We start from the raw sequence: 72,089 nt of genomic DNA on the forward strand, positions 1-72,089 counted from the left end.
ACGCTAGGCAGCCTTTTGGGGGGAATAGCACAGGGGATGATAGCAGCAATAGTTCAATATTAATAGATACTCGTCTGTGTTGAAGTTTCAAATTTGGTTGCTGAGATCCAATACATGACAAATTAGTAAATCTGCCTTCTTGTGTATCTATGATATCGTATTTGGCTGACATTGTGGGAGGGGTTCGGAATTTCTAACCCTTGGGCTAGCTATTTTTGTAGTCCTTAACTCATTTCAGTTTGATGAAGCAAGTGGAACAAAGCAGAGTATTACCATATTTTAAAGTTGTGCCAAAACACAAGTTGGTTGGACTCTGCGATTTAATGTTTGATCGACTGCAGACCTTGCAAAAATCCTAATTATGTATTTGGATGCTTACCAGGCTATTTGCAAACCCCACTGAGGTAAAACATGTTTCTTCACATTAGATTCATCCAGTGTCATATCTGTGATGGTTTTAGAGCAGCGTGGAAGGAATGTATAGTTATAAACATTTCTTGACAATTGTCCAAAAAATGTAATAAATCCATGCATTAACCCAGGGTTGATGTGGTGCAGAAGAAAGTAACTCCGCCCTCTTTTTCATGAAAAGGAAATTTCCACTTCTTGGGGAGCACGATGTTTTGTGTTTAGTGAGGAACATTCCAGGATAATAGATTGTTTGGTGAAGCGTATTGATTTTATGATTAAATTACATATAAAGTCGACCATGATTGTAGGACATATTCACTAGAACCATTACTTACCTGCAATTTTGCTTCTGTATTAGAGGTAGGTGCCCAGTCCCTAAATTCTTTGATTTTTTATCTTTCATCTGGTGATTGGTATTGTTTTTAGTAATTAACGTTAAAGTTATGATTGCCTTTGCAGTTTGTAGAAGAGTTATCACAGACCCTCGAGGGCCTTTATGGTGGATCTCTATGCGTCTCTTTAGGCCGGATGTCCACTACCTAGTGAATAACAAATAGGGTCGTAAGACCATCGGATCTGCAAAGAGAATCTGCCTTTTGGACATGTTTTCAAGTACCATAATGCGACATATTACCTTTGTGTTTTAAAATGGCTCTTACTTTCCAGCGAAACAACAGCGAAACAGAAAATACATTAAAATGTAAGGAGCCTGTGATACTGGAATGAATACAGATCGTATGCCTTGAATTGTGACTGCATGCAATAAACAGGCTGCTATTTGTAGTCTGTAGATATTAGTTCCCATTCCAGCCTCCATTCCAGCATGGTACAAGGGTAGAATTATTGTCCAAAACTGGTGTTTCCATTCCGGTAATACTTGCCGTTCAGACCACCTTGTACCCACACTACTCGTAAAAAAAATGCAGTCCCTAAAAATGTGTCAATGCGAGTAAGTAGGTTGTCTCAACGCGAGGAAAGACAGCATACTACATTATATTTTACTGCGTTGCGCAGAAACATTATGGGCCATATTTATACTTTTTGACGCAAAACTGCGCCCAAAAAATTAGCGCCGGCTAACGCCATTCTGAAGCGCCATGCGGGCGCCGTATTTATTGAATGGCGTTAGCCGGCGTTAGCCGACCGGCGCTGCCAGGTGTGCGTGAAAAAAAACGACGTACACCAGGCAGCGCCGGCGTAGGGAAAAATGGCGTTTGGGCGTCCCAAAATGGGGCAAGTCAGGCTGAGGCAAAAAAATCGTCTTAACCCGATTTGCGGCATTTTTTTTGGGGCGCCCAGCAAAGACAGGAGTCATGCCCCCTTGCCCAATGGCCATGCCCAGGTGACTTCTGTCCCCTGGGTATGGTCATTGGGCATAGTGGCATATAGGGGGGCACAAATCAGGCCCCTCTATGCCACAAAAAAAAAGTAAAAAAATACTTACCACAACTTACCTTTTCTTCCCTGGGATGGGTCCCTCCATCCTTGGGTGTCCTCCTTGGGTGGGCAAGGGTGGCAGGGGGTGTCCCTGGGGGCAGGGGAGGGCACCTCTGGGCTCATTCTGAGCCCACAGGTCCCTTAACGCCTGCCCTGACCCAGGCGTTAAAAAGAGGCGCATATGCGGGTTTTTTTGCCCCGCCCACTCCCGGGCGTGATTTTTGCCCGGGAGTATAAATACCACGCACATGCCTGGGAGTCATTTTTTAAGACGGGAACGCCTACCTTGCATCTCATTAACGCAAGGAAGGTGTTCACGCAAAAAAATGACGCTAACTCCATGGACTTTGGCGCTAGACGCGTCTAACGCCAAAGTATAAATATGGAGTTAGTTTTGCGTCGAAATTGCGTCAAAAAAACGACGCAATTTCGGCGCAAACGGAGTATAAATATGCCCCAGAATGGGTAAAACCCTTTGGTACATCTGCCCCCATGGGCCAGACGTATCAAGCAGACCTTTTGCGAGTAGGAAATAGCAATTTTTAAGAAATCGCTATTTCTGAATCGCAAAATGCAATGTATCACATTTGCAAATCGGTAATAGCGATTTCTTAAAAATCGCAAATGCTATTACCGAATCGCAAATTACGATACCGGCCCCATTCGCACCTATGGGCCCCCATATTTGCAATTTTTTTGCATTTCCAAAATTGCGATTTCTTAACTGGAAATTGCAATTTTGGAAATGCAAAACCCCAGGGAGCTGCGGGCCTAAGGCCCCCTCTGCTGCACCCCACAAAGTTTTTGGGGACATGTAAGGTGCACACATGCCAAAAGGGCATGTGTGCTTTACATGTACATTTTAAAAATGCTTTTTAAAAGCATTTTTTAATTTTGCACATGGTTACCACCAAGTTCAACTTGGTGGTAAATAGCGATTCCTAAATGCCTAATTCGCATTTAGGAATTGCTTCTTACATGTGCTTTAGAAATCGCAAATAAGGATTCCTTATATGCGATTTCTTATTTAGAAAGTCGCAATTTGCGACTCTCTAAACAGGGTTGCAATTTTAAGGAATCGCTATTTTAGAGATTCCTTAAAATTGCTTTCAGAATGTCTTTCATACAATCTGAAATTGCTTTTTGCATTCGCAAATTCGCAAAAGGGCATTCGCACCGTTTGCGAATGCAAAAGGCTTTCATACATCTGTCCCTATGGGAATACAATGAAATTACAATATCAGCCGGCAGTTGTTCATTTTTGCTAGGTTCAAGGTGCCAGGAAATGTAGCTCGGTACTGCCTAGCAAAGCAAATCTAAATTGACATTGGTAGTCGTCTTCCGTGCAGAGGGAGGCTTTAAGAGTATTCTTATTGGAAGGAGTATTATGAAATTTAACATTAGAATGTAATTACTCACAGCAGAGGAATTAGGAAGAAGTAAAATGCATAATCGTTGTACTTTGATTTGACAGTACTTGAGGGGAAAATTAGATGCCTGACCTTGATCAATGAACTGAACACGAATCAGTACTATCGTCTTTATTGGAATAATGCTTTTCTTAACATGAAGTAATTGTTCTTGAACTATTCAGCTGTTACATCGCTCGTCATAAAGTCATTTCCTAACCATTTAGGTTAAAAATGATAAAGGGAACATAGGGCCAGGCTCGGACCGAGGCACAAAATAGGCCCGGGAATCAAAATATCAGTGGCCACCTAATATTGAATTAGCTGAAAATGTGACCCAGGTTTCCAAAGTAAGTAAGTCTTAAATTTGTCAATACCGCTGTGAAAGTGTTTTGCAAAGTATAGAAAAATGCACGGATTTGCGCTTGTGGCAGACATTGTGGCCCATATTTATACTTTTTTAGCGCCGCATTTGCGCTGCTTTTGGATGCAAAAACGTCACAAACTTACAAACTACAATTGTATTTTGTAGGTTTGTGCCGTTTTTGAGTCAAAAGAATAGGGGTAGTTTTAGGGGAGGGAGTGGGAGACGGAGTGGTTTAGGTTTTAGAGGGGTGGGGGGCTCTCTGTAGTTTTAGGGGCGGTGGTAGTGGGGTTGACGTATTTTTTGTTTTTAGGGCCAGGGTTGGTGTGTCGGGGTAGTTTAGTTTTTAGGGGGGTCGCAGTAGTTTTAGGGGTGGGGTATTTTTAGTTTTTAGGGGGGTGGAGGGTCGCAGTAGTTTTAAGGACAGGGGGTGGTTTAAGATTTGGTGTGAGGGTCAGGGTAGTGGGGTAGAGGTTAGGATTGTTTTTAGGGGTGGGGTTGGGGTACATTGTTTTAGGGGTGGGGGTCGGGTGGGGGGTCGCATGCTGGACCCACACATGCCGTTCCACGCATGCCTTTACCAGGAATGCCTACAATTGTATTTTGTAAATTTGTGCTGTTTTTGCGTCAATAAGCGGCGCAAATGTGGCGCTAAACAAGTATAAATATGAGCCTGTTTGTTTTAATATCTGGGAAGCCAACAGTTAAAACCTGCCCATCATACCCTAAAAAATTGCCCACAGACAGCCAAAAATCGGCTATCACACTGACCTGTCAAGCCAACCCTTCGAGCACTGCCTGATTGTACTGTAGGGCAGTCCGACCCGGCCTAAAGCAATGTGAATTTTCAGTTAAAAGGATTTATACAACTATAGGCCATCATTACGAACATGGCGGTTTGGCCCACCATGCTGCCATTGGCAGCTGAAGCCACCAGCCGGCATGGCGGGCCAAACCGCCATAATCTGAACTTGGTGAGGGCCGCCATTGGCAGCCCTCACCCACCGCCAGGCTCCCACCGTCAGGCAGCCTGGCAGTGAGTTGAAACACTATCCCCCAGGGTAGCTGCGCTACCCTGCGGATAATGTTTCCATTTCTGCCAGACTTTTCCTGGTGGGATATTCCACTAGGGAAAGGCTGGCGGAGGGGGTGCCCCGGGGCACTTTGCATGGGCAGTGCAGGGGCCCCGGTGCAGAGCCCGATTTTCGGGCAATAATCTGGGCGACGGATGCAACTGCACCTGCCACACAGAGGCATTGACGGCAGGGCCTTTCTGTGAGCCTGCGGGCGGAAACAATGTTTCCGCCCGCTGGCCCACAGAAATTTTCATTATTTGGCCGGTGGGGTTCCAGGGTTGCTGGCGGTCAGTGTTTTGACCGCCAGCCTGAACTGGGCGGTTGTTACCGCTGTGTTCATAATGACCCCCATAGTGTCCAGGTTGTACTACCTGGCTGTTTTGTGATGATAATGCCTTGCACGAAACACACTATTATCATCAGTGAATTTGTTAAACATTCTGAATTTGACAACTTTTCCAGCATCACGATTCTTTAAAAAATTGATTTCACCTTTAGTCGACGTAGAAACAGAAGTTTTAATTTTTTTGCCTAAGTTGCTCTAATTTTCCTCCTGTGATTTTTTACTGTTTATCTCTCTTGGCATGCTTCAGGCCAAATAAAATTCTGCAGTATTTATTTGCTTCTTCTGTCTCTTGTGGCCAGCGGAGTTGTTGTGTGGTTGGGATGAGAGGGGAAGCATTCAGAACCATGACTCAGGAAGAACGAAGTCATGAACAACAAAAGCGGAACAGCGCTTTCGTAAACCACGACTTCATTCTTCTGTGCCTTAACCACGCATGTGCTGAAAATAAACAAGTGTGGTTAAGGTACAGAAGAAGGGAGTCGGCTTCTGAGGAAGACGCAATCATGTAAGTGGGGGTGGGGCCATTTTAGGGGGGTTGAGGAGTCAGGGTATTTTTAGTTTTTAGGGGTGGGGATAGGGCCGATGTGGTTTAGGTTTTAGGGGGGTGAGGGTCACAGTAGTTTTAGGGGCAGGGGTAGGTCGGTTGGGGTATTTTTAGGGTGGAGGAGGTTGCAGTAGTTTTAGGGGGGTGGGGAGTTAGGGTATTTTTAGTTTTCCTGGGTGGGTTGGGGGTCAGGGCAGTTTTAGGGATGGGGTGGGGGTTGGGGTAGTTTAGGTTTTAGGGGGATCGCTGTAGTTTTAAGGGTGGGAGTGGGGGGTTGGGGTATTTTAAGTTTTTAGGGGTGGAAGTCAGGGCAGTTTAGGTTTTATGGGGGTGTGGGTCATGGTAGTTTTAGGAGAGGGGTGTGGGTCAAGGTAGTTTAGGTTTTAGGGGGTGGAGGGTTGTTGTAGTTTTAGAGGTGGGGCTGGGGGGTTGGGGTATTTTTAGTTTTTAGGGGTGGGGGTTCAGGGTAGTTTAGGTTTTAGGGGTGGCGGTATGCAGTATTTTTAGGGGCAGGGTGGGGAGTCTGGGTATTTTTAGTTTTTAGGGGCGGGGTGGGGGTCGGGTAGTTTAGATTTTGTGGGGTGGGGGTCACAGTAGTTTTAGTGGGGAGTCTGGGTAGTTTAGGTTTTGGGGGTTGCTGTAGTTTTAGGGGTGGGAGTCGGGGTTTTATAGTTTTTAGGGGCAGGGGTGGGGGAATGTGGTAGTTTAGGTTTTAGGGGGTGGGTAATTGTGGTAGTTTTAGGGGTGGGTTGGGGGGTCAGGTATTTTTAGGTTTCAGGGGTAGTTTTGGGGTGGGGTGGGGTGAGGGTTCGGGGTAGTTTAGATTTTAGGGGGTCACTGTAGTTTTAGGGGTGGGTGGGGGAGTAGTGGTATTTTTAGTTTTTAGGGGCTGGGTGGGGGTCAGGGTAGTTTAGGTTTTAGGGGGTGGTAGGATGCAGTAGTTTTAGGGGCAGGGTGGTGGGATTGAGGTATTTTTCATTTTTAGGGGCGGGGTTAGGGAGTCGGGGTAGTTTAGGTTTTGGGGTGTTGCAGTAGTTTTAGGGGTGGGGTATTTTTAGTTTTTAGGGTGGTGGAGGGTCGCAGTAGTTTTAGGGGCAGGGGTAGTTACATTTTTGGGGTGGAGGTCGGGGTAGTGGGGTAGGGGTAGGATTGTTTTTAGGGGTGGGGGTTGGGGTACAGTTGTTTTAGGGGCGGGGGGCAGGTGGGGGGGGGTCGCATGCTGGAACCACACATGCCGTTACACGCACGCCTTTACCAGGAATGATGTTACAACAAAAAATAGTTGTTAAGGCATTCGTGGTAAAGGCATTTGTGGTAACAATGCGGTTGTTATTCTGATTGCTCGTTTTAGGCATGCATGGTTCCAGCATTTGTGGTTCTGACTTATATTCTACGAGAGTGCTGTACACCACTCCCCGGTGACCAGTGTATTGTTTCATGGAGCCTCCATGTATATTAGAGGTCTTCAAATCTTTTAATGCCATGCCCCCTTAGTACAAAATAATAATAATTGGGGCCCTACTACAAATTTTTCACAAATAATCTATTAAATCGGCAATGTTTAAATATGTCTACACTTATTTAAACACTGCAATTAAGTTCTGATACTGTTTTAAAAATGAAATCATGATACCAAACATACTATTCGGATCAGAAAGACCCTACTAACATGTAAACGTATCCCCAGTGTGATTATTAGAAGTGGGGGTGGGGGATTTCGAAGAGCATTTGGAGTCTCTTCCCTTTTGCCACAGACTCCCAGTTTGGAAGTAAATGACAAAACATGTTAGTGATGGCTCATTACAGAGTTGTTTATTGCTGCTCATTTTTTAAGCTGAAAACAAAGACTTGCTATCAGCCTAATGCTTGCATTGGCCAGAGCCTGGTGCCCCCCTGGGATTATTTGAGGCCCTCCTCAGTGGGCCCACCCCCCAGTTTGAAGATCCCTGGTGTATAGAGACGATCATGCTGCACTGCTGCAAGAGCACAGCATTGTGTGTCTCTGGACAGTGTAGAAACCTTGCTGTTTTTTGCCATAAGTTGGACTTTTTCAATTAAGCCATGATAAAAAAAAATCCACATGGAGCTGAGAGGTGGAACATAAAGCAGTTTTATGATCTCATTCTTTGAACTGGACAAACCCAGATGGAGTCACTACATTACCTTTCCTGTCTTCGGTGCATACTTTAATTCTAAAAATATCCACTTTAGTGTGCAAACAAAGTGGTGCATGGTATTTTCTTATTAGCACAACAAGCATTCATTCTTTGAACAGGCACCCTTTTCTCCCTGCAAAAAGCACTTTGCGAAGTTTGGTGTCCCTTTGCATCAAAGAAGCATTATTGTATTTTTTTGCACTTGGCTAATTCAGCACAAACACCCATAGGTTTTGACTCAAATCTCCTTCTACTAAGATAGCCAAATTGGACTTTTTCTCAACAAATAACATCTCCTTAAAGCAGCTGCTAACAAGAATAATTTTTTCCATTTCTCAAAAAAAAAAAAATTATTGGGTATGGGCTAAAGTCCACACCACACTTCCATGGTGTCAAATCCTTCATATTTGTAAGTAGTGTCAAAGACACAAGTTATAGGGTGCGATGGGATGCAGGATTTGATTGACTGCAGTCTTTGCAAAAAAAAAAAAATTCTATATTTGGATGATTACCAGGCTATTTGCAAACCCTACTTAGACAGGACATATTTCTGCAAACTAGATTCCTCCAGTTAGATCTGTGTGACTTTAGACCAGTGTAGAAGGAAAGTAGGAGCAGGAACATTTCTTGACAATTGTGCAAAAAAAGTAATGAATTCCTGTATTTACAAAGGGTTGTTCTGGGAGAGAAGAAATTAACTCTGCCCATTGTTTTAGAAAGGGAATGTTAACTTGTTGGGAAGCAAAATAGTTTGTGTTTAGTAAGGACAATACTATTATAGATTTTACAATGAATTGTATATGAAGTCTACCATAATTGTAGGACATACAGTTGAATCATTATTAACATGTACTTTTGCTTCTGTATTAAAGGTAGGTCCCCAGTCTCTAACTTCTTAGATTTGTATCTTGTATCGGTTGTGTTTTATTATTTTTAGAAAAATTACATCAAAGATTTGGATTTGACTATATTCACAGTTTGTGGGCCCTGATGGTGGAAATCTATTTGTCTCCACAGGCAGAATGTCCACTGTCCAGTGAAGTACAAAAAGGGTTACAAGACCATTGGAGGTGCATAGAGACTTTGCCTCTTTTGGAAACCTTTTCTAGTACCATCTTGCCCATATTAACTTTGATTTTGGAAACAACTTTTATTTGCCAGCAAAATAGCAGCAAAACATAAAACAGATTAAAATATGTAGAAAAGGCATGGACTACTTTCCCTTACAACCTGTGACTTTGGAATGAAAATGGATCATATACTCTAGTGGTCATGAGGCCTTTATGATTTCAAACTAAACATTGTGTTCATTTAATGAATTAATGAATGTGTGAAGATTAAAATAATATATTTTTTAACGTATTTCAAATAAAATTAACAGTTTTTCATAATACATTGCTGACCTAGGTCAATAATAACAATCAAGTAAAATATGTGCTCAATAATGCATTCCTCAACTGAAGCCTACAAAAATTGTTGTCTTGCTAAGAAAGCACAGAAATTTAAAATAAATTGATTTCTTTATCTTCTCATGCTTACGTGTTATTACTACATGTTTAATTCTGCACCCAATATTTTGTTAATTAAAACACTCTCCCACCCATCACTTCCATGTTGGTTTGTCTCTTCTCTTTTACGTTTTATAGGAGCGCGACATTTTAGCAAGAAAATATTGCAGGGTTTTCCCTTTTTCTGCATAATTTGATGAGTATTTGCAATTGTTTTTTAAGTCCTTTGAAATTTTTTAAACGGCAGTTTAACACTGATGAAGCCCTCCCACTCCAAAACTGCTTGGTTGTTGGTGCCTTCTGTCTTGGCATCACACTATCAATGCTTTGCAAGTTCACAAGGGCACCCACCCTTCAATTCTGACCACTAGAATTGATATGGAGCTGTATCAGTGGTTTCTTTTCAGTGCTCTTACAGACTTCCAGGAGCCTTACTGCCAGTAAGGAAGAAGGCAGGTGTGCCTAAATGAGGAATCTTTATGGTTGATTCTGGAGGGGAAAGATGAGGGGAGCAAGAGATAGATAGACAAGACTCTATCTGCCATCTTCTACAGCTGGGGAAAAATAATTTGTGGCATTGTTTTGACTATAAATCACCAGTGGGAAGCAGAAACTGGGTTATACTATTAAGAAAGGAAGTGGGAGAATATTTTAGGAATATGACCTGGTTCATTCAGGGAACTGTGCCAATTACAGCTGTATTCCTCTTTTAGCATCCTGCTTCCACCACTCACACATCAGAAAGCTGCTTAGGACAGAAAACAACTCAGAATGCTACTTGCTGCAAGAAATTAGTCTGCCTCGGAAACAAATATGGGAAACTGAGTCGAGGTTTCCTCTGAATCCCTGGACCCGATAAGATTCTCTGCGGACTGGGGAAGCTGCTCCCTTGCTGACCCACAAGCTTAAAAAGGTGTTTCTGCATGCAGAAAAGGGATGCTTACTGCAGAGTTTCTCATTAGAAGGTCTTGAATGTCAAACAAAAACAGAGGGCCAGATTTCCAAGATCCTATCAACACTGGAGTGTCACTTTTTGCGATGCTTCGATGGAGCTAAGCACTGCTTCATATTTACAAGGAGGTGTAGCAACACTCTTTGTGGTATTACACTGCCTTGTAAATATGGGCCCTCAACGTAGACACCAGCGAGGTTTATTTTGGCCCAACACTGTGCTGCACCAGTATCTTGAAAATCTGTCGCAGAATGCATTGGTCTAACTTGAAGAACACATGCCAAATCAACAGTGACTGGACTTTTGGAGGTGACCTGACTGCACATGGGAGAAAAGCCTTATTTCTTGCTCTGCTCTGTTGCTTATGTCCAAGAAGCCTTCCCTGCAAATTTTCTTTTTATTAAATGTTTCAAAAAGACATAAACAATAATTCTCTGCAAGTTCACGATCTTTTAGCATATCAGGGAGGCCGTTCTGGAGAATTTCGTCAGCTGAAAACCAAAAACTATATTTTTTTCTCCAGAACTAGTTTGAAGATATAAGCACTTATTCTTCTGCTACTTTTTAAAACATTTGTATTCGCTGTAAATGACTGAACTGATATTTAAAGGACAGGTTCAAAGATCTACAATTTTTTTTAACTGGGTGACATTATTTTTTTCTTGGCCACAAATTACCCTTTTTCACTTCCCACAAATGGATTGGATTAAGAAAAGATTTACAACTGACAACATCCGATGTGTTGCATATTTTGCATCATCATCCTCCAGTTAAGAAAGCTCCAGTGTTTCCTTGCAGTTCAGTCTGTAATAGCCACTGGTTAAACAAACATGTAAAATAGCATGGATAGAGGATGTTTCAGTTGTTTTCAGTAGTCAGGGCCTGATTTATAAAAAGTTAGCTCTGCCTTTGGGTCATTATCTACACAAAAGCGGCTCAAACTTACAAAATATAAGGCGGCACAGACTTACAAAATATAATTATATTTTGTATGTTTGCGCCGCTTTTGCATCAACTTTAAATCAGGCCCTTAGTTTGAGCAAGTGGTTGAAAGTGGGCCCACCACGACTCGTTTCTGGGACTGGCACTTATTTTTCCTCAACAGACCTTCCTCCAGAGTAGGAAAGTGAAGCCAACAAAAGGAGGAAAGAAAGAGTAAGAGTAAGACTGAAAAAGAGGGAGCGTCTGGTGGTGGATGAAGTGGAATCAAGACTACACAGTCTTGGTGTTCTGCACCGCAATTTTCGTACCGCCAGCCATGGGCTTCTGACTAAATATTTGAATTCAGGTACATATTGTTTTGAGAACTAAGCACTGGTTGTTTCTCTCAGTTTATGGTAATCTCCACTGCAGTTTCTGAGTTATTAATGTTCTGAGTGTTCTCCCCAATGAACCCTAATAATCTGATGAACTGCGAACATTCTTCTTCTCAAGGTCAGCCTGTGAAACTCAAAGTTCAATGAGCCTTGTGCATCGACCTTTACCTAGGGAAAGCAAACATGCTAAGCTCTTTTAATAAGATAAGGCCAGTTTAAGAAACTTTCTAGACCAAATTAAATATTAGTGTAGAATCACTGATTGATTAACAGCAAAATACCTTGGAATTTCACTCTCTTCACAGCTTTATCATTTGCAGCACACAGATGGCCATAGCATGCCAGTTGATGTAGGTGGTCATTTAGACATTAGCGGTAAAAGCTGCCTACTGCTGCGGTGACGCCCGCCAAAATACTGCCACCGCGGCTACCATCTGTCTGCCAGACTATGAGCACTGCCGAACTTCCGCCACAAGAAGGGCCGAAATCCGTCAATGATCAGACTGGTGGATGGTGGTAAGCTGGCGTTGCTACCACCAGCACCACCATGCCAGTTGAACGCCGCAAGCTGTATCATGACCTGTGATACGGCCTGGCGGTGTTCAGCTAGCGTGGCGGTGCTGGTCGGAGCAGCGCCCCTTCCTATTCCCTGTCGGACAACCTAACCGGAGCAGGTAAGGTGATCGTCTGACAGGGAGGTGGGGTGGGAAGGTGGGGGTAGGTTGTGTTGCGTGTGTGTGTGTTTATGTCTGGAAGAATGCGTGTATGCCAGTGTGTGTATGAATGCATGCATGGATGAGTGTAAGTTAATGGGTGTATGCATGGTGCATGTCTGTGTGCATGTATGAGGGTGTGGGGGGTGTATCTGAATTTCGGGTGGGGTGGGGGGTTAATGTGTGTATGGGGGGTTGTTTGGGGGTGAGTTTGAGATGGAGGGGGCTGGGGGAGCCGCCTACCCGTGACAGGGAAGGAATTAGGGCCTACCACCATGATTTTCATGGCATTGCTAATGCCATGGAAAACATGGCTGTAGGTTGGCTCAGAATGCCAGGGGCGGTACTCTGTTGGCCTTCAGGCTGGGGATTCACATTGGTGTGAATGGTAAAGTGGCGGGTTGGCTTCAGCCAACTCACCAATCTCATGATGTTTACTGCCAGCCTGTTGGCGGTACTACTGCCACATTACACCTGGCGGTCAAAGACCACCAAGAACATAATGAAGCCATAATAACTTACTAAGCCCTGAGCCTCACCGAAAGATTTGCATTTGTATTTGAGAAAGGAGAGTTTGTTTCACTGTTCTCATCGATTACATATCCTCCCAAATGCAAGCTGTGTAATAGTTTAAAAAGGTTTCTGACTCGTAAGAGTTATCTGTCTTCAATGCACACACTGACTCTTTCACTTTATCAGAATGAAATGCTGTTTTGCTTTTCTTACAATACTATGTCAATATTTTACTCTTTTTATACATCTGAACATGTTGATAAAATGTATAACCATGCATTTTTTGTCATGTATATTCGGAACACTTTTATGCCTTGATGAAGAACGTTCATTGTTAACAATGGGCAGGATAATGATTTACACTTGATTTCTCATCTGTATGTTAATATGATATTATCATTGTTTAAACTATTTTTCTATTTACTGGTAAAATGTGTATTCCTTGTTTCTGCTAACTAGACCTCAGGTAGGCCTCCACGCATGTTGTTCAAACTAGATGCTACATAACGTTCATGCTTTGTTTATGCTCCTCCTCTATGCAGTCAAACAAGATGTGGAATTGTTTGTTTCTGAATGACACTGTTCTCCAAGAAAACCCTCTACTATAGGCTCTGTATTGTAATATGTTTTCAAGGATTTTCTGCTTGCATGCACTACAACATTCTTTCACAATGTTTAGCTGTTGTTTATTTAACTATTTTTTTCTGGCACCAGATAGTGACATTAGTTCAGAAGGGCTGGATCAATATTCCTGTAGTGGGTTAGCACTTACGTGGTAGGGCTGTATGGCACTGTTAAAATCTATATTCTGTTTTGTTGAAAATGTATTTCTTTGCTCACACTGCAGTGACTTTGCAGTTTTCATACTCCTTTATGGAAAATGTGCCATATAAACCCTCAAATTTGGAGGTTGAGCCAAATATTTTTGGGTTTCTTCCAGCGATGTCTGATTTCCTACCAATTTTGCTGCAGATGAAGAACTTATCATATCACTGATTTTGTCACTATTCTGTATAATTCTGAATTGAGGGTCTTTATGGCAACTGTATTTTATGTCACTCAGATATTTTGCATTCCATTACCCTGTAGTGTACCTCTTAAATTATTCTAATACACTTTCATGTTTTTTCTAAATTCTGCTCTAGAACCCACTTCTTGATCAGCCTTTTCCCATTTGTATTTTGATATTATGTTTTATACCTTGTCTCTGGCACACATTGATTCATGAAATGGAGATTAACACAGTCCCTGATCCACCCAACTGTTGGGCGTGCTATTGAGGTGTAAGATTTTAGAAGAACTCGCTCCCACAATCCCACAAGTTTTGTTTTCAGGGTTTGCAATTCTCAACTTCAGCTTCATGAAACTTCTTCAATAGTTCCCTCTGAATCAGCACAATCTGTTAAGTGATTTCCAAAACCTTTAACTGCGGTGACCTATTTGGAACAATATTTTGCAACAATATTTCTCAAAGTAATACAGCAACATACGAAATCCTTTAACCCTACTACACAAGAGGGTGTGCTAACCCAATCTTACTGTTATAAGTGTTCCAGATGTGAATCCTGTTGATTCTTGGAATTCCTATATGAAAAATACTATTTATTAATCTGTGTAATTATCCTGCCCACACAGCTACATTTCCCTACATCCGTCACACAAGATAGCACAGTGATCTGTTCATATTGCCAAAATATTTCTTGTGTATTCATCTCATTTCAGAATTCAAAATACAAAATATATTTTGGATTATTTTCATATGTCTCATTATGTTATGCTTGCATCCCACCATAAAATAATTCTGTAACCATTACATATCACTCAATGTAAGGATAGTGTATTTTTAGGTATATCTTTTAATAGAACCATCTAACTCTTAATATTCCATGCTCCATATCTTTCAAATTACTCAAGGTTATTTTAAACTCTCCAAGGAGTACCTAGGGCATAGGTACATGATCAATGCAAAATCAGAACTTGTAGGGAAAAAGGGAAAACGTATTGTCCATGAGTGGAACACAGAGATTGGCAGCATAAAATGCTTCCTGCTTTCATGGAAGAAGCCTGTCATCCCACTCCCTACCATATCCATCTTCTTCCATTTACACTCAGTGATGGGTAGCATTCCTCATAGTTTGAAGAACATACTCCATCTGATTCCACTTTTTGAATCGTTTGGAGATGTATAAAGATCTTTTGCACTGGTTGTGTCACCCACATACGTAGCCCCTTAACCATGTCTCAGGCATGCCATTGAAAGACATGTGTGTGCAGTTTCACTGCCACATTGACTTGGCATTTAAAAGTACTTGCCAAGCCTTAAACTCCCCTTTTTCTACATATAAGTTACCCCCAAGGTAGGCCCTAGTAACCCATAGGGCAGGGTGCTGTGTAGGTAAAAGGCAGGACATATATCTGTGTGTTTTATATGTCATGGTAGTGGAAAACTCCTAAATTTGTTTTCCACTGCTGTGAAGCCTGCTCCTTTAATGGGCAAACATTAGGGCTACCCACATTGACTGTTTGAGTGGTAGATTCTGATCAGAAAGGAGTAGACAGGTCATATTTAGTATGGCCAGAATGGTGATACAACATCCTGGTGACTGGTGAAATCGAATTCTATATAACTATTTCAGAAATGCCACTTTTAGAAAGTGAGCTTTCCTCTGCACTTAAACTCCTTCTGTGCTTTACAGCCTGTCTCCAATCCACATCTGGACTGAGCGGGTTGACAGCTCCCTTGTGCATTTCACCCAGGCAACCACAAACACAGGATGCTCAGTCACACTTGCACACATCTGCATACTGAATGGGTCTTCCTGGGCTGGAAGGGTGGAGTGGCTTGTTCGAAGGCTAGTGGCCTGCCCTCACACAAAGGACTGCCTCACCCTCTACTGGGACCCTGGCAGACAGAGTTGTACTGAAAGGTGACCTTGTGCATTTCAAAACCACTCTTTGAAGTCTCCCCCACTTCAAATGCACTTTTGGGTATATAAACTGGGTCCCTGACCCTACCATTTCAGACACTTCCTGGAAAAGACACTCTGAACCAGACCCTGCAACCTGCCAAGAGGAGCTGCCTGGCTGCCCAAAGGACTCAACTGGACTGCTTTGCTGTGAAGGACTTCTGCCTTGCTGTTGCCCTTCTGCCTTGCTGGCCTCTGGCTCTGCTGAGAAGTGCTCTCCAAGGGCTTGGATTGAGCTTTCCTCCTGTTCCTGAAATCTCAGGGCCAAAAAGATTTCTTCTCTTCAAAGGAACTCCTTGTGTGACAAAAATCGACACACAGCCTGCCGGAATCAACACACAGCCTGCCTAGAGGTGAAAGAATCACTGCATCGCCGACCCGAAACAAGGGAGCCCCGGCTTCCCGAGTGGAGATGGACACAGCGTCAGCATTGCGACTGGAACTATGACGCACAGCCCACCGGATCGATGTATTGTTGAGCTGGAATGACGCTTCCCAACTTCCTGTGTGAGGAATCCACACAGTGACTGCCATGCAACAGAACCTCCAACGCATCGCCCACAACATTGATGCAGCACCTGTGACTTCGTCCTGCACACCCAGGATTTCCAGGCATCGTCCCTGGGCGTCAAAAGACACCACATCGCAGTGAGGATCCAAGACTGAGCACTGGAAAGTGACGCAAAGCCCTTACATCTTGGGAAGAATCGATGCACACCTTCCTTTTTCCATGCATCTCCTCCTCTGCGGTCTTCGTGAGTGTAATTTTGACGCATACCAGGTACTTTGTGCACACAAGAGACAATTGTTGATTTTCAAATACCTAAGACTCTTCTTATCATTGAAAAAGTGATATTTCAGCTGGTGTTTATCAAATCTTGATTGTTATGACCTTAATTTACTCAGATAAATATCTTATGGTTTTCTGCACCTGTGCACTGTATCTTTGTGGTGTTTTCACTGTGTTATTTCATGATTTATTGCACAAATACTTTACACATTGCCTTCAAAGTTAAGACTGACTGCTCAGTGCCAAGCTACCAGATGATGGGCACAGGGTGGGCACAGGATCATTTGGATTGTGTGTGACTTACTCTGACTAGGATTGTGGTCCCTACTTGGACAAGGGTGTATACGTCTGCCAACTAGAGACCCAGTTTCTAACTATGGCCCATATTTATACTTTTTGACGCAAAACTGCGCTAACGCAGTTTTGCGTCAAAAAAATTAGCGCCGGCTAATGCCATTCTGAAGCACCATGCGGGCGCCGTATTTATTGAATGACGTTAGCCGGCGTTAGCCGCCGGCGCCGTCTGGTGTGCGTTAAAAAAAACGACGTACACCAGGCAGCGCCGGCGTAGGGGAAAATGGAGCTTGGGCGTCAAAAAATGGGGCAAGTCAGGTTGAGGCAATTTTTTCGCCTCAACCCGATTTGCGCAATTTTCTTTCACTTCCAACCCCCATAGAAATGACTCCTGTCTTAGCAAAGACAGGAGTCATGCCACCTTGCCCAATGGCCATGCCCAGGGGACTTCTGTCCCCTGGGCATGGTCATTGGACATAGTGGCATGTAGGGGGGCACAAATCAGGCCCCCCCATGCCACGAAAAAAAATAAAAAAAAACACTTACCTGAACTTACCTTAATGTCCCTGGGATGGGTCCCTCCATCCTTGGGTGTCCTCCTGGGGTGGGCAAGGGTGACAGGGGGTGTCCCTGGGGGCATGGGAGGGCACCTCTGGGCTCCTTCAGAGCCCACAGGTCCCTTAACGCCTGCCTTTTGCAGGCGCAAAAAAACGGCGCAAAAGCGGCCGTACGTCATTTTTTTTGACCCGCCCACTCCCGGGCGTGAATTTTACCCGGGAGTATAAATCCGACGCACCTGCCTCGGAGTCGATTTTTTAGACGTGAACGCCTACCTTGCATCTCATTAACGCAAAGTAGGTGTCCACGCTAAAAAATGACGCAAACTCCATGGACTTTGGCGCTAGACACATCTAACGCCAAAGTATAAATATGGAGTTAGTTTTGCGTCGAAATTGCGTAAAAAAAAATGACGCAATTCCGGCGCAAGCGGAGCATAAATATGCCCATATATATATATATATATATATATATATATATATATATATATAGGGAGAGAGAGAGGGATGTATGTGTTATGTATATGTTCTCTGTGCCATAGGATCTGAGCTATACTTCACTGATGAGATCTAACAAGACCGAAACCAGTATGAGTTTACTTGTGGTCCCATTTGGAAGGGAACCTGCCAGTTCAGAATCAATTGTTCACATGTGGAGCAGGATTGGTCGGAATTGGGTCTCTAGCTGCACCCTGTCCAAGTACGGACCACAATCCTAGTCAAAGTAAGTCAGTTACACACCATAAATGAACCTGTGTTCACCCTCTGGTAGCTTGGCACCTTGCAGGCAGGCTTAATTAAGGAGGCAATGAGTAAAGTATTTACGCAACATTTGAAACAGTAACACAGTAAAAACACCACAAAAGACTCCACATTAAGTTAAAAAAATAGATTATATTTTTAGGAGAAAAACAAGACCAAAATGGCAAGATTCCAATATGTAGAAGTTGAGATATGCATTTTTAAAGAATCTCTGCAAATATAGGGGCATATTTATACTCCGTTTGCGCCGGAATTGCGTCGTTTTTTTTTACGCAATTTAGACGCAAAACTAACTCCATATTTATACTTTGGCGTTAGACGCGTCTAGCGCCAAAATCCATGGAGTTTGCGTCATTTTTTTGCGTGGACACCTACTTTGCGTTAATGAGATACAAGGTAGGCGTTCACGTCTAAAAAATCGACTCCGAGGCATGTGCGTCGGATTTATACTCCCGGGCAAAATTCACGCCCGGGAGTGGGCGGGTCACAAAAAATGACGTACGGCCGCTTTTGCGCCGTTTTTTAGCGCCTGCAAAAGGCAGGCGTTAAGGGACCTGTGGGCTCTGAAGGAGCCCAGAGGTGCCCTCCCATGCCCCCAGGGACACCCCCTGTCACCCTTGCCCACCCCAGGAGGACACCCAAGGCTGGAGGGACCCATCCCAGGGACATTAAGGTAAGTTCAGGTAAGTGTTTTTTTTTTTTTTTTTGTGGCATAGGGGGGCCTGATTTGTGCCCCCCTACATGCCACTATGCCCAATGACCATGCCCAGGGGACAGAAGTCCCCTGGGCATGGCCATTGGGCAAGGGGGCATGACTCCTGTCTTTGCTAAGACAGGAGTCATTTCTATGGGGGTTGGGAGTGAAAAAAATGGCGCAAATCGGGTTGAGGCGAAAAAATTGCCTCAACCTGACTTGCCCCATTTCTTGACGCCCAAGATCCATTTTCCCCTACGCCGGCGCTGCCTGGTGTACGTCGTTTTTTTTAACGCACACCAGACGGCGCCGGTGGCTAACGCCGGCTAACATCATTCAATAAATACGGCGCTCGCATGGCGCTTCAGAATGGCGTTAGCCGGCGCTAATTTTTTGGACGCAAAACTGCGTTAGCGCAGTTTTGCGTCAAAAAGTATAAATATGGGCCATAGTACTTTGGAAGTGTAAAGCACGAACCAGGGCAATCTGGTCGCGCTAGAGACGGTCAGTTCTGCGATGGTGTGCAAGTCAGTTATAAAGACCTACCTTGTCCCGCTGAAAGGGTACCTTGTCGATGGAAGATGTGTCAATGTTCTGAAGCGAGGAGCAGAGGAGCCAATATGCAGGCAATGCATTGGCTCTGATCTGCACAATCGGGGATGCTCCATCGGCAAACCCTTTGCTAGGAAAGTGATACGTCATCGTTTAGCAACACAGACAGAGATGTCGTCAGGGTCAAGGGTGATGCATGGATCCTGAGGCATGCAGTTGTTGCTGCGATTGTCCTTGTACTCAGCAGCATTGGAAAGCGTTAGCATTGAAGAGAGATGACGTGGTTCTGATTGACTCAGTGATGTTGATGCACGGGTTTTTGTAGAAACCACTGTAGAATCCACTTCCGAGGACCCAGAACTGGGTTTATTGCACTTTGCAGGGCAAGGCTCACAGTTGGCAGATTCCAGAGACTATAGCAGGGGTAAGTGAAGTCTTACATGTCACTGAGACGTCAGAATAGGAAACAAGCCAGCAAGGCCCTGGAGTCATTCTGGGTTCAAGTGGTGTAGGTCCAGTCCTTCTCACCCAGACAGGGAGGGCAGCAGGCAGGTCAGCACAGCAGAAAGGCAGTTCTTCCAGAGCAGCTGTCCTTCTTCCTGGCAAAGTATCTACAGGTTCAGAAGTGCATTGATTTGGTAGGGTCAGATGTCCAGTTCTTACATTCAGTTGTGCTTTGAAGTGGGGGGACTTCAAAGAAGTGGTGCTGAAGTGCATAGAGGTCCTTCCTTCCTGCCCTGGCTCCAGAGTTGCTACAAAGGGTTAAGCAGTCTTCTGTGTGGGAACAGGACACAGCCTATTTAGGTGTGTCAGCTCCTCCCTCCCATCCTGCCCAGGATGACTCATAAGCATGTAGATGGCCACGCAGTCACATCTACCCTTACTTTGTGTGAAGATGTCTAGAGGGAATTCAGGAAACTAACTGTCACCCCAGCCCAGTGTATATTGGAGACAGGCTGGAGGCACACAGGGCTAAGAGCAGGAAAATGCCAAAAGCGGCTTTTTCAAAGCTGTAATAATAAATCTGACTTTACCTTTAAAGAGGATTTATCATTGCAATACCATAGGTACTAAATATGACAGGTTTACTCCTTCTCAATCAGGAATTGCACTTCATTAAATGTAATAAGGAATCCGCAGTATTAACCTATGAGAGGGGTAGGCCTCACAGTAGTAAAAGATGTATTTGGGAGTTTTTCACTGCCAGGATATGTAAACCTAAAAAGGTATATGCCCTGCCTTTTAGTCACATAGCACCCCTACCTCAGGGGTGACATATGCAATAAAAAGGGAGTTTAAAGATTGGCAAGAGGTTTCAAATGCCAAGGCAACATGGCAGTCAAGCTGCACACCTAGACTCATCAATGGCAGGTCTGAGACATGTTTAAATAGTGACTTAAGTGGGTGGCACAATCAGTGCTCCGGACCCACTAGTAGCATTTTATTTCAGGCTCTGGGTACATATAGTGCACTTTACTAGGGACTTATAAGTAAATTAAATAGGCCAATTGTGTATACAACAATGTTACCATGTTTTGGATGAGTGAGCACATGCACTGGTTAGCCGTGGTGAAGTGTCTAAAGTCCTAAGGCCAGCAAAACAGATCAGCAAAAGTAAGGTAATGAAGACGAAATGTTTCAGGGAAGACGACCCTAGGGCTGACAGTTCTAAGAAGGATGTATACTGACTGGCCTCTGTTTAGAGAGGAAGAGCGGGCATAAAATGATAGGTTGGAATGGTATCCTGAGTGATTATAATGGGTAAGCCATTTGCAAGCATTCTTCCACTCACATATTGGATCTTTTCATTCCAACACACTTGAACCTTTTACAGTACCAATTATGATCTCCAGCTTCCTCTTTTATATATACAGCAATATTTATAAGTAGTTTCTTTTTTCATTGTTAAGGAGCTACCCACCACACCACATGCCACTAAGTGTATCACTTGCTAACAGGAATAGATCAGGTTAATATCATTGTATTGTATACAACTTCCTGCTGCAAAATGCATAGGCTCTGGAAGTAGGCTTGCTAAGACTGCTGCAGCACCCCCAAACAACCATCCTTGAGTTCCGTAGGTGAAAGAGCATTAGAGATGACTTTACATTTTGATTTTATTTTGTCACATTTGCTGTGTATTGGAAAACAGAGGTCAGATGTTAATCTGGACGTGGACAAAATTCTACTTATTCTCTTAACAGGGAGACAGTGTAGTCTTTCTCTTAGTGCAAAGTGTGAAGATTATGGCCCTCATTACAACCCTGGTGGTAAATGCTGCTTACTGCCGTGCAGAAGACCTCCAACATACCGCTGCTGCCGTGGAATTCCACTACAGCTATTACGACCCACAGACATAATCCAGACACCCACACAAGTCCGGCACACCAACGGTCAGTGATAAACTGGTGATAACAAAACTTCCACCATCACACCAACAGGAATATGCCCACACTATCACCACCCACGAATCCACGTGGCGGTCTTTTATTCGCGGTATTCCATTGGCAGTACACACCGCCACGCTCAAAATACATACACATTTACAACACACAACCACATTGGACAATTCAAAATACACACACCTGACACACATACACACACCACACCCACACACCCAATCCAATATAAAGCACACACCCACATCACCCACAATCCCTTACTACCAGATTTCTGAAACCACGCCAGAGAGAGACACCCCTATAAACAACACCAGCATCCATAGACACACAACACCATCACTTACACAACATCTAAGCACCTCAAACAACACACAACAACACATCCCCTCACACATCACAACACACACCACCTCACACATAACCCACACCACATCATGGCACCTCAACGACACCCCAGGTTCTCTGAGGAGGAGCTCAGGGTCATGGTGGAGAAAATCATCCAGGTAGAGCCACAGCTATTCGGATCACAGGTGCAGCACACCTCCATTGCAAGGAAGATGGAGCTATGGCGCAGAATTGTCGATAGGGTCAACACAGTTGGACAGCATCCAAGAACTAAGGATGACATCAGGAAGAGGTGGAACGACCTACGGGGGAAGATGCGTTCCGTGGTCTCCAAACACCAGATTGCTGTACAGAGGACTGGCTGTGGGCTCCCACCTCCTCGCCACGACTAACAACATGGGAGGAGCAAGTCATGACAATACTGCGTCCTGAGGGCCTCACAGAAGTAGCAGGAGGACTGGACTCTGGTAAGTCAAATCTTTACTACCTCATCCCCCCACCCTACCAGCATGCCATCACATACTCCTACCCTCGCCCCATCACTCCAACACTTCACATATGCCCCACTATCACAACCCACCCATCCCAATACCAAGCCCTGCATGCAACACCAAAGCATGGACACCCATCACCAAAGCATGTCCACTAGAGTTACCCACACAGACCCATAAACCAAATATCACACAAGGACCAAGCCAAGAATGCCAGCACTGGAGTACTGGGTCACTCACCCATTGCACATGATGGCACATACAGATGCAATAATCATGCCTTTACACCCCTGCAGGACCCCAACCCAACGTCACCGTACAGGAGGTACCAGACATATCCAGTCCCCCCACAGAAGAGACCCACAGTGATGACAGCAGCTCTGCACAACTGGATGAAGATGACTAGCCAGGCCCATTAGGGACCTCGGGACAATCGGTTCCCCTGACACTGTCACAAGCCACCACAGAGCCTCCCCCCTCAGGAAACACCAGCACAGCACCCACCCAGCAGGCCCATCCCTCTGTCCCAGGTCACGTCAATCAGTAGTGTGTCCACCACTACAGGGAACCCAGGCAAACCCACCAACCCAAGAAAATCAGGGACCTGGGGGCAGTGGCAGTGGGCACACGGTTCAGGGGATAGAGGCTCAGGAAAACAGGGAAGCTGGGAGGACTGCTGTGCGACAGGGGGAGGGCAGGCCCAGGGAACCCACTCTCCACGAGGCCTACTCTAACAAGTTGGGAGCTTACCATCGTTCCCAGGAAACGATGGCAAGAGTACTAGCCAAGTTTCAGGAGACCCAGCGGCTGCAGGAGGAACACTCTCTGGGGATCAGGGAGGACCTGAAGTCCATAAACAACACCCTGGTCACAATTGCAGGGGTGCCGCAAGACATTATCAACACCAGGAGGGACACTGTGCCACAACAAGGGGCCCCTGACACTAGCCTGGACGATGAACAGCCCTCTACCTCCACTGGCGCTAGTGGACAGGAGCCACTGCCACAGGAACACGACACCAGCAACCCACCGCCTGCAGATGGAGAACCACCCCGCAAACGGTCCCTGAGATCCAGTATCAAGACAGAGAACATTGCCAAGACCCCCGCAAGGAAATGAGACCCCCCTGAATGTCACCCTTCTGTCCCACTTTGTCCCCCTGTCCATCCTTCAACTGCCATTGCTCCACTCCCCTTTGGACAATGCACCTGTGAAACTTAATAGACTGGACTCTGCTATGGACATTCCTCCACCATCCCCCCTACCCATTTTACAACCCCCTCCACTTATTTGCACAGAAATAAACACACCTCAATTACAAAACAATCTGGAGTCAGTCTGTGCTTTCACAAACGTGTAATTGCAATAACCATGGAATATAGCAATGTCAATTTACTTGTGCACATACTGATGTAACACAGCTGTAGGCCAGGAGGAAATATAGCAGAAGGCACAAAGTGGGACCCACATCTGTGAAATGGAAAGGCAAAGTGACAAGTCAGCGTCCATACACTGAGTGAAAATGACAAACGTCTGCTAGCTTCAATAATAGTGTGAGACATGGGAGGCAGTGACATCTTCTTACCTGTGTCTCACTGGAAGTATTGCATGATTATGTTGTTCCAGTTGTCGATATCCTCTTCTTCTGCCTCCTCTTCTTCACTGTCCACAGGCTCCACAGCTGCCACGAGACCACCATCTGGCCCATCCTCCTGCAGAAAAGGCACCTGTCGTCGCAAAGCCAGGTTGTGCAGCATACAGCAGGCCACGATGATCTGGCACACCTTCTTTGGTGAGTAGTAGAGAGAACCACCTGTCATATGGAGGCACCAGAATCTGGCCTTCAAGAGGCCGAAGGTGTGTTCAATCACCCTCCTAGTTTGCCCATGTGCCTCATTGTAGCGTTCCTCTGCCCTTGTCTTAGGATTTTTCACTGGGGTCAGTAGCCATGACAGGTTGGGGTAACCAGAGTCACCTGCAAATATCGAGGGACAACTGTTAGACATACACTAACCCTTAGGGACAATCCCATACCCAGACACCTATGTCAACTGTGCTGGGACCTTGGCCTCACCTATTATCTAGGATGCTTTATATTGAATTGGGTGTGTGGGGTGTGTATGTGTGTCAGGTGTGTATTTTGAATTGTCCAATGTGGTTGTGTTTTGTAAATGTGTGTGTATTTTGAGCGGGGTGGTGTGTACCGCCAATGGAATACCGCGGTTGAAAAACCGCCACGTTGATTTGTGGGTCGTGATACTGTGGGCGTATTCCTGTTGGCGTGACGGTGTAGGTTTTGGTATCGCCAGTTTATCACTAACCTTTGGTGTGGCGGACTTGTGTGGGTGTCTGTATTATGGCGGATTCCGAGCTGTGAGCCGTAATACCTGTAGCGATTTTTCGCTGCCGCAACAGTATATTGGAGGTCTTCTGCATGGCAGACAGTAGGATTTACCGCCAGGGTTGTAATGAGGACCTATGTTTTGAAATAATTGGGTATAAGGGAGAGTTATATAGTTTTTTATGTTTTGTTATTCGAGAATTTTAGATTACATTTCCTATCATTATATCCTGTTATTTGCATTAAAATGAAGGTGAGAGATATGTGGTGTTCTCTGCATGAGATTATATTCTTAGAATCACATGCAGCCTGATAGAACTTGGAATAGAACGGGAAGCTGGGAAATTGATGGTTGGAGACAGACGAGGTTGTAGATGCTGTCTGTGGATGAGGTGTTATGAAATAAACCCTCTTAAAGCTCTACCTGTGCATCTTCTGTTATTTACCGATAATTTTACAGACTAGTATCAAACCCTTTGTGAGTGTGCTCAGTCACAGCCTTTATAATGTGGAAATGTGAAAAGTGATAGCTCCTCACCTTCATCAAGTCAGAGGTGAGCCATCCTACCAACACCTATGCTTCTTTGTCTCATAGTCTGGGACCAATACACAAAGACCAACTATCAGCTATGCCTAGTCATGTGATAGGCAGCAGACACCTAATGGTTGCAACAAGAATATACCAACGTTCTAAAAGTGGCATTTTCAGAATTTTGACTTTACCATTAAAGAGGGTTGTAAATCATAATTCTTTAAATACCAAATTTAGCCTTCCTACCTGCTCACAATTAAAATGTATCACGTATTAAATGTAATCAGTTAAATCAATGTTTTTCTAAGGGCAGGGCAGGCTTTAGATCTGGTGGTGGCCTGTGCAACTCTTTTTTGGAGCCCCCAACCCTATGACCACCTCCGTGGATTCCCTCACCACCACCCGGCAAATGTGCCCCTCATCTCCCCATAGCCTCCCTTTCACATATATTAATTTGCTTTAAAAGCGGTTGTAAAGGCTGGCCTTATTGAACCACTCAACTGACCACATAAAATACGGTTCTGTTCTTTGCAGCAGGCATATTAGCCCTCTATGCTACTTTATGGCGAGTAAAAGCTGTCACTAGACAAAACTCCCATCTCTCTCCCTAGCACGAACATTCATCACAAGAGGTATCTTGACATTTTAATTGCTTCCTGAAGGAGGTGCTTTTAAATCGCAAGTTTGTGAGTTATTGCTAAACACAGCACCCCCCTGAGGTCAGCGCTCCCCAGTCCAGGTCAGCACCCTCTGCGGCCTCACCGCTCGCACCGCCCTAAGGCTGGCCTTGCCTAAGGGACAGGCAGGCCTTGAATTGTGAAAAAAAATGTAAGGGCCTCATTATGAGTTTTGGAGGTCTGACCACCCAATTACAATCCTGGTGGACAGACCCGTCAGAGGACCGCCTTCCCTGTTGGGAACATGGCTCCCAATGGCACGACACCAGTCGGGCTTGTAACCAGCTAGGGCGGCGCTGAACTCAACGCTGCCTGGCTAATTACAACCCTGCTTTCCACCAGACTTTTCATTGCAGGATCCCCACTAAGAGAAGGCTGGTGGAAAGCCAGTGCCAGGGGCCATAGGGCTTTGCAGACAGTGTACCTTCCAAGGGCACTGGAGTGTTAGGATATTGGCCTTGGCTTCCTTAGAAGAGCAGAGACCAATATCCTAACACTGTTCCTGTCGGTCAGCCCAGGAGGAATGCATATTACAATGTTCCCACCGGTCAGCCTGGCTAGAACATTGGAATATGCTCAGGGGAAATGTCACTGCTATGGCAGCGGCATCCTCCCCGTGAGTTTGGCTGTCCTGTGGTGGGACCACCAAACTCATAATGAGGCCCTAAGTGTTTTCCACTACCATGACATAAAAATCATAAAAGTACATGTCCAACTTTTTAAATACTCTGCACCTTGCCCTATGGCTGTTTAGGGTCTTTATATATTTATTAAAATGTCTAGGCCTGGAAAAAGGTTTAATTTGTCAAGCTGAAATGGCAGTTTAAACCTGAAACCACAGGCTGCAATGCATGGCCTGAGGCATGTTTAAAGCACTACTTAGGTGGGTGGCACAATGAGTGCTGCAGGGCCACTAATAGCATTTAATTTACAGGCCCTTGGTCCATGTCGTACCAATTTACTATTGGAAGTAAATTAAATATGATAATTGTTTGTAAGCCAGTACTACCATGTTTAAAGGAGAAAGCATATGCACCTTAGCATTGCTCAGAAGTGGTAAAGTCTGCAGAGTCCCAAAGCTTGCAAAAACAAAGTCAGAAAAACATCAGATTGGAGGGCACAATGTTGGGTAAAAACCACACCAAGGATGTGAGGTCCAATACTAACACTATTCTTTCAGGTTAAACACACAACATAAAACATAAATAGCACACAAATGCTACATGAGATGAGTGGGGGACAAGCCTCTGTAGTCTGACATTCATCGTCGGTCGGGAACCAAGTAGGTGCTAAATGTGACTTGACACTCTTGATGAATGTGTGACTACAGCGGGAGGACTTGTGCCCCAATAAAGGTACATCAATGTTGACCTTAAAGGCTGAGAGGGTTTTTTCAGGGATTAAGACCCTATCTTTAATCAAGCCTCTTTTACACTGGGTCAGACTGTGAGCAAATAAGTGTGACATGCCACAGGGCCACCTTTTCGGACGTTCTATCAAAAAGAAGTCCCATTAAACTAATCTGGATGGATAAAATTGCTCCACCAAACAAAACATACAATACGTTGGGCTTTTATATTTATATTAGAATTTTGAAGATCATGGTCTTTATTAGCCTTCTGCCACTCTATTGTCTTCAGTACAACTCCTAACATTTCAGTGATCTAACAAGATTTGGTTGCTTTTATCACCAGTAGGTACAGCAGAAATTGCATAATGCTCCCTCTTTCATTTAGTCTTAAACATTGTTAAGCACAGTTTTATTTAAATCAGTCCTTTTTTGTTCTTTTAGTACCTTTTTGGCCTTCCAGTTGTTTCTGATTATTACTCAAGACAACATTGCTCCTACTGCACAGTCCATTGGATCAGGGTACACCTAAGAAAATATACATTTCAGTTTGTTCTTAGCCCACCACATTTAGGTAGCAGCATGTCGAAAGACACTTTGGGGTGTAGCCTCAGTACCTTAACTTCCTCCTCTTATCCCAGATTTAGCATATCTCTTGTCTTGTTCAAATCCAAGTGTGTATCTCTAATCCTTCTTAGAGCTGCATGGTACCGTGGCTTCCCAAAACACGTATTCACATAGTTGCTTTTGCCTCTGTGATAGAGCTTAATCCACATGTGAGCTTAAATACACTGGCTTCATGCTGTATAGACTTTTCATAGTCACATCCTGCAGCAGTGCAGCATTGCAGCTCCACAAACTACAAGCAGGGTGTTAACCTTTCAACACACCGTTCCCCTATCTTTCTAGGTGTTCAGGCAGCATGCTGCATTCAACCAAACTTCCTGACCACCGTCAAATCTAAACTGATATGCCTTGATGCCAAACTGTAAGGAACTTTTACGTGAGACTAATTGCTGACAAACAGAAATGACGTGCTTGATATAATATTTTAAAAATTCAGAAACCCCTGCTTCCGTGTTGCCACTTCTAAACTAAAAATTAATCGAAGGGTAACCTTGTAGGTCGTTATGTAGGTTTAAGAGACTAAGGACAAGCCTTTACAGATGATGATCAATGTAAAAGAGGATGGGGCAAATAACTATGGCCCTCATTACAACCCTGGCGGTCGGTGTTAAAGTGGCGGTAATGCTACCAACAGGCCGGCGGTAAAAAAAATGGAATCCCGACCACAGCGGAAACCGCCAACACATACAGCCACTTTAACACTCCGACCGCCACGGCGGTAGCAACAATCACCACAGTAGCAACTGCCAACAGTCAGGCGGAAGACAATGTACCGCCCACTCCATTTCAACCCATCCATCCGCCAGCTTTTCCGGGGCGGTTCCAACGCCATCAAAAGCACAGCGGAAACAGTACTTGGAAGGGAAACCACTCACCTCTCGACACTCAATGAAGAACCAGGAAGCCATGGAGCCTGAGCTGCAGGTCCTGCCCATGCTGGTCTACCTTCTCATACATCAGGAGTACCAACGGCGGCGACGACGACCACAGTGAGTACAGCACCTAGTAGATGTTGGAAAATGGGTTATTGGTAGGGCAGGTAGGTACCTACACCTAGCAACAAGCCACTAACCTCCACATAGGTACAGTTAGGTCTCAGTAAATTAATCCCAGCTCAACCCTTGTTAGCTTGGCAACGAGCGTCAAGGCTTAACTTAGGAGACAAAGTGTAAAGCATTCAAATATCACAAAACAGTAATTAAATAAAACACAGGAAACAGTTTAAAAATCCAAAACCAATTTATAAAAATAGTTTATATTTTTATCTTTAAAATGACACAAAAACGATTAAAATCGGTTCAGGGGAACCGGAGATATGAATTTTTAAAGAATTATTACTTTTCTAGCGCTTAGAAACAAAAAGCGCCAATCGGGTCATCTGGTTGCACCTCGACCGGGGCAAAGTCAAACTTTCAGGCCGACCGCGATGGAGCCCTGCTCGGCTACAGGTCGCGGGAGGCCTCGGTTAAAAAGTTACCTTCTGACTTAGTCTTTATTTTGAAGTTTTTCTTCACCAGGACGAACCACGAAGTCAGGCCGGGTCGCGGTTGAGGCAAGCCGGCTAGAATTTCCGCGGCGGGTCGGTCCCTCTCTGGAGCTTTTTTCCAAAAATTCTCAAATCTTTTCCAAACTTCTGGGGCTTCACCCAGATGTTCTTTTAAGGTTCTTTTGGGGTCCACAGCTCACCCCAAGGGTCCAGAAGTTCTGTGATGGTCCTTGGGGGGTGCGGACTTCAACTCCCAGAATGCACCTGGCACAAACTCCTTTTTGGCCACTGGACAGTGGTCAGCTGGTCGCTTTCTTCAGGAGTTGGTGCAGGGGACTCTGGTTTAGCAATTTTTCACCTGTAGCAAACAGGGAGTCCCTCCTTGAACCAGTTGAAGCCAGGCAAAGTCCTTCTTGTGGTGAAGCCCAAGTGTGCAGCTGGTGCAGTCCTTCTGAGTGCAGGTTCCAGGTGCAGGCCAGGGGTCCAGCAGGGCAGTCCTTCTTCTTCTTTAGTTCCTTTCTTGTTGAATTCTGGAGGGGATCTGAGGTGTGGGTGCAGGTCTGCCAGTTTTATCCCTGCTCCTGGGTGAAAAGCAGGGGGGCCCTGGTTCTCCAATCAGGGACAGGGTCGTCCCCCTGTGATGACCACTTCCTGGGAAGTGTGGCAAAAATCCATCCCAGAAGGCAACAGTCTCTAAAAATCCAACATGGATGAATCTGATTTTTGGAGGTTACATCTGGCTGAGCCCACCCACTGGTGTGGCTAAAAATCATAAACACACCCCTCTCCTGCCCTCTCCTAATCTAATCAAGGGGGCACCTAATTGTCTGGGGTTGCAGGATGTGGGGGTGTTGCTGGGTGCTGCAAATGTCCTTCTCTGCCTTTGAAGACCAGTTTGGCAGCCCTCCCCCTTCCTGCCTCACCATCTGCTGAGGGGAGATTCTCTCCCCCAAGCACATTCCTTTGTGTGAAGCCAGGCCACTTCACACCTAATCAAGGCAGCCTGGCAGAAGCTGCTGCAGGCTGGCCAATCAGAGCACAGCAGCAAAAACAATGCAGAGCTGAAATTGGCAACTTTTTAGGTAAAGTCTAAACTTTTTACCTGAACAAGTTATATTAAATCCAACAACTGGAAGTTGTGGGATTTATTACAACAATCAATTTGATACCAAATTCTTGGTATGTAACATTTAAGGAGACTTTAAAATGTAAAATAAAGTCTGCCCATTCTAGCCTATGAAGGGCATTTACTTCAATGAGGGAAAAACTAATTTGGCTGTTTTTACCTCACCAGGGCTTATAAATCTATTTTTATAAAGTCCCTGCTTATAGTTACATGGCACCCAGCCCTAGGGGCACATAGGGCACACCTTAGGGGTGACTTAAAAGTAAAAATAAGGTAGTTTAAGACTTTGGAAGTACCTTTAATTCCAAAGTCGAATTTGCATATAACTTTAATTTAAAAGCAGCCAGCAAGGCAGGCTTGCTTTTAAAATGACACTGGGCACCTCAGCAATGCACCTAGGTGTGCACCACCTATGCTGTGGTCCCTAAACCTACATGCCCTACCATATACTAGGGACTTATAGGTAGGTTAACTTAGCCAATTATAATTAGCCTAATTTGCATATCCATTTTACACAGAGCACAGGCCCTGGGACTGGTTAGCAGTACCCAGGGCACCATCAGAGTCAGGAAAACACCAGCATAAAGTGGAAAATGGGGGCAAAAAGTTAGGGGGCCTCTGCAATCAGCCCTGTTTTCCCACAGTAGACATGGGAGATGGGGAGGAAAAAGAGAGTGACACACACACGCAACACACAACATCCCCACCCCCAACACCATACAGTCAAACACATGCCACCACATTACATATACACCCCGTAACCCTATGGAAGAATGTAAAGACAAAAGGAATTGAGTCAAAATAGTGTGATATTAGAATTCTAGAGAAATATGTTCATAAATAAATACACAGTATGTACAATATATACAATATATACAAAATGAGGGACAATGTCCACACAAAAATAGTCAGTGGCCCACTGGCGAAAAACACATAGGCCAAGCCCACACTTGACTCCTGCCTCAAAATGGAGAGAACACTGCAGGGGCATCAGGTTGAAAACACACAGGCACCTCAGGGGGACAGGGAAGGGGGGCACCTCAGCCGGAAGATGGTGCTACGCCACTGCTCCTACAGGGGGCTCCATGGCCACAGCGATGTCCTGGGGATTGCAAAGCCACAGTCTCTCAAGTAGGTGGTTTGCCCACTGTCTGATCCTGGGGAGTGCAAGGCCACAGTCTCTCAAGTGGGTGATTTGCCCACTGCTAAGTCCTGGGGAGTGCAAGGCCTCAGTCTCTCAAGTTGGTGGTTTGCCCACTGCTTGGTCCTGGGGAGTGCAAGGCCACAGTCTCTCAAGTGGGTGGTTTGTCCACTGCGTGGTCCTGGGGAGTGCAAGGCCACAGTCTCTCAAGTGGATGACTTCTTCCACAGGTCCTCGAGGGGGCTTTGAGCCCAGTGTGCTTCATCCTGCCAAGGATAGGGTGAGTGGATGCCATTCTCCACTAGTTCTGGAAGGGGCTTTGTGCCCAGTGTGCTTCATCATGGCAAAGATTGGGTGAATAGATCACAGAAAGTGAAAGGGTACACTTTTCTAAGTAATCGAGAAATTCCAGGGGACCTAGTGCCTCAGGAGCAAGAGCCCTCACGCATCACAGTGGATGACTAGCATCATCATCGGGAATGCTCCTCGCCAGGCCGGCGCTGCAACGCCTGATGGGCTCCCCGAAAGGGGGCTCGAAGCCGCACAGCTCTTATAGTGACTGGTGGATTCAAACTATATAGAGAAGAATACCTTAATCCAGGCACCAGCACAGATAGGAGAGAACAGAAAAACTTTAAAATTGGTTATTCATCTCAGAGACACATCATAAATTTAATCAGTACATAAGAGATGAAGACCAAGACTAAAAACAGAAATGAAAGTAAAAAGTTGAGTTGTGATGCTCAATTACTCTCAAAGAACAAACACCATAAGAGGACTGCCACTATTATGGTACCTCTAATCCAGGGTCAACATGTTTTGCGTCTAGCGATCCAGCTGGATCCATTGACACTTCATCAGGACCAAAAGTAAATAGCAGCTTCTCCAAATAACAAAACAGAAATTAAACCCTAAACTAGGGTAAAATGCAGTCACTTACTTTAAGTCAACTGACTAAGTAAAAAAAGGTCGCCCTAGAAAACAAAGAAGGTAAAAACATCAATAATACCCAATCTGTGGTGATAGAAGTGCACTTGTGAAACAAGTGTGCAGTGAGTGATCACAAAATAAATTAGAAAGTGAAGCTTACCATCCCCAAATTTGAGATGAAGCTCCTTGGGAAACGCGTGCCAAGGACTAAGACTGACACTGTTCATAGTAATCACAAACACAGCAGAATATTATCACAAACATACATTTAAAAAAAAAAAACAGATCAACAACCATCATATGAAGATCTATTCAGCATTTATAAAAATAAAAAAATGGGAACTTCAGGCATTTTCAGAAATATCTATAATATATCTGATATCAATCTAACTTCAACTGTAACCATAAATCATGCATATCGTCGAATGCGAGTGCTGAATCGAAGTCATGATTTTAGGTATTAAAAAGAGTCACCAGACGCTCGTTCGTCAAAAATTAAAGGTTAGCGAGCAAAGGAGTTTACCATTGTTAGAGAGATAAAATGTATAGGTAGCAAAATCATATCAATACTCCCAACTGTGTCAGTGGTCCTGTGCCGTGGACCTACCCTCTGGTCAGCGCCCCCGTGTAATGACAAGCGGGCGCTGTCAGAGCTCTAATTAATGCTGCAAGACACGGAAGTCCTGGTATCTTCCGGCTCTCCGGGCATAACAACAGAAAAAGGATCTCATATCAGTCAAGGAAATAGAAAAAGGATGTTGTGTCACACATAAAAATAGAAGAGGGACACGAAATAAAAAAATTACGGTCAAAGGCATCTTACGAATATGAAATTACACAGCTAGGACAACCTTCAGTCCCAAGTCACACTGGTCATAAGAGCAAAAAAAAAACAAAAAAAAACAAAAAAACGATGTTATAATTGTAGATTCTTCTGAAAACTATTAATATTGAGGTGATCCCTCCTTGTAATGAAACTATCAAAAATAATACATACTTGGCCAAACAAAACGTTATGAAAAATCTCTGTGATTGATGGATATGCATTATTCACTCTTATCGATCCCCTAAAAAAATGGAGGATTGATATGTGGTCATCACAGGCCTTCATTCAGCAGGTAATAGGTAGGTAATTATATGGTAGCTGTAAAAATCTGGTAGTGATCTTATGATGAGAGCGTAGTCCATGATATTTCATCATTCTAACCCCGTATGTTGGTCCCTAGTTTAAAATCCCATCTTTGTTCGATCCTTAAGAGAGACCCTGGGTCATTCGGTCAAACTCTCGGTGCTTCTAAAATCACCCACCATAGGTCATCAGGAGTAAATGGATGCCTTTATCCACTGGTTCTGGAGGGGGCTTTGTGCCCAGCCAAGGATAGGGTGAGTGGATGCCATTCTCCACTGGTTCTGGAGGGGGCTTTTTGCCCAGTGTGCTTCATCATGGCAAGGATAGGGTGAGTGGATGCCTTTCTCCACTGGTTATGGAGGTGGCCTTGTACCCAGTGTGCTTCATCCAGCCAAGGATAGGGTGAGTGGATGCCTTTCTCCACTGGTCCTAGAGGGGGCTGTGTGCCCAGGGATGAAGCACTTGGGGGTGCCAGGTCACAGTCCCTCCCCTGGGTGTCAGAGCCACAAGATTTGCAGTGGTCAGGATGCATGATAGTCCATTGAGGCAGGGCTTCAGTCCATCCATCTGCACAGTGGTGGTAGTTCTGGTGCTGGTTGGGGTGCTGCAAATGGGAGGGGGAGGCTCCAGCCCTTCTCCTGCAGCCTCGGACAGCTGCCCACTGGGGCTGCTGCTGCTGTCAGTGGTGCTACTGTCAGTGGTGCTACTGTCAGCAGTGCTAGTGGCGGTGCTTGCGGTGGTGCTTGCGGCGGTGCTTGCTGCAGAGCAGGTGGTGGTGCTGGCTGCGGTGGCGGTGCTAGCTGCGGTGGAGGTGCTGGTGCTGCCAGTGGTGGGGGGAGGCTCCAGCCCTTCCCCTGCAGCCTTGGACGGCTGCCTACTGGGGCTGCTGCTGCTAACAGTAGTGGTGCTTGTGGTGTTGCAGGTGGCGGTGCAGGGGGCAGTGCCTGAGGCTGTGCAGGTGTTGGTGCTGGCTGTGGTGCAGGTAGCAGTGCTGGCTGTTGTGCTGGTAGCCACCAGGCCTTCACCTGCAGGCTCAGATGGCTTAAGTGCCTTGGCTGGTGTTTTCTGCCCCTTCCTACCCTTGACAGATAGTGGTGTCACCTGGGGTCTGGCAGCTGGAGTCTTTGACATGGCCTTGCTGGGTGGTTGTGGCTCCCTCCCCTTGCTGGATGCTGTCCTCTTCTTCAACTTGCCAGGTGGCGGAATGTTCTTTGCCTTGGCAGGGGTTGGTGGCACACTGGCTGGCTTGACGGGTGCCCCATTTGAGCCTCTGACAGCTGCAGGAACCATAGCAGACGTGGACTTGGTGGCTGAGGTGCTGGGCTGGGTTCTGGCCACCCGGGCCCGGGGGAACGACGGGAGGGGAGGCGTAGGGATCAGGTCAATGTTGGCTAGGAAAGGCTTCTTAGGGACATTGGGGCGGGAAGAGGGTGAAGGTTTGGGAGTGGAGGGAGAGGGAGTGGTTGTAATACGTGTCTGTCCGCTGTGTTTGGGTGCAGGTGCATGAGCTGGATGCTGTTGTGAGGTGGATGGCTGTTGGGTGAGTGTGAGCTTGCGTTTGTATAGTTTGGGAGGAGGGGTCACAGACACAATGGGAGAGGACACAGGGGGGTGGTGACTGCCAGTGAGGGGTATGTAGTGATGGGCATGCTGGTGATGGAAGTAGTGGCTGAGGATGAAGTGCTTGCAGGTGTGAGTGGAGACGCTACTGGGAAGGAGATGGACAAGAATGCTCTTAGAATAGCATGGTGTCGAGAGGCATTTTCAACAAACAAATGCATACCTGGAGGGCATTCACACTGGCGTGGCGGCCCAACAGAGGGCATTTCAGGCTCTGGCCTCCACACTGATGGCAGCCATTGTCCCTGTCTTTAGCCTCCCCCTCCAACTTCCTCCACCCAGTCCAAATCCCCTCATCCTCAACCTATCCCAAGCACAACTTCAGACCAGCATTTACCCAAATCTACACACAGAAGTGGCTCAGGCAAACACAAGTACCACACTTCATCTCACAGGCACTCACACAGGCACCATCCCCATGCAGACACACCAACATCCACTGCCTCCACTGTGTCCCCCTCCTCTTTCTTGTCCATGCCTTTTGGGACCACTGGTCCACGGACAATGATTGGTACACTATCCGAACTTGTGTAGTTGGTGTACATATTTGTATATACTGATTTTTGAACTTTTACTATCAGATTTTTCATGATTACAATCGTTACAATCATTTAATTTTGTCCTTGCATTCTTCCAGGGGGTGGGGGAGTGTATATGTAATATTGCTATATGTATTTGTGTGTATGGTGTTGTGGGCGAGGGTGGGGGTGGGGGTATTGCGTGTGTGTGTCACTCTCTTTTCCCTCCCCCCTCCTCTGACTTGTAGGTACAGTACTCACCGTGGTCGTCTACGGCGTCTATCCTGCTCCTGATACAGCAGGAGGAAGACCAGCATGGGCAGTAAGTGTAACACGGGCTCCATGGCGTCCTGGTTCCTCGTTGGGTGTTGAGAGGTGAGTGGTTTCCCTTCTGTGTACTGTTTCCGCTGTGCTTTTGATAGCGTTAGTTCCGCCCCGGAAAAGGTGGCGGATAGGCCTGTTGTTATACAATGGTACTTTGTCCCCCGCCTGCCTGTTGGCCGTTACTGCCACGGTGTTTGTTTCTACTGCCGTGGCGGTCGGAGTGTTGAAGTGGCTGTCTATGTTGGGGGTTTCCACCATGGTCGTGATTCCATTTTGTTTCCCGTCGGACTGTTGGCGGTATTACCGCTGCTTTACCACCGTCTGCCAGGGTTGTAATGAGGGCCATAATCTTTAAAATATTCTGTATTTATTCTTTTCCTATTATTCCTTCAGTCTTTATTCAGAGCAACACTATTGTTACACTTGAAACTGCATTCAGGCCTCACCACTCATTTGACATCAATGTCTTCACCTCCTTCTAACTCAATCAAATTCTTTCCAACCATCACTTTCAAAGATACCACTCTATTCATATTCCATATTCTACCATCATACTTTTTTCTGCATTTCTAAACAATTTGATAAATTTCAGAGCTTTAGTATATTTTGACCAACTCACACAACCAACTGGAGCTTTAATTTTTACCACATCACCAAATTTCACTTCCATTTTGCAAGCCTTCTTTCTTGTGTCAAAATCGTGTTTCCTTTTGAGCATCAATCTTTCTTCCCTTTTTCTCCAGTTGGTCTTAACTACATTAAAATTATTTTTTCACAATCCATCCAACCTGGACACAAACGTGTGTTGCGCACCCTTCTTCTGAACAGTTCAAACAGCGATTTCCCAGTCGTCATGCATGGAGAGAGACGATAGGCTGTTATCCTTTTTTTAAGTTCCTTTTTCCAATCCAAACAATTTACTCTTCCCAAATGTATACTCTCTTTTACATATTTGTTTAACCTTTCCACAGTTCCATAGGTTTTGGATGATAAATTGCTGATATTTTGTGTACAATGCCACAACTCTCCAAATAGTTTACTTCTCTTGAACAGAACTGTGGTCCGTTCTCAGATAAAATAGACTTAGGAAAACTTTCTCTCTTGAAAACATATTCTAGAAATGTTTTCACACTGAAAGAAGAAATATCTCTTTCACTTCTAACTTCCACCCATCTGGAATATAAATCAATTAACACAATAAGATAAGGAGTGGATTGTTCACCTTGCAAAGGACCCACAATATGTATGGACAACTTATCACATGGCTTGCACGGTAGCTTCCTACAAATCATGGGTTCATGGCGAGTTTTCAAAACTTTGTCACTACACGAACACTGTACACATTCCCGGACCACTCGTTCAATTTCCAGATCCATCCCTGGCCTTCAAAAACTAGCCCTCAAATATTCCTTTGTTTTGACAATCCCAAGATCTCCTTTATGAGCTTGATTTACTATCTCATTTCTCAAGCTCAAGGGTGGAACTAACCTGGTTCCTCTTAACAACAGAGATCTGTCCATAGCCAGTTCCCCTTTTATTAAGTTCCACACCTTTTCTAAGTTGTGAAAGTTTCCATTCTTCAGTGCTTCCCCAACTATACATCTTCATCTAGTGCATCTCTCTACTCTTCTTCATTTATAGCACCACAGGTAATCTTGTTTACACTACTATTAACCTCACACACATATTCTTCTACTTTTTGTTCATCTTCTTGTTTCTCTCTAGTTTTATTGACATCAACTAACCTTGAAAGACAATCTGCACTCACATTAAATGTATTAGGTAAATATTCGACGTTAAACTTGAACTCTTGTAGTCCAATTATCCATCTTCTTATCCTGGCAACCCCTTATTTCCAAAAACTTCCACTAGGGGTTTATGATCTGATAATACCACAAAATCAGTTCCCCAAATGAAATGTCTAAACTTTCTGAGAGCCCAGAAAATGGACAAAGACTCCCTTTCTATTACCGAATAGTTTTTCTCTGTTCCACACAACGTTTTTGAAGCACACACAATTAATATGTGTTCTCCTTTATGTTCTTGTCCTAGCACAGCTCCCAAACCTTTTGCACTCACATCAGTGATAATAAATGTTTGCCTGACAGAAATAAACGCCTGTAGACATGGCGCTTCTCCCAATTCCTCTTTTATTCCCTGAAATTCCTCCTCACGCAACTTATCCCACCTGAGCTCTTTCCCTTATTTTAATAAACTTCTCATGATTCATTGCCAAATTCCTTATGTACCTTCCATAATATTCAACCATAACAAGAAACAAACTCACTTCCTCTTTAGTCTGAGGTGTCACTAGATTTCTGATTGTGTTAACTAATTCTCGTTTGGGTCTTACTCCTTTTCCTGAGATCAGAGGTCCCAAATATTCAACTTCAGTCATGCCAAACTGACATTTTTTCTTCTTGAGAGTGAGACCCGCTTTACTTAAACTCTCTAATACCAATCTCACGCGACTAGCATGCTCCTCTGCTGTGTCACCAAAAATCAAAACATCATCCTAATAACATTTCAAACCTTCTAAATCTTTCAGAACCTTGCTCATAACACGTCAAAACACTGACACAGCCGAAACAAGACCAAAATACATAATTTTAAACTTAAATGCACCAAATGGCGTTATAGACGCAGTCAGCTCCTGTGAACTTTCATCCAACTCCACCTGATGATAGGCAGATGCCAAATCTGACATGGTGAAATATTTTCCCCATCGTACCATCAACACTATTTCTTCTATATTGTGTAGGGGAAACCTGTCAACCACCACTTCCTTATTCAATGCTCTGAGATCCAGACACAATCTAATCTCACCATCACTCTTCTTGGCAACGACCATGGGAGCTAGCCATTCCGTTGCTTCTACTTCTTCAATCACATAAGACATTTCTAGCCTCTTAAGCTCTGCAATCACCGACTCTTGTAAAGCCAAAGGAACCCTTCTTGCCTTTGCATCTTTCTTCAACCTAATCTTACGTTTGTACCCTTTGAGACAGCCTAAGGATTCAGAGAATACCTCCGGATACTTATGTACAAATTCAGACTCATGACTTTGTACATCTTGAATCTGCACTTGCGGCTGAGCATTTGGGTTGAGTACAACACCTAACAATCTCTGATGTGTCCAACTTAGAAGTTTGTCTCTTTTATTTGAAACATAAATCTTTCCCACAATATGTCTTCCTCCGAACCCCAAACATCCTACAAAGAAACCCAGCATCTTAATAGGTTGACCTCCATATCCTCCAGGACACGCATCCATTACCTGTAATACTCTGTTTGGAAATGATGGTTAACTGTGAACACGAGTCAAATCGCATTAACAGTCTATCTCCAGCCACAAGAAAAATTTCACTGGGGTGCCCACTCTAATCAGATTGCACGTCAACTTAAACAATTTCTTGAGAAACCTCATTAACTTCTTTCATGACATTCATATTATTTTTCTTTCTACCATGACAACACCTGTAAAAATGTCTTTTTTTCCCACACCCGTTGCAAACCACATCCAAAGATGGACAACAACTTGCATTCGCCTTATGTCCATTATTACCACACCTAAAACACTCACCTTTGAATTTCCCATGTGCATCTTTTTTTTCTTCTTTTTCACTCATCATACCCTTGTTTCTTACCTCACATACCACTCCATTAATCTTCCCTACTTCACTACCCATTTCATCTTTAACCAAACTCTACTCCATTACACATTTCAGCATGTGTTCAACACTCTTTGCCACCATAACAACCTCTTCTAAAGGTGGCTCATCCTTCAACAACAGCTCTTCGCGAATCTTATCTCAACTACACTTTAGTACAAACTGCTCATGAATCCTTTCATCCACTAAAGCCCAAATTTGCACAAAACTGCTAACTTCCTCAAACTTGTTATGTAATCTTCTATAGACTCTTCCTTCCCTTGCTCCCTTTTCCCAAAGTAATATCTCTCCATAATCATGCTCACTCTTGGTAGATAGTGTTTGTCCAATTTCAATACACATATTTCAAATTCATTCAAATTCCTCCCCTCATCACTATTCAGATCAGGTACATTTTCCAACACTTCTTATCCTTCCCAACCAAGGCAATGCATTAATAGTGCATGTTTTCTCTCTGCACTCAGAGTGGGACAGCATACTCTTGCATAATGATTAAACATTTTCTTCCATTTGGCCCACGGAAAAACTGGTTCCCCAGGACTACTTAGAAAAAATGGGGGTGGCGTAACGTTTTGCATTTTAACAATTTTCTTTGTGCCGTACACAAATATTATAACACCTACTTTTGACACACTTTATAAAATTCTAATGTCCGTCTCTTCCCTTGCACACCCAAAACAACAGGACCAAATGACAGGCTGTGGTGTGCCTGTCACCGTTTATTCCCAAGTATACATTAATTCTTCATTTTAACATGCTCAATAGACTGTGGTGTGCTTATTATCAGAGTATTACCAATCAGTCCTCAGTACAATGTGAACACCCAAAACCAAGAAAACCTTTTTTGTTATAGCCACTGTAACCTCAGTGACATTTATTCTTCAAACATAACGACCTTTCCTCATGCAAATCCTTTTCTAAAATGGCCGCCACACTCTGGGCATCCGGTTTCCATAGCAACTGGTTTTAGCCTCCGTAACCTCGCTGTAATTTTCTCCTTAAGTGTAATGACTTTTCCTCATGCAAATCCTTTTCCAAAATGGCCGCCACACTCTGGGCGTCTGGTTTCCACAGCAACCGTACAGGCTCTCTCTGCTGGTACGCAATGTGTTCCAGTGACGTGAATACCCGTGGCCGGCACATCGTTGAAAAACTGTCTCTACGGGAACTTGAGCTCACTGTACAGGCTTCCTCTGCAGTCCAGTGACGTGAATCCTTGCATTCCGCTGACGATCACTTTTTCCCGATCCAATCTCAAACTGAAGTTGCAGCACCAGGATGAATCCAACTCACCACGTCATATTTTGTAACTCTGTTCAAATGGAGATGTTGCAGTCGCTTCCTTTGCTCTGTAAGTGCTGTACAGTTATTAAAATGTGCTGCCATACAACCCTGCCATGTTGAGGTGCTACCTACACATCGCTCATCGACAGTCTGAATTTGTCGGTAAATAACTGAAGATGCACCGGTACAGCTTTAAGAGGGTTTATTCCAAAACACCTTATCCATGCACAGCATCTACAACTTCGTCTGTCTCCATCCGTCACTTTCCTCACTTCCCGTTCTACATTCCAAGTTCTAACAGGCTGCATGTGATACTAAGAATAGAATCACATGCAGAGAACACCACATAGTCCACTGTGACCCTAGACAATCTGGGGCCAGGAGAGGGAGGCAGGAATTTCCAAGCACCTCTGGAAACCTCCAGAACCTTCTCATACTTCAAGGCAGGCACCTAGGCCCATATTTATACTTTTTGACGCTAAACTGCGCTAACGCAGTTTAGCGTCAAAAAGTTTTGCGCCGTCTAACGCCATTCTGAAGCGCCATGCGGGCGCCGTATTTATGGAATGGCGTTAGACGGCGCAATCAGACCGGCGCTGCCTGGTTTGCGTGGGAAAAAACCACGTAGACCAGACAGCGCCGGCGTAGGGGGAAAATGGCGCATGGGCGTCTTAAAATGGGGCAAGTCAGGTTACGTCGAAAAAATCGTCTTAACCCGACTTGCGCCATTTTTTAACGACGCCCATCCCCCATCAACATGACTCCTATCATTGTAAAGATAGGAGTCATGCCCCCTTGCCCAATGGCCATGCCCAGGGGACTTCTGTCCCCTGGGCATGGTCATTGGGCATAGTGGCATGTAGGGGGGCACAAATCAGGCCCCCCTATGCCACAAAATATTATTAAAAAAAAAAAAAAAAAAACTTACCTGAACTTACCTGAATGTCCCTGGGGTGGGTCCCTCCAGCCTTGGGTGTCCTCCTGGGGTGGGCAAGGGTGGCAGGGGGGGTCCCTGGGGGCATGGGAGGGCACCTGTGGGCTCATTTTGAGCCCACAGGCCCCTTAACGCCTGCCCTGAGCAGGCGTTAAAAAGTGGCGCAAATGCGCCGTTTTTTGCCACGCCAACTCCCGGGCGTCTCTTTTGCCCGGGAGTATAAATACCACGTAAAGGCCTGGGAGTCATTTTTTAGACGGGAACGCCTCCCTTGCATATCATTAACGCAAGGAAGGGGTTCACGCTAAAAAATGACGCACATTCCGGGAACTTTGGCGCTATTCGCCTCTAACGCCATAGTATAAATATGGCGTTAGTTGGCGTTAGTTTTGCGTCGAAATTGCGTCAAAAAAAACGACGCAATTTCGGCGCAAACGGAGTATAAATATGGCCCCTAGTATATTTAATGGACTATCAGACCTATTTCTTCAGCACACCTCTAGACCTGTGGAAGACTCAGAAGGGGTGCTGTGCTGCAAGTAAAACTGCTACTCTGTTGCCCTGCTACCTGAGTGAAGGACTGGAGCTCATCTTGAACCCAGGATCTCCAGAGTGACTCGAAGGACCAGTCGGTTGGTCTCCTAATCACAGCCTCAGAGACAGAGGTGGCTTCAGCCACCTTGACCTCAGCACCTGGACTTTGCCAGCTGTGAGTACTTTTCCCTCAAGCGGTGCCACCCCCCCTCTTGGACCCCTACTCTGCAAGCCCATTTGTGGACATTTCTCTGTGGCATTTAGCTCATCCAGTCTTGATGAACGCACAGGACCCTATGGACATTATACTTTAGGGATGGAACATGTTGACTTTAATGTAGGGAGTAAGGTCACTATCTCCATAGGCACCATCATTCCATTATTTTTTTAATCATACCATGAACAACACAAATAAAGGAATACCTAGGTATTCTGAGGTACTTTTATTCTAAGATCCCAGCAGGTGAATATCTAAAGTCCTCCCTGGAATATGGTTTAGCCCAGCCTGGTTTTTAGGGACCGGGTTGAGACCCAATGATGAAGCATGACACCATCAGGATGGGTGAAAGCCTAACAAAAAAGTAAGAAATTATGTGGATGTGTTTGGGTCAAACCTTGTACCTTGTCCGTAAGGATACCTTTTGGTGGGACATGTTTGAACAGAAGATCGTATTCTATTTTTTTTTCCCCCCACGCCTTCTTAGCATTGAATTGATCCCTTGGTCCCTCCTTGCTACCATTTTCTGTGGATACCTAAAAAAGTTTATCTGGACAAAGACCATCAGGTTTCTGATTTTATTATCGCTCCTGCACTCATGTTTTTGGGATTCATGCAAGAGGTCACGTGGAACTTCAATTTTAGAAACAGCAGTGGGAGCTGAGTGTGGCAAGACAGGCCCTCCTTCGCTGTTGTAATAAGCTCTTTTTTTTGGAATATGAAGGTGAAATGATCTGTCCAAGTTGCCAATTTGATCTTAGATTCCTGGTTGTTCTGGGACCCAAACAGTCCCATCTTTCAGATCAAGGACTTTAGTTGTATTATTCTCCTTAATTGCCAAGTGAATAAGGCACCATCCAGTCTTTTTTAGTTGGGATAGTTGCATTATAATTACTTTCTTGTATTTTTTCCAAATGTTTTGCAAGTGTTCCTCCCCCTTTCCTTGTTTATGGCTTTGCCTTAGTATGCAGGTTAATACCTTCTTTTGGTTCTGACATTCTAGGTCAAATTACTCCAGGTTCAGGTCAGCTATACTGCTACTTAAACTGACATTTAATTTATTCTCTGTTTGAGATGTTAATGCCAGTAGATGCACCGTCCATGTAATGCTGCTCTGTCTCTCTGTCTAGCCAGGTCCATATATTTGTAGTTCATTTGGTTCCAGGACTTAATGCGAAGCTGCTCGCAACGCATGATACTAGTGTGATAGTAGCTTCCTGTTCGGCTGGAGATTTAGGGCCTGATTACAACTTTGGCGGAGGGGGTTATTCCGTTCCAAATGTGACGGATATCCCGCCCACAGTATTACTAGTTCCATAGGATATAATGGACTCATAATGTGGCGGGCGGGATATCTGTCACATCTGGGACAGATTAACCCCCTCCACCAAAGTTGTAATCAGGCCCTTAATTTGCCTTGATTTGGGGTTCATGTCCTCTTCTGTATTTGTACTTTTCGATATGGGATATGCAGGTCATCTACAAGGAGGTCGTGGTCACTTTCAATTCGATTGCTGATTTATCCTTCTAATAAATAGATTATTTGAAGTACTCTGTTCGGTCTCCTTTCTATTTGTAACATTCTTTAGGGCTATTCTCTCTTTTAGCTATGTTAGTGCTATAGAAATACCAGATACACACTTAAATTCACACAATTCTGATCCCTGCTCAAGCAAGAGTTTACACTGGGATCAAAATGTGAGTTGCTTCATAAATATAATGCACATGCAGTTTTCCTCTGCATGAATTCTGACAGGTCAAACCTTTGGAAATTTAGTGGGGTAAAAGGCATGTAAACAAAGTCGAAACAGGCAGAATTCTTTGTGTTAAAAACGAATTCTCCATCTTATACTTATATTTCATGTTACAAATTAATTTAGAGTAGAAGGTATTTACCACTACTGTAAATACCTCATCCTTGAGTGGTGCTATTTACTACAGGGGTGGTAAATAGTCCCCCAACTACCTACGTCTGAGCAGCACTTATTCAGTGTGGCTCTGAATACCAAAAAGGAAACTAACTTTTGTTATTGTTTGAGTCACTAAAATGAAAATATTTTTGTTATTATAATAGGTAAACTGTCAAAGAAACAGACCCTCACCTAGAAGGGAGCAACAAACAGGAAATTAGAAAAGAAAGGTGAAACATTCTTCCAGTCCATTACCCGGACTGCTCAAATACAAATAGAAAACGTACACATGAACATGAAAGGTATTCGTTAACCAATATATGGGTTAAAAAATATTCATGCGACAAGCTACATGGCCTCTATTTGAAGAACATTAATATATTTTCTAGATTATATTGATATCAAATTTGCTGTTAAGATGCTTACATAAATTGGCAGTCTATCTTTATCTCTTGTAAACACGTTTGCAGAAATTAATTTAGCCATGAGAGTCGAAATCTTTCAAATTTAAACCAATGTTTCAATCTTGTGAATACGAATCCATTTGTTTGTTTCTAGTGCTTGGCAGTGCTTCATGAAATGTGCAATGAACAGTGATGTAACCGAGTGGTTCCCAACCTGTGATCCGGGGACCCCTGGGGGTCCACGAAGCCTCCTCAGGGGGTCCACGACTGCTTAGAAGATTACATAATATTAACAGATTAGGTACCCCCCAGCTTTCAGTAATGACTCATTGGGGTGGGGGGTCCCCTGATTCCAGTAATGATTCAGTGGGGCCCCCAGACTGTAGTAATGATAAAGTGGGGGTCCACAGATGTCAAAAGGTTGGTAACCATTGATGTAACCTTTGAAATCACTCTGCAGTTCAAAGGTGTCCCTCTGGATACATAAGGAATAGTACAAGATGAAACATTATTTTTACACTGTGAAGGAAAGAACATTATTTATTGCCAAATGGACCGCTCGATGCCAGGATTTGGTGTGTTATATAAGCATGTGAGCTTGTGATAGAAAGGTATGCTTGCAAGTGGTGATACCCTAATGAGGCATTAGATGCAAATCGGAAAAGGGTGCATGAGGTGAGACATACCCATCCATTAATATAACATACATTCCTGTCAGATATACACAGTACAAGCAGTTAATTTTTTGAAAAGCATATTACATATCTATTATCATATATTAATGTTTAACAAGAGATGATATATCCACCATTACATTCAACTGTAAACAGAGGCTCATCCATGCCTGTCTGAAACAGATATTCCACATTGGCCTCAGCAGTGGAAGAAAGTGGATCAGATCTCTCCAATGATGCTGCTACCACCATCCCGCGCAAGTACAAGACTGTGATCATCTGTCACGAGACACATACAGTGGTTTGACAAGTGGGTTCACCCAGGTCCATTCTCTGAGGTAATACCATCAGCATTATTTAATTATTTTCCCTTACCTTACTCCAACTGCAGTGTGCAAACATACGTTAGGTGCGAGGGCAAGGAGTATTTACAAATATAGCACAAAATCTGAAGAATTTCTGCTATTTGTGACACCTTTTTTAAATTGAAATGGTCTCCCTTTTGTTCTTTCTCTGCTGCGGAAGGGGTCTTGTACAACGGAAATGGAAGCATTACGAATACTGGTAGAAAGCGGGGAGGACCTTGCCTCTACCTGCAAAAAGAAGCACAAATGGCTATTCCAATCATCAGTAAAATAAAGAACACCAGAAATTACCAACCCTGTTGAGATATCTCAAGCTGTTTCTTCAATCCATAATGACTTAAAGGCTCTGAAATGCCAGACAAAACACTCTCTGAAGTACCATTTTTGTAACTTCCACATCAACCTTCCATGACTCTGAATGGGAGCTCCCAGTCAGAGATAGAAATAACCTTAGATGAGATTTCAACAGCTGTGCTGACCTTCAAATATGCACATCTCCCATTGAGGATGCACTCACCAGTGAGTTCTACATGACCAATAAAACACTTCGTACTTCAAGGCTATATCGGATGTTAAAAGAATCAGGATCTTTCTGGTTCATTGGATTATATCCTTTATCCCCAAAGACGTGAAAGATCATTTGAGTGTAGCAGATATTGGCCTAATCTTTTGATCAACACTGATGTGAAGATCTTGATCAAAATATTGACTACACAATGTAATCACATCCCTAGTGAATGAATCTCAGTGAGCTTTATTCCAGGGCAATCCACCAGAAATAACCAACGGACGCTAATACACCTTCTGTGACATGCTAAAGTTCATTCACTAGATACATTTGTCATCTCTTTGAGATCAGGTTTTTAATTATGTCCAATGGGGATTCCTTTTCTAGATGCCTGACAGGGTGAGTTGTGCCCTGACGTTATTTCCAAAACTAATTGGCTATTTAATTCACTGACCTTGTATGTTAATTGTGGAGGTTTCTTGTTGAGCCCATTTGCTGTGAAGAACAAAATATGGCAGGCTGTTTTTTTCTCCACTTCTCATACTCTTTGCCCTTCAACTGCTTTCAGCAGCAATGGGAGCATCTGAGGGAAGAAAGGATTCATCCACAGCTATGGGCCCCTTGAAATCTTTTATTTAGCTGATGATATTCTTCTTATACTTATTTGTCCAGCCACCTCTCTTCCCTCTCTGATGTTCTTGATACATTCGTTTTCACTCTTTTCTCTACAGTACATAAAGTGAAACAAGAAAAGTGTAAAATTACACACATTGCACTTTGCCATAGAAGCTAGTCTACAGAGCATGAAATTACATGGGTATCTAGAGCTAAAATAGTTGGATTCATCAATAAGAAAGGGCTTGAGAAGAGAACCCAATGAAGAAAGCCATGCTGGTAATAGGAAATTTGTACAGAGAAAATTCAACATAGACTCCACTTTACCATTCCACTTCAATATTGTAAAATGAAAGTATTCAAACTGATGGCTCCAGAGTTCATTGAGACAAGTGGATTGATAATGTAGCCACACAATTGGAACAGTTGTTCACTGAGGAATGACTTAAATCCTGCATTCCTTGTCTATCAAATTCTGTTCAGATAGTAGGAATCTGTGGCAATATTGTTAGTGGTCACATTACTATGGACACCTCTGGGTCCATTTCAAACTGAATTTCTAGAATCCCCATTTTGCACTGTCTCACAGTATGGGGACAATTCAATGATTTGGTATCCGGACTCTATGATGTACTCATCAATATCCTTTTTTTTCACAAATGCAGAAGTTACTATTTGGCAGTTGTAGCCATCTACATTACGTTGCCACTACTCTGAAGAGGACAGGGCCTTCCTTACTCTTGTCCCCTGACAAATTAAGGAAGCGAGACTCAAGTTCTCATACTTGAAGACACTATAAAATGGGTACTAGTTTCCACTGTAAATACAAGGGCCACGCTTTAAGTACTACTCAAATCATACCCAGCGATGGATGTGATTGAGTCCATAGTTTACAGAATTTTCCTAAACAAGTTGATATTGGTTATTCTGATTTCCGTTCCAGTGTATATTTTGGTTTGCATTTAAAATGATTCCTAAAGTAACACAAAGTTGTGTGTTCTGCAACTTTGCCTCAAGATGGTGTTCCATACATGTATATGGGCATTCTCATGGACCCAGCCCCTAAAAATGGTAGATATGAATTAGTGCCTTGTCTCAAGTGTGAAGTCTGAAAAACGTTTACAGCATACGCACAAAGTGGTAAAAGAGTTCAACCATCTCTAAGCATAGAATTTAGTACTGGAATGTTACGATTCCATGCCTGACATCACACACAAACACCTGTACTATGGTGAAAACATAGTAAATCTGCGCGATACGTCTATAAAGAGAACATAGAGCACTATATTATTCATGAAAGTAAGAGAGAAATAAAACTACTATAAAAATGCAGCAAGCTTAAAAGATATAGGGACTTGTTCATCTAACATTCACACATTTATTTTAAAATTCTTCCTTGGTAAAAGACAAAATAGCTAATTATACTTTTTAATTTACTTCATTTGTACTGCATTACATTCTTCCTGAACTCGCCCTTGTCAACCCACAGCAAATATCCCACCCACATCAAAACAAACAATGATGTGATCGAAGTTGTATTTAAAAATAAGAAGCTAAAATTAGTATATGTACAAATTTATTAATAAAAATATAATAGACACTGAAAAAATGAACATTAAAAGGGGGAATTAACAACACCACAAGCTTCCACATTGACAGACAAAGGCCCTCATTACAATCCTGGCGGTTGGTGTTAAAGCTGCGGTAACACCACCAACAGACCGGTGGTAAAAAAAATGGGATTACAAACACAGCGGAAACCGTCAACATAGACAGCCACCTTAACACTCTGACCGCCAGGGCGGTGGCAACAAACACCGCAGCGGTCACCGCTAACAGATAGGTGGAAGACAATGTACGGCCCACCCTATCATGAGAGGCCAATCCACCAGTTTTCCGGGGAGGTACCAACGACATCAAAAGCATGGCAGAAAGAGTACATCAAAGGGGAACCTCTCACCTTCCGACACTCCACGAAGAACCAGGACACCATGGAGCCCGAATTGCAGATCCTCCCCATGTTGGTGTATCTTCTCATACACCAGGAAGTAGAAAGAAGGCGGCGGCGGCGACAACGGTGAGTACTGCACCTAGCACACAGGGAAGGGAGGAGGGAAAAGAAAGTGACACACACACGGGGCACGCAACACCCCCACCGCCCCCTGTGACCCACAACACCATACATACTAACTCATCCAACATTACTGATATACCCCATCACCCCCTGGCTGAACGCAAGGACAAAAGGAAATGAGTTTAACTAGTGTTATATTGGAACATTCAGATATAGCAAATGAATTTTAAATAATCAGTATATACAAACTTTTACAATATGTACACAAGGCCGTACACTGTCCCTTGTAAATGTTCATGGACCAGTGGTCCCAAAAAGCATGGGCGAAGCCCGCACATGACACCTGCCTCAAAATTGAGAGAGCACTGTACGGGCATCAGGTCGAAAAAACACAGGCACCTCAGGGAGAAGGGGAGGGGGGCACCTCAGCCAGAAGATGGTACGACACCACTGCTCCTCGAGGGGGCTCCATGCCCGCTGCCTGGTCCTGGGGAATGCAAAACCACAGTCTCTCAAGTCTCTCAAGTGGGTGGGTTGCACACTGCTTGGTCCTGGGGAGTGCAAAGCCACAGTCTCTCAAGTCTCTCAAGTGGGTGGGTTGCCCACTGCTTGGTCCTGGGGAGTGCAAAGCCACAGTCTCTCAAGTCTCTCAAGTGGGTGGTTTGCCCACTGCCTGGTCCTGGGGAGTGCAAAGCCACAGTCTCTCAAGTCTCTCAAGTGGGTGGTTTGCCCACTGCTTGGTCCTGGGGAGTGCAAGGCCACAGTCTCTCAAGTGGATGGCTTCTCCACTGGTTCTGGAGGGGGCATTGTGCCTAGAGTGCTTCATCCTGCCAAGGATAGGGGAGTGGATGCCTTTTTCCACTGGTTCTGGAGTGGGCAGTGTGCCCAGTCTGCTTCATCCTGCCAAGGATAGTGATAGTGGATGCCTTTCTCCACTGGTTCTGGAGGGGGCATTGTGCCTAGTCCGCTTAATCCTGCCAAGGATAGGGGGAGTGGATGCCTTTCTCCTCTGGTTCTGGAGGGGGAATTGTGCCCAGAGTGCTTCATCCTGCCAAGGATAGGGGGAGTGGATGCCTTTCTCTACTAGTTCTGAAGGGGTCACTGTGCCCAGTCTGCTTCATCCTGCCAAGGATAGGGGTAGTGGATGCCTTCCTCCACTGGTTCTGGAGGGGGCATTGTGCCCAGAGTGCTTCATCCTGCCAAGGATAATGATAGTGGATGCCTTTCTCCACTGGTTCTGGGGGGGGCATTGTGCCCAGTCTGCTTCATCCTGCAAAGGATAGGGGGATTGGATGCCTTTCTCCACTGGTTCTGGAGTGGGCATTGTGCCCAAAGTGCTTCATCCTGCCAAGGATATTGATAGTGAATGCATTTATCCACTGGTTCTGGAGGGGGCATTGTGCCCAGTCTGCTTCATCCTGCCAAGGATAGGGGGAGTGGATGCCTTTCTCCAATGGTTCTGGAGGGGGCATTGTGCCCAGTGATGCTGCACCTGGGGTGTGGCAGTTAGCATTCTCTCACCTGGGTGTCTGAGCCACGAGATGTACATGGAACAGGTAGAATGATACTCCATGATACTCCATGGAGGCAGAGCTACACTCCATCCTGCGGCGACTTAGGCTGCAAACTGCTGGTAGTGCCAGTGCTGGTGGTGTTGCCCCATGTGGTGTGTCCAGGGTCCAGGACGTCACCTGCAGCCTTGTGCGGCTGCCCATTGGTGATGCTGCTGATGTCCGATGTAGTGACACCGGCTGGACACGTGGCGATGCAGATGGTGGTGCAGGTGGCAGTGGCTGCGGCAGTGGCTGCGGCGGAGATGCTGCCGGTGCTGTCTGTGGTGCAGGTGTCTGTAGTGGTGGAGGGAGACACCAGACCGTCTCCGGCAACCTCGATGGCTGATCCTTGGGGAGGATGCTGCAGACTGATGCTGCAGACTGACATTGTGGACATTGTGGTGCAGGCGGCGGTGCAGGTGGCATTGCAGGTGGTGGTCGTTGCGGCGGTGGTGACTGTGGTATAAGTCGCTGGCATCTCTGGGGAAATGGTGGTCACTAGCCCCTCAGCAGGAGGCATCATGCCCTGAGGTGACTGGGCCTTTGTCTTGTGTCCTTTCCCCATCTTGGTAGTCGCTGCTGGGACCTTGGCACTGTCCTCTTTGCGTTTGGATGAGGCTTTGCTGGGTGGGTGGTGCGACTTTCCCCTGCTGCATGCCGGCCCCTTCTTGACCTTGGCAGTTGTCGGAATTGGGTGGTCCTTCCCATCTGTAGGTGGCACACTGGCAGCTCTGACGGGTGCCCCCTTCGATCGTCCCGGACTTGCAGGGACTACAGCGGACGCAGATTTGGTGGCTGAGGTGCTGGGCTGGGATCTAGACATCCTGGCCTTAGGGGAATGCCGGGGGAGTTGTAGGGAAGAGATTAATGTTAGCTAGGAAACATTTTTTTAACACACTGGGATGGGAAGATAGAGGAGGTGTGGGAGTGGCGGAAGAGGTAGTGGTTGTAGGAGGTGTACGTCTGCTGAGTTTGAGTGAAGGTGCATGGGCTGGAGGCTGTTGTGAGGTTGATGGCTGTTGAGTGAGTGTGTGCCGGCGTTTGTGTATTTTGGGAGGAGGGCTCACAGACACACTGGGAGAGGAAACAGGGGACGTGTGAATGGTTGTGGGGGTGGTGATTGCTCGTGAGCGGTGTGTTTTGATGGGCGTGCTGGAGATGGAGGCAGTGGCTGATGATGTAGTGCATGCAGGTGTGAGTGGAGATGATACTGGGAAGGAGGTGGAGGACGTGGAGGAGGGGGACACAGTGGAGGAAGTGGATGTTGGTATGTGTGAATGGGTATGGCACTTGTTTGAATGCCTGTGTGATGATGTGTGGTGCTTAAGTTTTCCTGAGCCACTTTTGTATGTTGATGTGTGTCCCTGCTGGTCTGAAGGTGTTCTTGGGATAGGCTGAGGTAGAGGGGATTGGGTCTGGGTACTGGAAGTTGGAGGGGGGAAGCTGGACACAGGGACAATGGCTGCCATCAGTGCTGAGGCTAGAGCCTGAAATGCTCTCTGTTGGGCCAACCCGCCAGAATGAACGCCCTCCAGGTATGTATTTGTTTGTTGCAAATGCCTCTCGACATCCTGGATGGCATTCACAATGGTTGACTGCCCAACAGTGAGGGATCTCCGGAGGTCAATAGCCTCCTCCCTTAAGGCAGCAGGGCTGACTGGGGCAGGGCCTGAGGTGCCTGGGACGAAGGACATGCCCACATTCCTGGGTGAGTGGGCACGGGAAACACGCTGCTGGGCTGCTTGGAGGGCAGTGCTGGCAAGGGGGATGGTGGCTGTACCTGTTGTTGGGGTGGGTACAGAGCTGTCTGCCACCGCCAGGGAGCTTCCATCAGAGGAGGAATCGCTGTCACTGGTATTCCCTCCAGTCCCTGTCGTGGAGCTCCACTCACCCTCCGTCCCACTGGTGCCTTCACCCTCCGTGGATTCACCCTCATGGGCCATGTGTCATGCAGCTCCCTCCGTCACCGGTGCCTTAGCTCCTCCGCCAGATGATGCTAATGCACACCAGGACAGGGTGACAAAACAAGAAGGGGGGGAAAAACAGAGGACATACATGGTCAATGCAAGCAAAACCACTACCGTTGGTGGACACAACACGCACTGAGCTGCCCTATGCACTAGGCCTTGCCCAACCACTCGCTACGGTAGTCACCACCCCATGGGGTACAATGCCTAACGCCAGCAGATGCACACCTGACACCCACAGGACCCTGCACACTAGTAGTTGACCAATTGTTCCATTGGGGTAGAGGTGCTTCTGAGCCTGCAAACAAGGGACCTACCCTGGCATGATCGCCCTGGCCTAGGGGCACCCACAGCCCACATCCCCCAGCCATGTAGGGCCAGATGTAGGAACAAAACATTTTGCGACTTGCAAATAGCGAGTCATAGCGACTCGCTATTTGCAACTCGCAAAATGTTATGCAGTACACCGACTGCGACTCGCTATGGGGTCGCAATGACCCACCTCATGAATATTCATGAGGTGAGTCGCAAATTGCGGCCCCATAGCGAGTCAAGGCACTCGCAAACATGGAGGCCTGCTGTAGTCAGCAGACCTCCGTGTTCGTGACTCCTTTAAATAAAGCATTTTTATTTCCTTAAAGGAAAACGAGCTGCACTTAAAAAAAAAACGAAACCTTTAGTTTCGGTTTTTTTTCAGGGCAGGCAGTGGTCCCTTGGACCACTACCTGCCCTGAAAAAAATGTTTGGGGTCCATTCACAAACTGGAAGGGGTCCCATGGGGACCCCTTCCAATTTGCGAGTGGGTTACCATCCACTTGAAGTGGATGGCAACTGCGATACGATTTGCGACCGCGTACGCGGTCGCAAATGGTATTGCATCCCACTCAGACTCGCAAATAGGAAGGGAACACCCCTTCCTATTTGCGAGTCGGAAATGCATTTTGCGAGTCGGTCCCGACTCGCAAAATGCATTTCTGAATAGGAAACTGCGATTTGCGACTCCCAAACGGCAAATTTTGCCGTTTGCGAGTCGCAAACAGTTTCCTACATCTGGCCCGTAGTTCCTAAAGCGTGCAAAGTCAGCTTTCTGAAACTGTGCTCACCCCCTTGTGGCTGCTGTGATACCCTCAAGTGCCCATCCAACTCTGGATAGGCCACCCCCTGGATGCAGTACATCAGGGGGGGGTCATGGTGCAACGGGCACCCCTTCTACGTTGGGAGGCCAGCCCTAGCTGGGCTTCCGCCTTCTTCTTGCTCCAGCGGCGCAGGTCCTCCCATCTCTTGTGTCAGTGGGTGCTTCGCCTGTGATAGACCCCCAGGGTCCGCACCTCCTTGGCGATGGCATACCAAATACCTTTCTTCTGGTGGGCGCTGATCTAGAGGGTAAACAGAGCGAACAAATTTAATCACTCACCCGTCCGGACCGTCATACTCATTGCCCACCAGTTCCCACCCATGCCCTAACGCACATACACTGACCACCTCACATGCAGCACTCAGGCCACCCCCCAACATGTGGCTTACATCCACACCACTCCAAACAGGCATTGCCCACACATCATGCTCACAGTGCACTCACCTGTTTGTCTGGAGGACCGTAGAGTAGCGTGTACTGGGGGAGGACCCCGTCCACCAGTTTGTCCAACTCCTCCACAGTGAAGGCAGGGGCCCTTTCCCAAGACACTCTAGCCATTGTCGCTTCCAGATTCAGGTCACAGCAGCACTTGCAGTGTAGGTCCTCTCCTGTTGATGGTCAGGTATCAAGTGAGTGAATGGGTAGAAAATGGCGGTGACATCCATGGCGGGCATACTGTCACCGCCGGCATACATCGCCATTGGCTCCTAGGACCCATAGGGCCCAATGGTAACCAATGTGGAGTTGCACGGCGGCCTTTTGCCGCCTACCGCAACGCTGCACAACGCCACCGCAGTTACCTCATTTCCCCTTGTCCCTCCTCACAAGTCAGTCAGCCGCCATTTCAGGGGAGCACATCGCATGGCACCTAACTGCATCACAGCACATATTGGCACTTATACTGACTCACGATTTAACACACAGCTTCTGTAACATTAGTTCAGACACAGCTGTGCTATCTATGTGGTATATGACCTTCTGCTCACCGTTCTCCTCCATAGGCTACAAACACTGAGGCAGCATATGAGATGGCGGCATCCTCCGGTGTATAGACCCCTGGTGGACCTGTCGACAATGGAAGACAGACACATCATAATCACATACAGACTTGATTGTGCCACAATCCAAGAACTGTGTGCCCAATTGGAGCCAGACCTGATGTCAGCTATCTGCCAGCCCACAGGTATCCCCCTATTGTGCAGGTACTGTCAGTACTCCATTTCTTGGCAAGTGGCTCCATCCAAACCACAGTGGCCGTGGCATCACGGATGTCTCAGCCAGTGTTCTCAAACGTGTTGAGCAGGGTGTTGTCTGCCCTGCTGAAACATATGTGCAACTACATTGTGTTCCCCCAGGTGGAGGCTTTTGGCCACAGTGAAAGCTGACTTCTATGCCCTGGGACATATCCTCATATCATTGGTGCCATTGATGGTACCCATGTAGCATTTGTCCCCCCCGGAGAAATGAACAAGTGTACAGAATTAGAAAAAGCTACCATTCGATGAATGTGCAAATGGTGTGATTGGCGGACCAGTACATCTTCCATGTGAATGCCAAGTATCCTGGCTCTGTGCATGACTCCTAAATCTCACGCAATAGCAGTATCCCTTATGTGATGGGGCAACTCCAGAGGCACCGGGTGTGGCTAATAGGTGAGCCCAAGGTCCCCACACAGTATGAGTAGGTGTCTGGGTATGGGGAAGTCCCTAAGGGTTAGTGTGTGTCTCACAATTGTCCCTCGACATTTGCAGGTAACTCTGGTTACCCCAACCTCTCATGGCTACTGACCCCAGTGAGGAATGCCAGGACAAGGGCAGAGGAGCGCTACAATGAGCCACATGAGCGAACTAGGCGTATTATTGAGAGGACATTCCGCCTCCTGAAAGCCAGATTCCGATGCCTCCATCTGACAGGTGGCTCCCTGTACTACTCACTCAAGAAGGTGTGCCAGATCATCGTGGCATGCTGTCTGATGCACAACCTGGCATTGAGACGCCAGGTGCCTTTTCTGCTGGAGGATGAACCTGGTTTTGGTCTTGTGGCAGCGGTGGAGCCTGTGGACAGTGAGGAAGAGGAGGCAGAGGAAGAAGATGTTGACAATAGGATAAACATCATCCTGGAACACTTCCAGTGACACATAGGTAAGAGACTGTAACTCCTCTTCAAATATCAGTTTACTTTAGGACATTGTACATGGAAGCCTCTTAACCTCTGTCTATGGACACTGACTGTTCCCTTTGGATTTCCTTTTTTCAGATCTGTGTACCCCATTCTGCCTTCTGCTATGTGTACTGCTGCCCAAAAACTGTCAGACATTGGTATGAGTAAATGAACAAATACCTTACAATACTTTGCTAATGTTGTAGTAATACATTTGTGAATCATCAGACTGACTCTAGATTGGTATTTGATTAAAGGATGTATATTTAGGTGCTAATAAGTATAGGGGTGTGTGCAAGGGGCTCGGGTGATGGTAGAGGAGGTCCATGGTTGAGTCCTGTCTCTTGGTATCACAGATGCATTGTCTAAGGCGGCATGGGAAGGGGAGCAATGGAAGTTCAAGGTGGACAGGGAAACAGAGTGGGATAGAAGGGTGACAATTAGGAGGGTCCTATTTCCTGGCGGGGGTCTTGGCAATGTTCCCTGTCATCTGCCAGGATCGCAGGGAACGTTTGCGGGGTGGTTCTCCTTCTGCAGGGGGTGGGGTGCTGGTGGCCTTTTGGTCCTGTAGTGGTGCGTCCTGCCCACTAGTGCTGGCGGAGGTGGAAGGCTGTTCCTCGGTTTGGCTAGTTTCAGGGGCCCTTTCTTGAGCCACTGTCTCCCTCATGGTCTTGCTCATATCAGCCAGCACCCCTGCTATGGTGACCAGGATGGTGTAGATGTTGGTGAGGTCATCCCTGATCCCCATGTACTGTCCCTCCTGCAGCTTCTGGGTCTCCTGAAACTTGGCCAGTACCGTGCCCATGGTCTCCTGGGAATGGTTGTATGCTCCCATGATGCTGGAGAGTGCCTCCTGGAGGGTGGGTTCCCTGGGCCTGTCCTCCCCCTGTCGCACAGTAGTCCTCCCAGCTTCCTTGTTGTCCTGTGCTTCTGCCACTGAGCCCAGGTACCTGATCGACCTGGGTTAGTGGGGTTGCCTGGGTTCCCTGTAGTGGTGGACACACTGCTGATTGATGTGTTCTGGGGACAGTGGCAGGGGCCTGCTGGGTGGGTGCTGTGCTGGTGTTTGCTGAGAGGGAAGTGTCTGTGGTGGGTTGGGACTGTGGCAGGGGAACCGACTATCCAGAGGTCCCAGATGGGCCAGTCTGGTCATCCTGATCCAGGCGTCCACAGCTGCTGTCATCACTGTGGGCCTCTTCTGTGGGGGGACTGGATGTAGCTGGTACCTCCTGTCCGGTGACGTTGGGTAGGGGTTCTGTTGGGATGCATAAGCATTGTTATTGTATCTGTGTGTGCCATGTTGTGCAATGGGTGTCTTGCCCTTATAGAATTGTGCTTTCCCTGTCGCCTTGGCCTTGTATCATTGCTGATTGTGTGGAGTGGGTGTGTCTCTCTTGTGTGCATGCTGCGATTATGGGTGTCCATACAGGTCTGTGATGGGGGTCCATGCATTGGTGGAGCATCCAGGGCTTGATATTAGGATGTGTGGGTTGTGATAGTGGGGTATATGTGAGGTGGTGGAGTGATGGGGGTGAGGGTAGGGGTAGGAATTAGTGACGGCATAAAGTTAGGGTGGGGGGGATACAGTAGTAAAAATTTGACTTACCAGAGTCCAGTCCTCCTGATACTCCTGCGAGTCCCTTAGGATGCATGATCGGCAAGACTTGCTCCTCCCACGTTGTTAGTTGTGGGGGAGAAGGTGGGGGTCCACCGCCAGTCCTCTGTACAGCAATCTGGTATCTTGATACCACGGAACGCACCTTCCCCGTAGGTCGTTCCACCTATTCCTGATCTCATCCATTGTTCTTGGCTGCTGTCCCCCGGCGTTGACCCTGTCGACAATTCTACGCCATAGCTCCATCTTCTTTGCAATGGAGATCTGCTGCACTTGTGATCCGAATAGCTGTGGCTCTACCCGGATTATTTCCCTCCACCATGACCCTTAGCTCCTCCTCAGAAAACCTGGGGTGTCTTTGAGGTGCCATGATGCGGTGTGAGTGGTATGTGTGAGGTGATGTGTGGGGTGATGTGTTGTGATGTATTATGTGATGTGTGTGGATGGTGTATGAGTGATGGTGTTCTGTGCCTCTGAGAGAAGCTGTGCTCTTTGCTTTTCTCTCTCCTCTTGCTCTAAGTTTTTTCGTTGAAAGGGTTGTGGGTAATGTGGGTGTGTTTTATAGTGGTATAAGTGCGAGAGTGTGGTGTGTGTATGTGTGTCAGGTGTGTGTATTTTGAATTGTCCAATGTTGTGTAGTTTTGTAAGTGTGTGTGTATATTGTGGCAACATAGGGTTCACACCATAAGTAAGATAGGAAGACAGCTAATGAAGAACATACCTGGTGGACTTGTATGAGGTTGCAGTTTGTGATGTCAACTACAGTATCAATCTGTACTAATATTGACACCACAATGTAATATAGCACCATATCATCAAGTGACTGTGCAAGGGTAAGTGTAGATTTACAGTCCTGACTGAACATCTACTTACCTTGACCATATACTGGACGTTGATATTGTGAATTGAATATTGGGGTAGGTCAATGATAAAGCACCAATACTGTGACTCCCCACTGTTGGATGATCATTAGCAGAAACATCAGCTACTGTTTAAAGAACTGATGACAGCAAGTGCTCATGCAGGTCAAGAGGAGACTAATGACTAATGGGTAGAGCACTGTCAATCAAAGAGACGGTGGATTGGAATAAACAGTTTCTTACAGGTATGATCACTTCACCTCCATTCAGCGACAGTTAAAGTTGGTTATTTTCAAAGTACATGCTGCCATCAATGATCTTGCAGGCAACAATACAAAATGGGAAAAGACTACAGTGCATCTAAATGAGAAAAATACTTAATTGCTCCTCACCACAATGGCTTTTAACAGGTTATTACCATAGCACTAGAAGCACCATTGTTTCTTTGATGTTAAGGGGAGGTGAGTAGAGTCATTTACACATCTGTGTGCCTCTGTTGCCACCACCTGAGCAAATAGATGGGGTCTGACTCAAAGCAGTGAGGCACAGGTCAAATAGATGAGGCTCTTCCATGCCTACCAGTCTTCACAGCACAGCACATACCTATCCACCCAACAATAAACTATTTTACTGTGTAATGTTACTAGCATACAAAATATTCAATTTAATAATCAGATTGTGGATGATGATGATAGCAAAACAGTTATAAAACACTCTAAACAACAATGTAGCCAATAGGAGAAAATTAGCAATCACCAAAAGAAAGGAAACATACACAAAGGAAAAGTATTGAAGTAAAAGGAAGAAACAGAGAAAAAAAGAGTCTAAAGGAGATATCTTAAAATGTTAAGGTCTGATTCACAAACTTCATTTTGTAGTACATAAAAGTACTACTTACTATAAAATGCAATTATCTAACCTACAAGTGGAATTCGCCACACTTATCTCTCTCATACCTTTACTTTGGGGAGATCATCATTAGTGTCAGTCTATTACTTAGTAGTAAATCTGAACAATATTGGGGGAATGGCTAGGAAATAGGGAATGCTTCTAAATGGAAGGTGTTGAGGGAGGAGAAAGGATTAGAGTGGAGGGGCTGAAGAGAGATATAGAAAGGGACAGACACCCATCCACCAGTAAGTAGGTCCATTGCTAGGCACAAGTGCACTGCTGTAATTATTATCACCAAAAAAATCCCAAATTTTAGTACATGTACTTCAGCTCAGATATGGAGCACATCCAGCACCACAGATGGACAACCAATTGCACTGTAACACAATTCCATAGAAAGTAAATTGGCAGGAATTTAAAATATAACCCCATAAGAAATATTGTTAAAATAAATTAACATATTTGTACTGTTTTTAAAATATATTTGCATGTAACAATCTTAAATGACAAATATTATTAGTAATATTTATTATTTTGATAACTTTTACATTTAAAAATAAATGTAATTATTTTTTAACAAATGATCAATTAACGTAAATGGATTCTTAAATAATGTTTATATGTTTTAATGCATGATAAACATATATATACATGTTTTACTGTAGGTGGGATTTTCTTAAATCTTTTAAAAAGGTTAATTTAATTTTAACATATTTAAATGTATTAAATATTTAATTCAAAATTAGGTTTTCTTTTAAACTTTTTTATTAACTATTATAAATTAAGCATTAGGAACAACAAGAATTGCAATATTCATGTAAAGTCAACAATATTGATTGTATATTTACAATCATTATGATTGGATTCTCAACCATCTACGAGGAAAGAAAACCCGGGTTCCAAGACCATTGAAAAACAATAATAATAAAAAGAATTGACAAAGAAAAGGCGACAAACAGTAAAAGATAGAGAAGGAAGTGAGGTTGGTTATTTGATGTACAGTAAGTCCTAAGAGTCACATGCATATATTTGTTGAAAGCAAAATATACAAAATATACTCAGTGGGGAATAGGGAGAATAAGAATGCATAAGGAGGAGCCACATGCTCACCTGTAGAATGTATAATTTCTGAAGGCTGGGGAAGGGTCACTAATCAAGAGTCTTAAGTATAACATCTGCAAACTAAGACAACTAAGGAAAAACTAGGACCAATTATCCTAACAACCAATGGAATATGAAGGATCCAAGGGAGATGACAATTGTTTTTCCCTCTTGGCAGCAACATTATCATGGCTACTCACTAGATAAAAGAGGCATGCCCCTTGCACTGTCTTTGCTGTCTTGCAATTGCAATGCCCCCTGCTTCCACCCATTTACATAATTCCATATTCGACTTCCCAGGTGAGGGGGATCATGAAACTGACATCAATTAGCCTTCTCCCTAATATCAAGGCCAGTAGGAATGTATATAGAGCATGTTATGTGTACACAGGTGTCCTTATGTATGTTAATATGAACGTATTTCCAGAGTGCACCTAATAGAGTAGACTCCAAAAATATGTGTCAAAGGTTAGCATCAGTGTATATGGGACATGTGTTGGGAAGTGTGAACAATATCCTATGTATCTGCACAGGTTTCATGTATGTGTGATGGGAAAGAGTGTGTTGCATTACCTTAATCAAGCATTTTTTAACACTTCTTTAGGATATCTAAGGGGCATAGACCATGCTCAATTAGCAATACCCATTTCAAGATTATGCTCCCAGCTTACCATGAGGCCATTTAAATCAAACACCATCTGTGTAAATGCTTGTTACATTCTGGTAATCACTTTCTTCAACCTACCATCTTCTAGTAAAACATTGAAAACCTGATGCTCAGCATGGTGGTCAAACTTAGGGGGACAGATGTGTTTTAAAATACTGATGGTCTACCCCTTGCTGTGCAAGGCTGGAGAAACCCCAGCTGTGCTTGATCTATGTCCTGAAAATAACTCCTCAAAGACATTCCCTTTCAGACACCCCATCCCACTTTAGGTGGCCAAACCCTCAAAGTGTACAGTGCTGCACCCTTTACAAACAGCCAACCCCCCACGGTCAACCAACTGGTGGGCAGGTTCAACTATGCACCATCTTCACCATGTGAACAACACGCCAGACCTCCAGAAATGCAACCCCCCCAGTTTGCTAAACCCCTAGTGTGTATAGCCTCTGTTCCAAATGCTTTGCACACAGTTAACACTTGGTAGGCATCCAGCCTCACATGGGTGGGCCCTCTCTTGGTGTGCACAGTCTTTGTCCTGTGCTCAGCCCCTCACAGAGAGCCCAGTCCATCCAGACATCCAAACCCCTCTTAGGTGACCAAACCTTAAATGTGTACTGTCTTTGCCCTATGCCAAACAATTCCCAAACAGCCAACCAGCCAGCTCCAGTGGACAGCCATCCACCCACTTGTGGTCAAGCCGCTGCAGCAACAAATGAAGGGATGTATTTATCAACAATTCATTCAATGCTACACAGCAAGTCACCTTGCTGCGCTGTGGTGCATGAAAGGGAAAGGGCATGAATGCATTGTATTTACCATTATATGTCACGTTCCTTTCTTTTCCAGGCACTGCCACACTTTTGACTGCCTAGCGCCAACACAGACACCTTGCATCTTATGGCATAGATGCCTGTGTCGTGGGCAGGATTGTTTTTGTGCAGGGAGGGACATCTTCCTGCACAAAGCAATCCCGAGAGCCATTTTCCTCAAAGTGTGCTGCATTCAAAGAGGAAACAATGAAGAAAAATACATATATTTCTCCTCGCTGCAGCTTTGGTGAGGAGGTGTACAATTCTAAAACATTCCCACGTCTACCAGTGTGGGTAAATCTGGGAATGTGTCACAATCCATGAGTGGATGTGTGAGAACATCCACACCCCACCCAAGGCAGGCCTCCTTGGAGCAGAGTAACGCAAGGCAGCAAATTACTCTGGATTTATCAAGCCACACAGGGCCATGTATTGTATCATTGCATGGCTGGATAATTCTCATTTAGGTTTTGCATCAACCTTGCATCCCCCTGCATGGTCAAGGGCAACAGAAAACCTTGTTAAATATGCCCTGAAGTGTTTAAAACCTTAAGGGATAGTTTTTGTACTGGACGGGAAGGGAATATAATACAAGGGAGTCTGAGTTGGTACATGGCTGCTTAGGGTCTGTTTCACAAAAGTAAACTTACACTTTTGTGTAAGTTTGCTATTTTTTTTATATTTACAAACTGCATGTTTAATTTTACCAATAGTAATTAGAGCCTGCAGTTTGGGTTGGAGAAATCACAAATAAAAAACGCAAGACTTGTCTTGACTATTAGTAAATTTACATTTAGTGAAATAAACTTACGGAGACACTGCAGGAACATTGTGTCCTGGTGAAAGAGCAGGACAGGAGCACGAGTGCAGTGGTGATGAGTAATTGATTTCTTATTAGCCCTGAAATGAAAAATAGCAAGCAGTACTGCTGCAGAAGGAGATACAAGCTTCAGGATTATATAGAAGAAGATAAGATGTCTCTAGTAACTCAGCTAGATACAGTTACATTTACCTCCAGGGGTTGTGCGTTTTTCCTCTCATGACAGAAACCTTGACTCAGTGAACAGAGCAGCACTGGACTTACCTGATGTAATAAGTCACTAACAGAGATAATATTATCTACAACATGCAGCTCAATGTATCCCCCATTGTGAGATATCCAAAATTCCCACTTCAAAAGTCCATAACCATGCAAAAAGGACAATTCAAGAAAATACATGTTATGTGCCCGGAAAACAAAACACAAGTGTGTCCACAATCAGATATTCAAATAACAATATACTCCACAAATACTCTACTTCGGAGCAAAATCATATACTCAAGATTGTTAGTCATCCAATGTCGGGTATATCTTCACCATGGTTAAAGTAACAAAGCCTGCAAGTGGCTAAAAATTCAAAAAATATAACTGAAAACTGCCGTTATCAAAAGGCCTTAAATGTCGTTCAGCAGTGTGTCCTCTACCCTGCTTGCATGAAACACGGTCTACAATACCTCGCTCCACGATCCAGTGTAGAATTCAAGGGTTCATGTGTCCACGAATAACATATGTGTATCGTTCATTCCTCTGTAACTGAAATACCGATGTACGTAAGTGACTATACACAAAGAAAGTTGACGTGGACGTCGTGAAAGGAGCAGATAAAAAATATAACACAAAACTATCAGCCCAATAAATTCCCCAGTCATGCAGTCTTACCTATTAGTATTCTATAGCTCTGGTGAGAGAAACAGAGTAACCGACCGCCGAAGCCGCATCGAGTACACTAGCTTTGGTGTGCGAGCCGAAATGCTTTAGGTTAGATTAGTGAAACCAACATGAAAGAAGGACTGCCCGTAATAGAAGAAAGAAACGGACAAAACATCCCGAACACTAAGCGGTTATATTTATATAGAACAAGAACCATCAGAAAGGTAACCAAAGAAAACCCAGTATTACTCAATGGCAATATTTAAAAACTCAAACAGGAAAATATGTAAACACCAAATTTCAACACGACCTATTCAAAAACCATTTAAGGGAATCCAATATTATAATCTCAACTCCTTGCCCTCAGCATCATAGTAATTGAATACTAGAAAAAATGACAAATATAAATAAAAAGATAAGTACGAAAAGTAAAGCATTGTGGTTACCACCTCAAGTGTGTTTGGGCAAAATCACCCAAAAAGGTACATATCATAAAATGCATATACAATCACAACAAAACCATACAATGTAACCCATTACACCACAGTTGGTTACTCATACGTCAATCTCCCAGGAAATATTCCAACTCCCTATCTGAATTAAGACCCAATTCAACTGCTTTGAGCCTCATTATCCACAATGCTTCCTTTCTACGAAGCATAAGTTCCCTATTACCGCCTCTGGGGTCCCTAGGGACATGTTCAAAACCAAAGAACTCAAACCTTTTGTTAGTATCCTGTAAGTCACAGGTTAAAATGTGTGTCACAACAGGATATCTCTCATCACCATTCTTGAGTGCCCGGACATGTTCCCCAATCCTGATTCTGAGTGGGTGTATGGTACTCCCGATATAAATGCGGGTCCATTTACAACGTATAAAGTAAATAACAAAAGTAGTGTTACAATCAATTGTTGAGTTGATCCCAAAGGCTTTGCATTCATTTGCCTGAAATTCTTTGATCGCATGACAGGCCCAGCGACACACACCACATTGACCACATTTGAAAAAACCGAGGGGCATATTCATACTCTGTTTGCACCGAATTAGTGTCATTTTTTTTAACTCTAATTCGGAGCAAAACTAACTCCATATTTATACTTTGGTGCTAAACCCCTCTAGCACCAAATTTATGGAGTTAAAGTCATTTTTTGAAAGTGGAGACCTACTTTGCCTTAATGAGATGCAAGGTAGGCGTTCCCGTGCAAAAAATGACTCTATGGCCTTAACGCCATATTTAGGGGCATATTTATACTCTGCGGCATATTTATACTCTGTTTGCACCGAATTAGCGTCATTTGTTTTACTCTAATTCAGTGCAAACAGAGTATAAATATGCCCCTTAGCGTCAAAAAATTATGCTAATCTGGTCAGAATCATTTATTTTGACTCAAAACTGCCTAACGTCATTTTTTTTTTAAGCTAGCCTACCCTTTGCACCGGCTTGCACCGTTCCATAAATATGGTGCCCAGCTGGTGCTAAAAAATGGTGCAAGCCGGTGCAAAACTTTTTGGCGCAAAACTGCCTTAGTGCAGTTTTGCACCAAAAAGTATAAATAAGGCCCCAAGTATTTGAAGGTGTAACAATTGAACAACTTGGACTAAGGATGCTCCTCAAAGTTCTGCCTTTATGGTAGGTTGTCACTACTCTATCTGATATGAAATTGCTCAATGGCTCATCTTGGTGTACAATACCCCAGTGCTTGTTCATAAATCTGATGAAGGAAAGTGACATGCCAGAAGCAGGGGAAGTGTGAGGGGTGGATTACCCAGAAGAAGCTAATAAGGAATGGCGACTGAAAAAACCCAGGTCTGATTCTTTAAAGCTTATCAGGGAGCAAGTGTTGACTCTGGGGTTATCACTGCCAACAGATTTGCTCCACTTCAGAGTTTGATACCACAAGTTACTGGGAGGAGAGATGGTAATACCAAAAAAGACAATGACAGGGCTAAGTCCCCAAAGGGAATGGCTGATCAGCCCATGCCTTCTGGTCAGTGTCAGGCGAGGTTTAAGGGAGCTTAGGAAAAGTAGGCAGACTCCCAGGAGACCTGTACATATAAAATGTTACAGACCTTATTAGTAGAGATGCTTAAAGGGTTTGAAGTCAGTCAAAAGGAGATTCAGAGTACTTTAGTGAACTTCGAGAAAAAATTGGATTTCTTAGCAGGCTCTGGAAAAGGCTACTGATAAGTTAAGTGATACAGCAGAGACTAACGCAGAAAAAAATGAGCATTTCAGGCAAAAGAGTAAAGAGTCATTGGATAGAATGCAGAGACTGGAGAACAGTCCCAAGAGAAATCATTTGCATTGTTTTAATGTATGAGAGGGGGTGGAGGGTGATGAACCTGGTGAAGGAGGGGGTCTTACCAGCTGACTCCAAGATAGGTCTGGTGCAGGGAATCCAGAGGGTGCACCAGGACCCTTTTCGACTAGTATCTGGTTGTAACAAACCCAGAAAGATCCTTCAGAACTTTTTGGCACACACTATAAAAGATTAGATTTTAGAGTTCATAATTAAAGCAGGGTCTTTCCAGGCTAGGGGTGTTTTTTACCTTTCAGATGTCCTCAGAAAGTTCCAGTGTCACAGCAGATAGTGGGAACTCTGGAAGTGCATTGATGAGTTGAAGGATCTTGGGGCTAAAGCACAGATCAAACTTCCTGTGCTGCTTAAAGTTATGTACGACAATCACATGTACAGCTTTAGGGAACCTGAGGAAGAGGATCAACTTATTTTGAAAATTAAGACAAAACATTTTGGTCTTTGTGGTGCAAGGACAGCAACTTTTAAAATGACCAGGTTAAAAGGCTCAGTTGTCTGTGCACACAAGCTCAACTACGGCAGCAGATTAATGTCGTATCAGATGGAGGGGAGGGTTCCCTGTAGTGGGAGACACAGGGTGGGGCGCATATGGGGAAAAAGTTAAATGAAATAGACCCTCAACTAAACACATAAAATTGAGTAGTACAAGGGGATGTTTTTTAGGGATGCTCAGGTTTAGCTCTTGGTGATTTAGATGAGTAGAATGGATAAGAACGGGGTTCAAACATTGTCTTTATTAAACTGGAATGTGAATGTTTTGAAGATGAAAAAGAAGCAAGTCTCAGGGCCTGATTTAGAGTTTGGTGGATAGGTTACTCCATCACAAATGTGATGGATATCCTGTTTGCCGTATTATGATTATGTATTACAATTATGTATTATGATTTACCATCTGCCAAGCTCTAAATCATGCCTTTAGTTACTCAATACTTAAGGGATCAGAAAGCAAAGATTATGACATTGCAAAAAACTCATCTTCAAAGATTAGAGTGTTTGACCCTTTTTAATAAAAATTGCTGGATCAGACTATGGGACATATTTATAATGCCCTAGTGCCACCTTGTGGCACATTAACGTTATTATTTTTTACATTAATGTGGCCCAACGAGACCGAAATCCCCACAGAGTATTTACAGAGTGCTGTAACGCATGCATTGCGCCCCTCTGTAACCCTTTGCTCTACATTATGCCTGCGCAAGGAGATCTAATAGGAGACCTGATAGGAGAGCCTGAAAAATAGCGCAATGAAATCTATTAGATTTCCTTGTGCCATTTTTTACCACACTTTTAAAAGGGATTCCATTCTTTAGAAACATTTTGCTGCTACTCCTGCAGAGTACATCAATAGCGTCATGAAAAGTCACGCTATTGCCCTCTACCCTGCGCCATGATGTGCTGTATTTAAAATATGCTGCACACATGGAGGTGGTAGGGGGTGCTAAGGGGACACAGGGAAAGTGGCGCTACACCTAGTGCAGTGCCACTTTCCATAAATCTGACCCTATGTCTGCTACACAGACAGGATGCGTGAGGGAGTGGCTATACTAGTTAGGAAAAAGTCAGGGTGGAAGTTTTGGAATCATGGGTGGATGTAGGGGGTTAGTAGGTAATAGTGACATTGTGAGAAGTACTCAAAGACATGTTTTGCATTCGTTTTTATGGTCTGAAAATTGATGATCCTGGCCCCTTGAGGGTTTTTTTTCTAACCTTTTGGACTGTCACATTGGGTGGGGATTTTAACAACACATTAGACAACACTCTTGACAGATCAACAACTTTTAATCATGTGCATTAATCTAAATCTTTCTCATACTTATCTTTCTTGAGAGAAGAGCTCAGGCTTAGCGACATCTGGAGGCCAAGGGCTGCAAAGAGGCATGGCTATACCGAACACTGTAAAAAGTATAAATATTACTCACATATAGATTATTTTCTTGTTGATAAGAGAGAAACTCAAAACATGTCATGTGTAGAGCACCTTCCTATACCTGTTTCTGATCTCAAAGCAGTTGTTCAGGAGTTAGATATTAACTTCTCAAGTGGGGAGTCAAGATGGACTCTAGATAGTAGAGTGCTAAATGAAGAGGGGCCTCTTTTAGAAATGAGTAATAGTGTGCCACTTTTTTTACTTGAATCAAGGTTCAGCCAAATTAAAAAAATTATTGGAGATCTTTAAAGCCTTCCTCAGAGGGAAAGTGGTGGGTATAGCCTCTCATCTTAGTAAGAGGAGGAGGGAGGAATTTCAGAAAATTGAAAAGTGTGTCACGGACATCCAACAGACATTAGCTAATGAAAACCTGGATGAAGTTACAAGGGTGCTGCTATTTTGAGACCTTCTTCAAGACAGTGTAAAAGGATACTAGAAACCACAATGAGAAAAAAAGTGGGAGGCCAGTAAGCTTTGCCATTATGAGTACGGGGAGAAATGTGGAAATCTGTTAGCCTTGAAGACTTGTGCAGGTCAGAATAGGAACTATATAAAAGAGATCAAAGACAGCAGCATGCTAGCACCACTGAGTTCCAATCATGATCTAGGGAAGGCCTTTTGTATCTTTTTTAGTAATGTATACAGTAAACAGAGTGAGCCGAACATCGCAGAGTGGAGGGTATGGTTAAATGGGAAACCTCTGCCAAAGCTTAGCCAAGAACAACAAGAGGAAATACGAGGAGAAATCAGCAAATCTGATGTTTACTATTTACTAAAGAAGTGTAAGAGTGGGAAATCCTCTGATCCAGACCGCATCCAGATAGACAAGTATGTGAAGTTTGTTGAAAGTTTGGTACAATTGCCGAAGGTGTTATTTAATAGAAATATGGAGGAGAGTCAACAGCTGCCGACTTCCTGGCAGGAGGCAGTTATTTCATTGATTTTGAAACTGAATAAATCTCCTTGCAAGTGTGAATCCTACCAGCCATTTTGACTGTTGAATTGTGATTACAAGATATTCACTGCTATCTTAGAAAAGAGATACGTTTATCATAGAAAACCAATTGTTCATGAAGACCAGAAGGGTGTTATCCCAGGTAGGAATTTATATGAACTGACACATACTCTAGTAAGGTTCAATTGACCTAGCCATTATTCATTCTGTCCCTTAAGCATTTGTGCTAATAGATGAAGCAAAATCTTTTGACCAGGTTAACTTGGCCTATTTGAGAGAAGTATTAAGTCACTTGGGGTTAGGAACTTTTTTCTGCAATGTTATCCAGCTAATTTATAGTGCATCGGTGATTGGATACTGTTAAATGATCAATGAGCATAAGGAAGGTACGGGGCAAGGGTGCCCACTTTCCCCACTTCTTTTTAACCTATATATAGAGCCCTTGTCTCAGAGCTATAGGTTAAGTGAGGGGATGGTTCCCTTTCATTATAAGGGTATTGAGAAAAAGTTGGTACTATAGGAGGACAATGTAAGTATTTATGGTGCTGATGTTAGCAAACTTTGGGATATTGCAAATTAGAAATAAAAATATATGACCAGTTTTCAGGGTAACAAGTCAACTGAGATAAAACTGAATGAATATCTTGGAATTGCAGTTGAAAGAGGGTGGAGAGAAAGAAGTTATTCGGTGCCTAGGAATAGTGGTGGTCTTGAGGAAAGTAACATACATCAATTTGGGTAGGGTGGTGAGGGAATTTAGGAAGAATTTTAACAAATGGAAGAATCTCCTACTGGTGATACACGGTCGGGTTAATCTGGTCAAGATGACTATACTACCAAAATTGACTTTTCTATTTGACACCTTTCCCCTATCCTTTGATAGATGGGCAAAAAAAAGAAAATTCAGAGGATAGTAAATAGTTTCATCTGGGTATCTGGGGGGGTAAGATAATCCTGGAAAAAACTGAGGAGACAATTAATTAAGGAGGCCCTCGGCCTCCCAGATATGTAACTTTATTGTTTGGCCTTCCAACTGTAGAAATGTAGTGGGCTATTCGGGGCAGTAGACCCTTGTGGGACTGGTGGGAGATCTCACTGCATAACAGAGGAAATCTCCAAGTTTGGGTTTATGAACAAGTTTGGAGCACCAACATTTTTCTAAAAAGAGAAGCTGAAGGTTTTACAGGTTACCCTGAGGTTGTGGTTTGAAGTCAGAAACATTCTTTGCATTCCATATTTTACTGGACTAGCTCCTATATGGAGCTCACCTGGGGCCCCAGAGTGTTTTGATAATAGACTGTATTGTTGTATCAAGAAGGAAGGGTTGCAAGATCGGGGGGCTGTGGCTTGCAGGTAAATCACTGTCATGGGAAAAATGGACAGAATGAACGGGGATTCAAGTTAAATTTTTAAATACTTGCAAATAACTTTTTGGTTAAACACTTAAGAGGCCCATGTGTCCTGGATATGTCAGATGAAAAGAGACTTATGAGATAAAGCCCCCAGAAAAAGAGAAGTTTCGACTTGGTACTGGTACCTAGCCTCAGCTGTGGGTGAGAAGCTAAAGTCTCCGTACTCAACCTGGGCCAGTGACATGCTGGATTCTGAGGTTGGGGAGGTGTGGCAAGTATCATTAAAATTGCTCTGTAGCACAGTGAAATCAGCAGCACTTAAGAGAAACTATTTTTTACTGTACACAGGTAATATTGGACTACTCTGAAAATGGCTACGTTTGTAAAGAATGAGGCGTGTACATGTAACAACTGTGGTCAGCATAAAGCAGGAGATCTATACATTTTCCTGGAAGGAGTGGCTTTGGGTACTTTCCGGCAAAGTGTAGGTAAGGTTTTGATGTTTGCTTTTAATGCCACTGTCAAGGTAAGCATCATCTTCAAATGTTTAGGTATCAGTGAGACAGGTAGTGCTGAGCCCGTTGGGATCTGTAGCAAGTTGCTTTTCTTGATGGTTTTGTTTGCAAGGAGGGTGATCTGCAGGAGATGGTTGCAAATGTACCCCTCACAATGGCAGAGTGACTAGAAGCTGTAAAGCACTTGTATCTCATAGAAAGAACAGGGCGAGTTAAGATTTCAGACAGGCTGTTGGTCACTTTAGAGGCTTGGATTTCTGTACAGACAATGGATATTATGGTCCTATGATTTCTGCTGACCCTTATAGGAATACATGTTCATTGCACTGTCTTGGAGGGCGTGAAGACCAAAAAACAAAAGAAAAATGTTAAGCTCATAGTTTGTTAATACTCATAATATAGTAAACTTACACGAAAGTGTAAGTGTACCATTATGAAGCAGAACAACACTGTATCTTAGCAGGTATGGCACTGTCTTACATTCTATAAGGGTGGACTGGCCTTTCATTGTTATCCAAACCCTTCTATGGCAGGCTGTAAGCATATACTGACATCAATGACAAACATGACAAACAAGATATTTTTATCTCTATGTTTCAACAACAGAAGGTTGTTAAAACAGCAATCCCCTTTATTGGACTGTTTTTGCTGTTTTTCTTTCAAAAAAGGGTCATCAAAACTTGGATAAAAAAACTATTTTAAACAAACTTTTCCAAGGGCAGCTAACAGCTTGTCGTAGCCCTCTGTACTCAGAGGTCTTGAAGACACACATTGCCTACATTCCATGCAATATAGTAAAATGCATACATACAGAGAGTTTGGTAGTAATGTAGATGTTGAAACTCCTTCCTGTTCATCTTGCTTTCACTTTGCAGTGATTAGCTGCAGTTCTGGCAACTTCACATGTGTTTCCATATGCCAGACTTACCAAGAGTACTTTTTTTAAAAGTACCTCTTTAAACATCCTGACTACAGATTTTTACACATAA

The sequence above is a fragment of the Pleurodeles waltl genome, chromosome 2_1 (assembly GCF_031143425.1).
Source record: "Pleurodeles waltl isolate 20211129_DDA chromosome 2_1, aPleWal1.hap1.20221129, whole genome shotgun sequence".
Lineage (NCBI taxonomy): Eukaryota > Metazoa > Chordata > Amphibia > Caudata > Salamandridae > Pleurodeles > Pleurodeles waltl.